Genomic DNA, 72,089 nt, shown 5'->3' on the forward strand with positions numbered 1-72,089 from the left:
ATTAAAATAAATAAAGGAAATATAGGTGTCAAAATGAATAAAAAATGAATAAGAAGTCATTTTTTTTGCACTTTGTGTTACTTTTAGATATTTTTTATAATAAATATGTAATTTATATTCCTCATTTACCACCCTTTTCATTTATTTATTTTTTTGGTGCTAAGAAATTTATTAAATATTATGAAAATAATAAGAGAGTTAGTAATATATATTAATTTCAGCAGCAGACAGGAAATCAAATCAAATAAAAACAAATGGTGTATATGCTAACGGACCTCTAAATATGGGAAAAATTCGTGCATATCTTATCAAAATCTGTTCTCTCCTTATTGGGTTAACGCAGAACGATCTTTGTCCTAATTGAGCCTACGCAAGACGCAACTCATTTATAAAAACGTTACAATACTCACTTTCTGACAATTAGGCCTCATCTCTTAACCAAATTAATTCGACTTACAGCCATGGATTCGCTGCTTCAAACTCTTCAATCATCACCAATCTTCTTCATCATTCTTCCTCTCTTACTGGCTTTCGTTCTCTTCTCATTAACAACCTTACGTAAAAAACTCCCATACCCTCCAGGCCCAAAAGGGTATCCGATCATCGGCAACATGGCCATGATGGACCAACTGACTCACCGCGGCCTCGCAGACCTTGCCAAGAAATACGGCGGCCTCCTCCATCTCCAAATGGGAGCAATTCATGTCGTCGCCGTATCGACGCCGGACATGGCTAAAGAAGTTCTTCAGGTTTCCTATACGAACCCCCTTAAGTTGGAAAGATATATTGATTAAATTTTTCACTATCTCATTTTTTGAGTTCTTATTTAGATTGATTCATTACAATAGAATATAATAATTTATGACCTTGATATCAAAATTTTGTTTATAAAATTGTCCCAACTAGAAAACACTTTTCCCAAAAAGTTAATTAATATATATGAAATTAAAGTAAATTTATTTTTAAGTTGGGTCAGTTGCCCATATTCTCTTGAATATAAATCCCCACCCTTAAGCGAAGATGTAATATATGTGTAATGGAAATTAAATTCTTTTCTATTGACCAGATGGGCGGATTCAAAAATAATCAGGCCTCTCTTGTACTTATCGGAGTATATATTTTAAACTTTTTACCTACAAAATCTTATATTTCTTTTTACTACTAATTTAACAATAAAATACTTTTCTAAATTATTCATCCAAAAATTATAGTTTCTATCTTAACTTAGTATTTCTCAATAACTATTTTGAAAAAAAGGCTATGACCCCCGAATGAATTGATGAAATAGTTATGGAAACCACTTTATTTTGAAGAAACAATTATATATATCCTTTTTAGGACAACAATACTCTTCGATTACCCAACTGCGCACGATTGTTAGAAAAATATTCTAAGTAAGAGGGTAACAAAGGCACATGCTTTGTTTTTTGGTTAGGCAGACTACTTTTTTTAAGTTATTCGCTCAAAAAATTTATAAACTAAATTTCTGGTTACATCCTGAACAGGCTCAAGATCTCGTCTTCGCAAACCGGCCAGCAAACGTGGCCATAACATATCTAACTTACGACAGAGCCGACATGGCGTTTGCCAACTACGGACCCTTTTGGCGACAAATGCGAAAGATCTGCGTGATTAAGCTCTTCAGCAGAAGACGAGAGGAATCGTGGGCGTCAGTAAGAGAAGAGGTGGACTCAACATTACAAACAGTGATGAACACAACAGGCTCAAAAGTTAATATAGGCGAATTAGTGTTTGCTCTAACGAGGAACATTACATATAGGGCAGCATTTGGGTCGTTTTCACATGATGGGCAAGATGAATTTGTGAAGATTCTGCAAGAATTTTCCAAGCTTTTTGGGGCATTTAATATTGCCGATTTTTTTCCGTGGATGGGGTGGATTAATGCGAGGGGATTTTATAAGAGGATGGCTAGGGCAAGGGAGTCACTAGATGGGTTCATTGATAGCATTATTGATGAGCACATGAAGAAGAAGAAGAAGAAGAATGTCCGAGATGAAGAAGGCAAAATTAATTACAATGATGGTGAAGCTGAGGCTGAGGCTGATACTGATATGGTCGATGAATTAATGGCTTTTTATAGTGAAGAAGAAGGAGTTGCTGCCAAAGGTGATGGTGATGATTTGCAGTCTGCTAAGCTCACTAGAGATCATATCAAAGCCATCATCATGGTAAGTATATTTCATATTGTTCTTTCGGAGATATGAATGAGTTATTTTTTATTAAAAGAATTGATTAACTTTCAAAAAAAATTCTAATATTTGTAGATTTTTTATGTAACCTTTTTTTCTTTTTTTTTTTTATAAATGACTTCTATCTCATTTAGAATCGAACTCCAGTGTCCAATTAAATAAAATTTCTTAAAAATTATTCTGTTAAATGAGTGTTTTATGTAACTTATTAGTAAAAAATAAAAAAAAAATTCATAAAAACAAAGAATTTCAGGCATACATTTGTGAATTCTACTGTAATAATCGTAAACTCAATATTTTCTTATTTCAACACCGAAAGTATGTATACATTTATGTGATTTTGTTATCTATAATGATGATTATTTTCCATTTTTCCAGAACATTAATAACCCACATTTATTATTTTCCTAAAATACGCATTTATTAATATAAAAAATTAAATATTAAATATGCATGCATATGAAGACAAAACACATAAATACAACAGATTTCGGTGGGATGAGAATAGATGACAAAACACATGATATTATCAGTATACATAATATGTTATAATATATATATATATAATTCTACATTAATTCTTCGTATTAAAATAAAAATATATTTTACTTTCTCCAAAACTGTTTTTGATTTTTACCATTTAATCCTCACAATTTTTATTATATTATGTTAATATTATGTATGCATGTGAGTAAAACGATGTGGGCATTAAAAGCTTAATATATAGGATTCCGCTACGTTACGTTAATCGTAACGTATATCCACACACAACAACAATTCTTATGGTAGGATATGATATTGTTGTTATGTGTGGCGTACATTACGATTAATGTAACGTAGCACCAGCCTAATATATATTGAATTTTCTTTTTCACAGGACGTCATGTTTGGAGGAACTGAGACTGTAGCATCAGCAATCGAATGGGCAATGGCAGAGCTAATGAAGAGCCCACATGACCTCAAGAAAGTGCAAGAAGAGCTTGCTGACAAGGTCGGGTTGACCCGGATCCTTCACGACTCCGACCTCAAGCAGCTCACCTATCTCAAGTGTTGCATCAAAGAAACCCTACGCCTTCACCCACCAATCCCTCTCCTCCTCCACGAGACGGCATCGAACACGGTGGTCTCCGGGTACAATATCCCGGCCAAATCACGGGTCATGATCAATGCATGGGCTATCGGGCGAGACCCGTTTGCGTGGGAAGATCCGGATAAGTTTAACCCTGCAAGGTTTTTGCACGAGAATGCCCCAGACTTCACAGGGAATCATTTTGAGTACATCCCATTCGGGTCGGGCCGAAGGTCCTGCCCCGGTATGCAACTCGGGTTGTATGCTTTGGAGTTGTCCGTGGCTCATTTGCTTCATTGCTTTAACTGGGAGTTGCCTGATGGAATGAGCCCTGGTGAGCTTGACATGAATGATATGTTTGGACTCACTGCTCCGAAAGCGTGTCGACTCGTTGCCGTGCCGAGTTATCGACTCACTTGTCCTCTGAAGATATTTTGAATTATCTATCTGTTATGTAGTAGAATTGACGTTTTTGCTAGCTCATCGAGCTCATGCATGTATTTAAATTTCTCTCTGTATTTTTATTTCTTTTATTTCAAATAATGAAATTTCAGTAGTATCTTCAAGACTTCATATATGGATATTAGGTTCTTAACAAGTAAATCTTTGATGGAGGATAAGAAAATGTGATATATTCTTTTGTATGAGGCCCTGTATGCTAGTGATGCCGTTGACAGCATTATTGTAGTACAATTTATAGTACGCCGAATATGCAAACTGCGGACTATCATATCCTCAATAGGTGATCTAATAGGATTGTTTAGTTTGTTTTCTATATTTATGTAATAATTAAAGTCAAATGCCACATTTCTTACTATACAAATAGGAATCGTAGTATTCCCTCTTGAAATTATACACCATTTAGATTCTTATTTTCATATTATCCAATAATCTTCCTGTCACCATAATTTTATAACGTTACCTTTATTTTTAAATACATTTTGATTCATATTTATTATAAATTAAAAAATATACAAATTGAAATTAAAATTATAAAAAAAAATTGAATACCACAAATAACAAAAATACTTATTTTATATTAATAATAAGATATCTTTCTTGTATTTTTTATTATTTTTTAAAATTTATTTCCTATAACAACTATATATATATATATATATATATATATAAAATCTAAGATCAAACAGTAAATAAATGACTCATTTGCCCCTCTTTTCTTTTAAACTTTTTATATCAGAAGGTTATTGAGTATTATAAAAATAGTAGGGAGTTAATGGGTATCTTCTAATTTTACTAGAAGAAAAACTAACAATCTCTTTTACGCAAATTATGTATATTTCTTAGGATACAAATTAGGTATCTCAATTGTTATTGCCATCTAATTGAGATGGTAAAATTATACACATTTCTTATTACTGTTCTTACAAATTTGATGGAGAAATCATTTGTTCTCTTTTTTATGCTTCTATTATTATTATTGTTGTTGTTGTTGTTGTTATTTTTGTTTCAAGATTTATTTTAACTTATTCTCAAAACTCCTAACTTAAATGTTTCACTAGATGGAAATGGAAATCACATTTCCATTAATTGGAGCTACCATAAGCACTGCACCAAATAATTACACATATTCATACTCAATCTAAGTGAAGCAAGGCACATATTTTGAGAAAGTAGCAATTGACTAAGAGAAGACTCATCTCATCTTCTTTGACAACATCATGAGCAATACTATGATCACTTACAACAATAATAGAGGATCAAACACACAATATAGTTACACCATGGGTGCGTCAACCTTTTTAGAAATAACTATTGACTGTTTCCTTATATATTTATAATGACAACATAATTTTGTTTCATTTTTGTTTATTTATTTAATTAAGTCTTGCTTGTGATTGATTGATTACAAGCACACTAGGTAAGGCGCACACGTGCTATGTGAATGCCAAGCCCATGGTGCAATAGCGCATACATAGTAAATGGACGTGAAACCAAGCCAAGTAGGCAAGCGCACAATGGACGCACAACTTATGCACACATGGGGTTGATTCATAGTTTTTAGCTAAAGACCTAATCATTATAAATTCCACAGATCCAAAAAGAGCAAAAGTATTGACTTAAAATTGTTGAAGACAACATCACTTGTTAAAGATGATCCATCGAGGGGTGAATGGCCTCTAATACATTTTTTCCTAGCCACCTTGACATTCCACCTCTACTAATAAAGAGTAATTTCTAAATTTGCTCCTTTAAATTATCTTGATGCGCCTCCCATGATATTTTTCTTCCACCTCCAATATAAAAATCTTTTGTTCTATCTTAAAAAGTCTAATACTCATTTTTTTTTCTAATAAAGAAGTCAGTTAAATACATAGGTGATCTTAACTTCTTGATTCCATTACTTTTGTACATGAGGTATACTTTGTATCTTTTGTGTATATTGTTTTTGATCATGTAAATTAATGTGTCTGATCATGTCTTATTCTTTGGTTAACAGGTGCATAACCATCATTTTAACATGTTTTTCTCATTTCACAAATTTATAGGAAATTTTTAGATATTTATAAGTTAAAGAGTTCCAGAGTTACATATGGAGTAAGAGCTACTGTTATTAAGAAGAAGTAATTTCCAATAGACAAGTCAATTAAATACTTAGGTGATTTTAACTTCTTCGTTCCATTATTTTTTTACAAGAGGTATACTATGTATCTTTTGTGCATAGTATTTTTTATCATGTAAATTAATGTGTCTGATCATATCTTATTCTTTGGTTAACAAGTGCATAGCCATCATTTTAAAATGTTTTTCTCATTTCATAATTTTTCTAGGGAGTTTTTAGATATTTATAAGTTAAAGAGCTCTAGAGTTACATATGGAGTAAAAGCTATTGTTCTTAAGAAAAAGTAATTTCCAATAGGGAAGTTAATTAAATACTTAGGTGATCTTAACTTCTTAGTTCCATTTCTTTTTTTACAGGAGGTATACTTTTTTATCTTTTGTGTATAGTATTTTTTATCATATAAATTAATGTGTCTGATAATGTCTTATTCTTTGGCTAACATGTGCATAGTCATCATTTTTAAATGTTTTTCTCATTTCACAATTTTCTAGTTAGTTTCTAGATATTTATAAGTTCAAGAGTACTAGAGTTACATATGGAGTAAGAGCTACTGTTATCAAGAAAAATTAATTTCCAATAGAGAAGTCAGTTAAATACTTAGGTGATCTTAACTTCTTGGTTCCATTACTTTTTTACCGGAGGCATACTTTGTATCTTTTGTGTATATTGTTTTTGATCATTTAAATTAATATGTCAGATCATGTCTTATTCTTTAGTTAACAAGTGCATAGCCATCATTTTAAAGGGTCTAGCTATAGTGCAACTGTGATATGGTACCACAGTTGCACCATAGCCAAGTCCTATTTTAAAATGTTTTTTTCATTTCACAATTTTCTAGGCAATTTCTAGATATTTATAAGTTAAAGAGTTCCAGAGTTACATATTGAGTAAGAGCTATTATTATCAAGAAAAAGTAATTTCCTATAGAGAAGTCAATTAAATATTTAGGTGATTTTAGGGCCCGTTTGGTATCATTTTTGGGCCAGTGTTTTCATTTTCATTTTCGGAGTACTGATATAATACATGTTTAGTGGGCTGAATCCAAAAACAAATTACAAAATAAGAAATCCAAATCTACTTTTTATAACTAGCAAAGCAAAAACATGTTTAACATGTTCTCTACTTATTACAAAACCAAACTAAAAAACAAATCAAAAAACAAAAGCCAACAAAAAATCTCATTCACGAACAACTCAAAGGGCTCTCTCTCCCTCCTTTCCTGATCTACTCACAACGAAGTTGACTCACGGTGCTCTCTCTACCTCATTTCTTGATCTGCTCACAACGAAACTCTCTCTCTCTCTCTCCTTATCTTCGCCGATCTACACACAACAGCAAGCTTTCTGTCCTTTTCTCTCCAGATCTGCTCTCTCTCTATGTGCCCATCTCGGTTGATGCACTTCATCTCCGGTGCCGTTGCTGCTTCATCTCCGGTGCCGTTGTTGCTTCATCTCGATCGACGTAGCTGCTGCTTCATCTCCGTCGCCGCTGGTGCGCCATCTCTCCGCAACCACTGCTGCTCCATCCAACTACCTCGACTGCTTTTGCCCTCTCGGCTCTATCTTTGTTATGTGAGTTGCTAATATTTTTCTTTTTTAAGGCTTGCATACAATCGAATTTGCTATCCATTGGGTTTTAATTTGCTTGGGAAAATGGTGAATGTTGAGAATCTTTGTGTTTGCTAGTAATTTTTTGTATCATTCCCCTTATTTCTAATATTTAATAATTATTTTCTATTTGGTAAATATGATTTTGTTGGCATGAGATTGATTAAGTTGGTGTTCGTATAAGAAAATTGTCCTGTTTAATTGGATGTTGGCAAACTGCTACCGTGAATTATATTCGATGGGTAATTATTTTTTAAAATGTGAATTAATTTTTTTAAAATGTGGTTTGTTGTTTTGTTGCCGATACACATGTTCAGTTTGTTCTGTCACTCCATGAATACCATTTTGACATGAATTTGTGTTATTAAAAAAAGAAAATGATTTAGGTGTGTTAGCTTTTTTTCTCAGCCAAGTTGGAAAGATCAATATGTTGGCCTGGGAATTGCCATCATAAATCATAAGGGAGAATTTGTAGCTGCTGCTGTAAAGAAATCTAGTTTTAATGGCAATGTAGCAATCTGCAGAAGCTGAGGCAGTTGATTAGGGTCTGGAAATTGCAAAAAATGTAGTCCCTCTAATTGTAAAGTCTGGTTGCAGCTTCTATGTGGCATGACTACACACGTAATGTATAATGTCTATCACGTAATTTTTTATAATTATTTTGTTTAAATCATGTGTTGTAATATATATCTTAATTATAATGTAAAAACAATGACAATGTAATTTTTTTTTATTAATGCTAAAACTAAAACTTTATCATGTAATTTTTTATAATAATTTTGTTTAAATTATTATGGTATATTTGTGTATGTATTAGTTAAACAATTATTTTCTAACAATAACATGACTTAAATGCTTAGTCGAAATTATTTTTGAAAAAGGTACTACCAAACGCATATTCTCTGTTTTTATCATTATCAATTGTGTCTATCAAACGCATATTACTGTTTTCAGTTTTAAAATACAGGATACAGAAAATGATACCAAACGCATACTTAAATTCAAAATATAGTAACTGCAAAACACCATTTTCATTTTCATTTTTATTCTCAGAAAATAAAAATTCAGAAACAATACCAAACAGGCCCTTAACTTCTTAGTTCGATTACTTTTTTACAGGAGGTATATGTTGTGCAAATTTTAATGTACTCGCAAGCGCACGAATCTATTGTAGTATAGATCTATGGTGACGAGTGTCGATCCCACGAGGAGGCGGATTTTAATTGTGTAGAATTAATTTTGTAAATGGGTGATTGGATTTATGGTGGAAAGGATTTGGAATATGCTAAAACTTAAATTAAAATGGCGAGGATAAATTCTAAAATTGGTATTGAAATGGCGAGAATAAATTCTAAAATTGGTATTGAAATGGCGAGAATAAATTGACGAGAATTATATTGAAATGACGTACTTGGGTATCTGGATCCGTATCAACATGCATCATGGGCTAAATAATCCGTATTAATGCCAATTAAATCATGAGGGGGGAATCCACACCTCATGAACCACGCTCTAATCAATATGGTGCTAAGGGCTTATCGTGCCAAATAATAATAACCTTATACTAGAGAGCCGGTGTAACCAAGGCGGTATCTAGACAAGACTATTATTATTTGTCGACGAGAAGTCAAAACATCCACAAAAATTAGAGGGGAAGAGAAAATAAATTTACCAAATTAAGCCCATGACACATGTTGAGACTTCACCTTCAACCCAAGCTTGAAAGAAAATTAGCCACTCATAGTTGAACTAGGGGCAAAATGGGAATTTATTAAAATACGAAGAAAATACAAGATGGAGAGGGAATTACAGAAAATGGATCCCAAAAATGGATTCAGAGATATCAAATTAGGGGGGGAAGGCCCCCTTTTTATAGATACATGGAGTAAATCATGGCCATCGGATTAAAAACAGTTTGGACGCTCAGGATTACGCCACGTCATCAGTCAACAGTCCACGGTTTGACCACGCGGATGAACAGTAACACGGTTTGACTCGGATGAACAGTAACACGGTTTGACTCGGATGAACAGTAACGCGGTTTGACTCTGATGAACAGTAACGCGGTTTGGTTGAAAATAATCCTGTGTGATGCATGTACCGTACGCGAGATTTTTCATCCACTGATATGCTGCCACGTCACCATCAACAGTACATAAGAATTTTAGCCCAACAGGATCGTGACACCTCATCAGTCAATGCCACATCATCGGTCAATGCCACGTCATCAATCCGTCTATGTGAACAGTGTTGTGAACAGTAACGTAGTTAGTACCGTACACGTGAATAGTACCGTACATATGAATAGTGCCATTTTTCCTTTTATGCTCCTCCTAAGGTTTTCGACTGTCCTGAGTTCAAAAGTGATGTCCGTTTTGCCGTCTGATATCTCCTTTATTGTGAAATGACTATAATGCCCCTAAAATACATAAAATACTTAATTAAAATAAAACACATGTAATTAAATCACAAGAAGGTTAAATACATAAAAGTAAGGGTTGTTAGTAAGACTTGAAATGTAAAATGATGGTTTTCTCCTTTATAAATATGCATTTTCTAACACTCAACAGTATACTTTGTATCTTTTGTGTATATTGAACCCAAACCGAATTTTAACCCCGATAGGGTTGAAGCCATTTTTTTTTAGTTTCAGCTTTTAAAATTTTTAAAAAATATATATTAAACAAAAAAAAAAACTCTCACATACTTGTTTCGTGCTTTCTCACTTCTGACACACTCTTGGTCTCATTACCTTTTACCAGCGGCAATGATGACAGCCGCTCACTTCTCACTTCTCACAAAAATCCCTAAACTCTCGTCTCTCACTCTCGCTCGCCATAGCCCACTCGCCGTCATCCACCACGACTCGCTCGTAGCCACGCCGTGCGTTCACCTCGCATCCCACTTAGCCCAACACGGTCACGATTTGTTGACACTGTAGCTTCCCATCGATCAAGGTTTGTCGCTTACTCAAAACTGATTTTTGGATCTTGGAGTCGGTTTGTCACTTTGTTGCTGACTTGCTCGCAGCTGTTGGCAGCCCGAATTGAAATTTTTAACAGCCTGTTGCTATTAATTAAATTGGGTATTTTTAATTAATTGATTGGCAATTATTCAATTATTTGGAGTGAGTTTGTTGTTGTTGGCTGATAATTGAACAAACGGAGATTGTTATTAATTAAATTGGATTGGGTTTTTTTGTTGTTGACTGATAATTGAACAAACAAAGATTGTTATTAATTAAATTGGAGTGGGTTTACTGATAATTGAACAATTGGAGACTGTTATTAATTAAATTGGAGTGGGTTTACTGATAATTGAACAATTGGAGACTGTTATTAATTAAATTGGAGTGGGTTTGTTGATGTTATTATTAATTAAATTGGAGATTGTTAATTAATTAATTTGTGCTATTTTTTCAATTTAGAAAATGGCAATATGTTGAATTGTTGATTCCTAGTTATTATTAGTGTTATTATTATTGTTTGTTTAACTTAATTGTTGTTCAGCAAAGTTATATATATTCCCAAATGTTGTTGTTGTTATTGTTGTTATTATTAATTAAATTGTGATATTTGTTCAATTTAGGATATTATAAGTTATAACATTATGAAATTTTGAGTTTTTGTAATGAGAACCTATTTTTTGTTGCTAAATCATAAGTGGCTGTTGAAATATGATTCGTATCGGCTAGAGCGTCCAAATCCACAATAGAATCTTATGATTATATTTAATTGTGATGTTTGTTCTAGATTTTTTTTTGTTTTGTTATATTTATGCTATAGATTAACTTTGATCCTAATGCGATCATGCTATGGATTTATGATTCAGATGTTTGAGACAGATGGCTCAAGAGTTCATGAAAACATTCAATCCATTGAATTTAATGAATTTAGTGATATGTCACCAACGACTACTGAAGCCCAATCCAAATCAAAGAGGAAGAGGTCATCGAGGACATCATCAAAACCACCTCAGCCAAGAAAAGTGATGGCTCTGAGATCAAAGGTGTGGCATGATGTCACTAGATTGCCAAAAGATTATAATCGGTGTAAGTGCAACTACTGCGCCCAAGAATATTCATGGAAATCTGCTGATGGGACTAGTAGTTTGTCGAATCACTTGAAAAGGTGTTTTGAATATGAAAGTTATTTACAAAATCAAGCAACTTTAAGTCAAGAAACTACTGGTGCCGGTGATGAAGAGATTGGTCAGGTTGTGGTTAGGGGATTTAATTAGGAGGCTATTAGAAAAGCAACTGCTAAAATGATTATTCTTGATGAGTTGCCATTTTCCCATGTGGAGAATTCTGAATTCAGACATTTTTACAGTGTTGCATGTCCTAGGTTTGTGGTTCCATCTCGTAGAACCATTACCAATGATATCCTCGACATATTTCTAGCAGAAAAGGCTTCGTTGAAGAGTTTATTATGTGATAAGAAGCAAAAAATGTCTCCCACTACAGATATTTGGACTTCTATCACGACGGCTAGTTATATGGTAATAACATCACACTTTATTGACCAAGATTGGTAGTTACGCAGGAGGATCATCAGTTTTAACACAATTTCTTATCATAAGGGGGAGACGATTGGTAAGCAACTCGAGAAATGTTTGCTTGATTGGGGTATAGAGAAGGTGTTCACAGTCACCGTGGACAATACAAGTGCAAATAAAGTTGCCATCAGCTATTTGACGAATAAATTGAAGACTTGGAGAGATGGTGCATTGGTGTTGAATGGTGACTTTATCCATGTACATTATTGTGCACATATTATGAATCTTATTGTTAGTGAGGGCTTGAAAAAGCTTGACGACAGTATTATCAGTATCCGCAATACTGTGAAGTATGTGGATTATCTACTGCAAGATTGAAAGCATTTTAAATTTGTGTAGAGTAAGAAAAGATCTTGGGGAAGAATGGGCAACCTTATAGAGGAAGTGTGGTTTTAGATTGTCTAACTAGGTGGAATTCCACATGTACCATGTTAACGACGGCATTGAAGTTTAGATTGGTATTTGATCGGATGGAAAATGAGGGGAAACTTTATTATGCTTATTTTTGTGAAGAAGAGGGTGAGAAGAAAAAATTGGTTATGATTGAAATAATGCTCGTCGGATGGTCAGGTTTTTGAGGATTTTTTTATGATGCCACACTGTTATTTTCTTCTTCTTTGACAGTGACATCTAGTACGTGCTATAACGAGATTTGCAAAGTTGAAAAGGCTCTGAATACAATGGTGGACAGCCTTGACCCACACATTAGTATGATAGAAAGTAACATGAAGGAGAAATTTAAGGAGTATTGGGAGGGGCATTTGAAGATAAACAAGTTGTTGATCGTTGTTTCTGTATTAGATCCACGGGGGAAAATGAATTTTGCAACACTTTGCTTTGAGACTTTATATGGTAAAGATAGTACAAAATGTGATGAGATGAAAAACGTGGTGAAAGATGTGTTAAACAAGTTTTTTGAAGCATATAGTGCTCAACACTTAAAACCAAGTGCTAGTGCTAGTGCAAGTGCAAGTGCATTTCCAAGTACGAGTGCGAGTGTTAGTGCTAATAGTGGGCTGACTTTTATGGATGAAGACGATTAGGTATTTGAGGACCCTTTCTCTAAATACACCGAGATGGTTGCTGTCACTAAAGATCATGTAGAATTGTCAAATGAGCTAGATCTTTACTTGATGGAGTCGGTTGAATATCAAGCGCCTAATGCATTGGGTGCTCCATTTGATATTTTACTATGGTGGAAAGTTAATAGTTTGAAATACCTAATTTTGTCGCAAATAACTAGAGATGTGCTTGCCGTTCCGGTATCTACAGTTGCATCTGAGTCCGCCTTTAGCACAAGAAGTCGCATTTTAGATTAATATAGGAGTTCTATGACTCCTGATATGGTGGAGGCATTGATACTGACACAAAATTGGTTGCGAACTTCACTTTTTGTGGATTCAATGACATACCTTCAAGCATTGGTGGAGGAAAACGAGTTTATGGATGCTCTTACAGAAGGTATAAATATTAATTATTACTTATTTATTTTTAAGATTTGTTTACTTTAAGTTAAGAGTTATTTACTTCAAGTCTTTTTATTTTATGTAGAGCTTCATAAATCGACACAAGCGGACCATCCAAGTGTTCTAATATGAAGATTTTTTGTCTGCCTTTAGCACAAGAAGTCGCATTTTAGATTAATATAGGAGTTCTATGACTCCTGATATGGTGGAGGCATTGATACTGACACAAAATTGGTTGCGAACTTCACTTTTTGTGGATTCAACGACAAACCTTCAAGCATTGGTGGAGGAAAACGAGTTTATGGATGCTCTTACAGAAGGTATAAATATTAATTATTACTTATTTATTTTTAATATTTGTTTACTTTAAGTTAAGAGTTATTTACTTCAAGTCTTTTTATTTTATGTAGAGCTTCGTAAATCGACACAAGCGGACCATCCAAGTGTTCTAATATGAAGATTTTTTGTTGCAACAGTAAGTATGTAAACTATATATATCGATTTGGATCAAACTTAATAATAATTTACAATTAAGGCGTAGTCATAATACAAACAAGCTACTAGTAATATTGAGAATTGTTAAGGCATATTGAGTGATTCCGCTAAATTTTAATTAATTTTTTTGCAGCATGGACTAATTTGCTTCATTTTCTATCCATTGTTTCTCGATATTTTGCTATGGTGGTGGTTAATTGTTGCTAATTTGGAGATGTTGTGTTGTGTATTGATGGTGTTGGAGATGGATTATTAGCCTTGTTTTTCATGTGGAGATTTTTAATCATGGTTGCCATTTGCCATTTTAATTTTTAGATTTGTAATTTTTGTAGCTTTATTGTACTTGACTACTTGCTTTATGTTTTGTTAACTTTAAAAAGATTTGTTGAAATGTTATTGAGGATGATTTGTAGTTGATATTTGTTGTTAAGGATGTTTGGAATTGAGATTTTTGGATTTTAAGTGGTTGTTAGAATTTTTGGATTAAATTGTTCCAACTCGTTTTAACCTGAACTAACCTGAATTTTTAGATTGAATATTCTAACCCAAAGTAACCCGAACCAAAATTTTAACCCGAATTACCAACCCAATCCGATCCGAATTTCCAACCCAAACCGAATTAAATTCGGTTCGGGTTGGCGTTTTCAACCCGATTGGGTTTAATTCTCCAACCCGAACGGGTTGAAACCCAAACCGAAACCCGAACAACTCGAACCAAAACCCGATTTGCCCACCCCTAGCTACTGTTATCAAGAAATGTAAAAAAATATTTGGTGAACACTATTATATAAAGGTTAGTAGATAAGCTTTTGTTTTGAAATATAAATGAAATTAAAAATAATAAAATAAATGAAAATCAATTGTTACTGCCCTGCTACTAGCATTTACCAAACACTCCAACAACTAGATTGTGGTAGCTAAGCTGCTGGGCAACTTGTAGACAAGGAATATGATGTATGGCTACATTAAGCCATTCATGATGACCACTGCATATGAAATTGTGATCAGAGTTGATTATTATGAAAATGTGTAAGAGTTATCTTTATAATATATTTTTTTAAATTTTGTTTAGTGTGGTTGCTATATTGCTAAAATTGTTAATAAAAAATAAAGATTAACACTTAAGAGTCATTCTTAGGTATAAACATCCATAAGTTATAAAATGTTAATTTAAATGAGACAAAACTATTTAGGTAATAATAATTTAAAGTTAAATAGTATTATTTAGCCACATGATAGTATGCCCTTGAGCTTTTGATATTGTGGTATCAAGAGTCCTAGAAGTTCTAGAATATATCGGAAGTATCATATCGACGATACAATAAGCAAATGATGTTTGATACGTGTGCATTTATTTTCAAAAGAGACTATGCAAGTGATGATTATATTAAATTCAATTACACATATCATACAAGCATTAGGTAGTTGCATTACCTCTGATGTATTCTATAATTTCTCAGAGCAAAAGTTCGAGTCCTAGCCTCTATGTTGAGACTCAAATTTCCCCTCTCAGTTGCATGATTTAGAAAGTAAACATCTCTTTCACAAAAATATAGAGAAATGAATGTAAATATCAATAGATTTTCAACCATAATTAGACTAAACAATATCCATCCAAAATCTTTTAGACATGGACAAGAACATTTTTAAAAGTACATATCCAATTAGATATTGGATAGATATGGATCATGTTAAATGGAATTCCAATATCTAATTTCAAAAAATTAAATTAATGAAATTAAAAAATTAGCTTTTCAACAATATCCCTCGTAAAAAAATGTAAGTCCTAAAAGCACCTTGATAGCAATATTAATATACAAATAATATTTTATTTTATAATTGCAATCCAATCAGTAACAAGCAACTTCTAGTTTTGTCACTGACGACGGCTTTTGGCTCCAATTCCAGGGAGGTATCCGGCAACTTCACGAGACACCACTAATACTATTGGGCTTTGAATTTTTCAATCAAAGTGTTGTTATATTTTTATTGTTTCCCGATAAAACGCCAACGGAACATCCGCACGCGCCACTCAAATAGGACGGCTCATAAAGTACCATCGTTAAACGACCGCAAATCTAAATACACCGCCATCTTTTTCAGTATAGTCAGTTTTCTAGAAAACGCAAGATGGCAGCGGTGCACCTTATGCCCCTCCATGCTATGGTGATGCTTAGGGATGGCAATTTTTTCTATTAGGATGAGATCTTGTGGGATCTTATTTCATTTGGGGTAGAATTGAGACATATTTTTGTCTTAAAAAATTAAAAAAAACGAGAATGTAACTTTTTTTTATTCTACTTGCATAAACGAGACAGGATTGGGATTGACAAATTCTATCCCATCCCATTTCATTGCCAAACCCTATTGGTTTGGTTTATTATTATATTATTAAATTATTAGATATTTTAACATGGTTGAAGTTGGTTACTATCCAAATTTGTAGTTTTTAAAGTGTAAGTCTTAATATTAATGTATGTGCAATGGAAACAAATAGACAATTAAAAAATGTTAGTATAAAATTATATTTGAATATGCATGTAGTCAAAATAAAACTATAATTTAATTATTCTACTTTGTATTTATTGAAGAATTTTGCTATATTACATTATGATGATCCTTAAAAGAGAAAAAGTCAGAATTTTTTTATTTATATTTGAGACGTTTTTGGATAATAAGAAGAAACAAGATATTTAACGGAATGAGATTATAACATATTTTTATCCCAAAAAAATAAAAGGACGAGAATAAAACTTTTTTTTAATCCCATTTACATATACCGGGACAGGAGCGGGATTAGTAAATCTCGTTTCATCTTGTTCCATTGCCAACCTTACTGATGCTTGTTTGCTATCTTATGAAGGAAGCAGCGCGGACCGCCTTCACTCTTCCTTTGCCGTTGACCCCATCATCATGTTTGTTTGCCGTGGTATGAATTTGTAATTTGAGATTTGTTGTTGTTAATTTTTTATTATTTTTATTTTTTAATTAGAAATATAAATTAAATATCTACGAATATTTATATCTCATGGATAAAATTTATATATATAAAAATTTGGATATCATAGATAATTATAAAGAATTTATACATAGACGAGATATACAGATTAATTTAATGAATTTAATCACATAAAATAGATTATTAAAAGAAAGAATAGTCAATTTCTTTTGTCATTGTCACAACTAGCATATCAATCCTAAAATACACTGTCAATGTGGATTGTCCTCAACCTTTTACATCTTTACGTATATTACAAGAAGAACTTCATCATATTTTCCTGTGGCAAATCAATTTTTATTTACTAATTTATTTTAAATGAAGTTTACTTCTCAACCAATCCACCCGCTTCACCATCAAATTCATAAGCCCAACTGTCTCTCTCTCTGTACATATAGTTATTCTTCCATACAAGTACTTCCTTTTTCCTCGTATAAGTACACTTTTTAAGTATTCCATACATTACTAAACTGTGTGATTTAATAAAATTAAAATTCAATCAATTATAAAATTATATAATATAATAACATGCCAATATAAAAAAAGAAAATACCCACACCTGAAATATAAATAAGACAAAGAAGGCAAAACTGAAATCAATTTTTTAGTTCTTATCTTCATTACCATTCGAATTCGAGTTACCAGCCTAATATTACAACTCCTATTCTTGTGTTACGAAAAAGGATGCAAGTTCAAGGATTTTAATATCGATTTTGACCCATGTTTGCAGGTGAAAAGATAATAATTTCTAAATTATTTTCTAATCAAAATGAAGTGGTTGAGATTAGGAGTAAGGAGATTAAGCCACTAGTGCTAAAGTGATTTATCATTTTCTCGGCTGACGCTTTCATCAAATCAGTGACACTAGAATCATAAAATAACATACACAGAAAGAGAACAAACGGTCCATTCCAAAACTTCAATCAAAATAATTATCCATCTATCAAAGAAAATAGTGTTCGTCAGCAGGAAAATGCCACAACTAAAGGGTTGAGTTGGGGTTCCATACCCCGACGATATTAACGAAATAAATAAGATGCCAAATATTTTTTCTTTTTTTTGGAAAATCATATAAGATTCTTGCAACAGTGGAAATTATAATGCACCACCTCCAAAATACTGAGTGCTACATACATTTAGTTTCAATACTGTGATAAAGAACTTTTTCTACCCCCTTTTGCTACGTTATATAAATCTGTAGACGAAGGGATGTAGTAGCCACACACAGCTTGATTATATCAAATGAAAGAGCCATCTAAAACAAATTAAGCTCATCCAACATGCTAACACCTGATTACTGTTCTGACCAATTGCCTACTCTCAGAGAGAAATATCCTTTATCACAAATCCATAATGACTCTAATATCCATTTTTTAAAGGCAACATGTGGCCAGAAAAGAATGACAATTAGTAATTCTGAGCAATTGTCACATAAATGCCTTAGTGTAGATAACACTACATCAAGATGCGGACTATAGCGAGCCCAACGGCAGATATGGAAACGAGGGTACCTATGCAGTATTTGATTACATCATATTTGGCTGCCTCCATGTGAGCTCTTAGTGCATGAATTTCCTGTAGAAAATGTAAAATACCCAAGTTTAATGCCATAAAAAACACAACATGAAGCCCAAATAAAAAAAGGCAAACAAAACATCTCTCATGCAAAATGACAAAACTCACTCTGTCTAGTTTATTAGTGAGGTTGGTGGTTTCTGCATTCTGGTTTGCTAACTCATCACGTATACGCCTGCACGCAATTATGGGTCAAAACTAAAAAATGAAGCGGAAGAAAAGGAAGAATATCTTACTTATTTGAAAGATGACAAGTATCAGTATGGAGAAGAGAGAGCTAAATTTAACTGATTGCTTACCCTCTTTCAAGATTTAAGTCCAAACGCTGCCCTGCGGTGACCTTGTCAATCTCATACCTGTTTCAAAATAAATTAGTCGGGAACTGAAAACGCTATGAAAAAGTACATATGCAATTGTCAAAAGCCAGCTGTTTACAAGACGAACCTCAGTTCACTGCGCATTTTCTCTATGTCGCTTCGAAGCTTCTCAGTTTCACGTTGCAACATAGAAAAATGATGCTCCTGCAACCAAATTATACAAAGGCTTGATCACAAAGAATCAACAATGACCAGAGACGCTTGCAGTGCAATCAACTACTATCCTATCAGAGTATCATTCTCAAAAATCTAGAATCTTCTATCAAGAATTTTACACACTGGCCTGAGCTGCCTCCAAACAGAATATTTCAGTAGAGAATGACAGAAAATAAATTAAAGTTAATAATCTACCCCAGTAAAATTGGATACAGTCCAAAATGCATTTTGTATGTTCTTCATAATTTGTTATGAATATAACCAGACTATACAAGATAGACCAACATTCAAAAGCAATACGACAGTTAACATGTAAAACAAATACAACAGTCTTGATTGATTATGAACACAAGCACTGTACTTTGACATGGACATAGGATGTCAAATGCAACAATCCATAGAAATCTAGACGTGAGAATGCAGTTATACAAGTGTATGATAATATTATTTTAATCATATATACTGTATAGATTGTATGCTTTTTACTTGCAGAAGCACCAAGGAAAATAAAATAGATGTCAAGCTTGTGAGAATGCAGAAATATCATAAAGTAAATATATCACTCTCAAAATGGTGGACATAATTTAAAGCAGGGTGCATTTTCTATGAATGTTTCTATGAGTGCTAACCAAACACCATGTAGACATCTTGTCTCCTGAAACTCTCAACACCATCAAATTTCAGTAGGAGAAGAGTCCTGTGAGATTATAGGTGTTTGTGTATGTGTTGGATGGAATATTTGGTTCCAAACACACAACAAGAAAACATGAGCACCTATAGTAGTAATTATAACACATATCCACTATCCCTTCATTGCACCCTTTTAGTCTTCTCCATGAAATCTAGTTTCTTCCATCAATGCAGATTCTGAATGGAAATTCATGTGCAAAACTGGTCCACTCCCTTTCTCCCCCCTTCACTTCTTCGATGCATTGGTCTACTCAAACATTCAATTTAGTATACCATAATTAAACTGTTCCTGCAAAATTGTTTCTGTGCAGGTATCCTCACATAAAATTTGTTTACATCAACAATGAAACCTTTCGTCAACCATGGGGTAAACCCTCAAATCATATTATCTAAATATTGAAACAAACGGCAAAAGAAGATATTAAAATATAGCAAAGTGTAGCTAAAGGAAAGAGAAAGTTTCCATCTCCAACAAGGGAGCCCACCTCCCCAATTATTTGATTTTGACAAATGTTAAAACAAATAAGCAAAATGCATGTTCATGAGTAACATCATAATAAGATGTGCTAAAAAAGTGGAGTTGTGGAGATATCAAACTCATTTCCTCAAGCCATCTTGGAAACTAAATGATGGTGGATTTCCATAATTCACAATACTCTGCCTTAGACATTCCTTATCTACCACTTTAAGATGACTGTATTTGATCTTTGGTAAGGAGAAATCTAGTGGACAGAAACTCAAGGAAAAGAAATATCAATCAATAAATCATAAAATGGCATTAGACATGCTTGAGAACTGCCTCATTAAAAATCTTAGCCAATAAATCCATGTCGGGTATAACTTTCTCCAAGGAAAAAACAGTGTCATTCACATATGTCCAATTTAGTTGTAGAAATTCTTCTTCTTCAATGATTATATTCCCTGATGAAATTAGTCATGTATCTCCACCACTCCGCTCTTTTGGCCATAAGTCATTGTAACATTACTAATGGCCCTACATTTAGCTTAATCTGATCCTTGTAAGCATTCTGAATAGGTAAATATCTTAAAGACATAAAACATACCATACGAATGAATTCTGCCAGCCTTTTCACTTCGTCCAAAATTATTTTATGTTATTCAAAGTTTCATTTGACTTCTTGTTCTTCCCCACCACACCGCAACCCCCTGAAACCCCTCATTTCAGATTTTTAGAAGTCGTGATGGAATCAATTTAGCAGCTCTTCAAGAGTAGGGGGTGAAAAACTACATCAGATCCCAATGCTGCCTGAAAATAAGCCTCATCGAAATTTCTGTGGCCAGAACCACCCCAAGTCTCCATAGGTTATCAAGAGTCAATCAACAGACTCTGAAGCTTAGCTTCTAAGCAAAACACAACTTGAAGGAGAGAAGTACAGGTACTGCCAGTGCCACAATCTGTAAAATCAATTCTCGAATTCTACACTTTCCTAACAGCAAAACAGTTCTGAGAAAAGCTTAACCCACTGGACAGAATCAATTCATCAACAACAGCACTGAATGTGCAAACACAATATTCTCATTTCACATCAATTTCAAAGTTAACACTAAAATGATAAAAACTCATTGGACAACAGAAGTCTCATTAAGAGGAAAACTACTATCTCTCACCTCAAGGATTGTAAGCTGGAACCACTGAGAGGACATTACTTATTACAAAAACAAATACACCAAAAGTAGCTAACGTGCAACGCCTCCAAAACACCCTATTTCTCTTACCAACAAACTCCTAAGTAGTTCTCCAACAAGGATGTCATACAAAAGAGGGCAACACAACTCAGATTGACTAAAGACTATTCTAAGTGCTAGGTAGCCTTCTATATTAACATATGACCTTTAATAGGAGGGTGAACTTTAGTAAAAGAGCAAATCTTAACTATATGTACATTAGAAAATTTGATGGAAGATTGCTTCCAGACTTGTATGCCTTCACTATTTCACGATATTTGATGCAAGAGTGCTACCACTTCTTCACCTTCACTGTTTCACAATATGTAAAAATTTTAGGCTAGAATAACTGCTTCTTTGACAACATGCGCACTCATACATTCACCATGGCATGAAATGGCTTAATAGAAGCAGCATACGAAGATTTCAACAGGCAAAAATAATTCTTCTATAAGCTCAGCAATGTTTTTTCAAATTCAAGAAGTGATTAAACAATGAATACCTACTGAAATGACCAAAACAAAAGGCTTCTATGCTAATAGTTTTGAGATTGTTTCATCTATGTTTGATTAAAGTGACTATTACCACACATCCTCGTTCATTGAATCATTTCATTGTCAATGCAATTTGTGTAATTAAAAACAAAGACTGCTGAATGCCAACTAACAAACTGAACTTCAAATGCCATCATATAAACAAGAACTACCAGCTGCCCAACTTAAATTTAAAATAATATTAATGTTATATATAACCAAATATTACCTGAGAACTTTGCACTTCAGATTTAAACTTTGACAGATTTGCTTCTTGAATCATCTCAGTCTACATACCACAAAAAAAAAAAAAACCGTCACAGACAACACAAAACTTCACATATCTTCATAACAAACATAGGTTTTCACCAACTACAATTCATTGTAAAAAAAAAAAAACGGCTGGTGTGCAAAACAAACACACGCTTACTTTCTGCATTTCACCCTTAGAAACGAAGGTATGAGCTACATTTTCCAAACTGTCGTTTAGAACTTCAGTAATTGCAGCTGTTATTGCCTCCGCTTGTTTCGATGGCACGCCTTGCGCTTCTAAACCCCTCACCTTTATATATAAAAGTTAAACAAATGTCAAAATACTTCCTAATATTCTAACACAAGTCAAAATATGACCTAATCCTGTTTGGACGACGAGAAAATAAAGGAAAATGAAACAAAAAACCAAAATATCCGTCTCTTAAAAATTCAGCATTTTCATTTTTTCCACACATTAAAACTTAAAATTGCAAAAAAAATAACAATTAAAAATAAAAGTAAAAAATGGAAATGAGATTGAAGAAAGTAAAGTACCAGTTGCAATGTATCGACAAGAAAGGCGCGCTTTCCATTAGATTTAACAAGCTGCGAAATCTGGCGATAACCGATAGTATTCGAGTAATTCAAATTAAAACCTTGAAATTTATTAACGCGAACACCTGAATCCGCCACCAATTTAACCACGCGCTTGCAAAGAGCCATCAATCAATCAATCAATCAATCAACCTACTTATGTCTCCTAACGCAAAAGTCGAAGAAATCAACCAACGAAATGTATTACTACAAAGAAAACGACGTCGAATTTGAACTTTTCTTCGTTTGCAAAAACAAGAAACCTAGAAAATGAAAAATCTGGTGGGCAGAGGAGGAGCAAGTGAAAGAGAGATTATTATTTTAATTATTTTAAATTTTTTAAAATGTTGTCCGTCAGAAGGAAAAAAAATTAATAAAGAAAGACAAAGGAAATGAAGGAAGGCGGCGGCGAGAAAGGCAGATGAAGGGAAGTTAGTTTGGATGGAAGGATGAAATTTCGTTACTTGCCCGGAAAGCTCTCTCGCTTCTTTCTTGCAACTTGGTAATGTTTCTTGCATTCTTCTTCGGGGCTTAGCAGTTATCACCTCGTTGTACGATTTTTTTTCTTTTTCATTTTTCATTTTTATTTAAAAATTATTTAATTAAAAATTATATTATATTATATTATATTATATTATATTATATTATATTATATTATATTATATTATATTATATATGGGAGAAGTTGCCACATACAGTTGGGTTTAGGGTCCTTGGTTGGGATATTCAACTTAATTACTTGTTTCCTTTGATACATAGGTACCAAGTACCAACCTTCCACTACTAGTAATTTATTTATTTATTTATTTTTTTAACATACGCACGTTGATAAAACATCAATTAAGACCTGTGTTATGAGGAGGTAGTTCTTCTAATTAAATTACATGAAAATTTTATTTAAAATTGAGGTGTGGTAATTTTTAAGTATAAAATACATTAAAATCCAGATATCACCATAAATTCGGATGAGTCATTTCACTAATTATAAAATTAAAGTTAATTTTGATTTTGGTTTAAGTCAAATGTGACAATGCTATTGTCCAAATTCTAATTTGAGTTATATTAGGTCAAAGGTCATTGACAAGTACAGGTGTTCGTACCCAACCCATAAACCCAATAATAGTTAGTAGGGTTGTGGTTTGAGAGTTCAGAATTTATTTATCTAAAAAAATAAATGTATTAACTAATTAATAGTTGCACAATTATAAAAAGGAGTCAAATCATACATAATTATGTGTAAAATAATTGGAGCTGCAAGAGCACAATGCATCACGACATATAAAATAAGTATTGTATTTTAAATACAGTAATTTAAATAATATGTAAAGTACCTTCTTTTAGAATATATCTTTGTATAATTAAGGTTTGAGTTGGGATTCTTGGACCCGACCCGACCCGACCCAACCCAAACTTATTGTAAACCCTAATCCTTTATTTTATTCGGACATGTATTTAAAATAATTTCCTTAACAAATATTTTGTTGTTAAGTGGGATTATTGTTACCCCTCTAAATATTTTTTAACACTCTTTTTTTAATTAACTCCATTAAAATATTTTAAAAAATTATTAAATTCTTTTAATACTTCCATCAATGACAAAAATACCCTTAAAAAAATTATTTGTAAACTCTATTCTCTAATTTTTATTATTAAACCCCATTTCAATAATTGAGTCTCTTCAATTTAAAAGAAAAAATAATGAGTCTTCATTTTCTCTATTATAGCCATCGGTGGTAAATTTCTCAGCCACAAATTAGAGAAAAACAACTTTTTTTAATTTCTAAAATAAAAAAAAAATTGACTTTTGAGTGGGTGTTTAATTAGAAATTGTACTAATATGTAATTTTAGCAAATGTTAAAATTGTAAAATAATTAAAGGAGTTTTAAGAGGTATTTAGAAGGGTGCCAATAGTCACACTCTTTGTTGTTTACTTCAAAAAATAAATAAATAAGTAATTTTTGTTAAACTATTTATCCATTAGTAACACAATGTAGTAAAAAAAAATAATAGATACAAAAACTGTCTACAGATAACTTTTTTTCAATTTCAAGTATGTAAAAATAAAAAGCAAAAGTCTCTTTTTATAGTAATACAATCATAAAGTAATAAGTAATAAATCTTAAATATAAGAGATAATAATCTTTAAATTGAAAAAATAATTGGAGTTATAGGCATGGACATACCCAATATAGGACTAAGTAGGGCACAATCTCCAAGCTTTTGGATAATTTCAAAAGGTGATCTTAAATAAGGCTTTATTCTCTTAAAATTTTATAAAAGTGTCACACTTGGGTTTTGAAACTATAAATATGCTTTAACTGATTTTGAAGAGTTTCAACTTGCCCTATGTTTAAAAGCCTAATTCTTTAAAGTTTATTTGTTATTTTGATTTTACAAAATGTATTATTGTGATAACTTGCGAGCATAAAATAAACAAAAAGAATGACATTCTTTTCATTGTACTTAAAAATTAAACTAAGATAGATATACTTTAAACTTAAATATTCTAAATTCATCATCATATAAAACCAACAAGTAACAAAAGTAAACATGGCATATTATTTAATCTTACTAGACATCAATCTATTGCTTCTATCATTAAATTGCGCCACTACTGAGTACATGCTATCTAAAGTATGCATTAATAATAAAACTATCATACATCATTTTAAGAATATGTTGTTAGAACTATAAATCTTTTGGTGAAAACTATCTCCTATAATATAGGAATATTCATGTTGTATCACCAAAAATTAATAACAGATTATGCGAAAGCGTACCTGAATCCATAATGCTAAATTACTCTTTAGAGTTGTGTGGTTGGCCTTCCAAATTGACACATTTTCCTAGAGAATCCTTTAATTTTCTCTGTACTCTCTCTCTAGTGATGGAATATTGTTGGTTATTTTTATAAGCAATTACTACCAATGCCAATGTGCAAGTATACACAACAAGTAATAAAGTAATGAATATTCAAGATCGTCTCCACAGGGATTGATGTTACTCGAAATGCTATAGCAATCACAATAGTGCAAATCAACTTAAGGCAGAAGTCAACAATCGTAAATTAAGTTCTATCATAATTGATGTTTGTGAGAGAATTAAATGAAACAATACTGTAATGAAATACTAGATAAAATGTGTCTAAAATTCAATTGAGATTATGGTAATTGAATGATCAAACTCTCCTTATGAGCTGACTGTTTTTCATCAAGTTAGCACCAGTTGTTACGGCAAGTGCTGCAGCACTGGGCAAAATTAATCTGCATCCTCAGCTATCGCATATTGGAAGTCTCATACCCTTAAATCTATTAACAATGACCGGTTGCTAATCTACTTATGGTATGGCATTATGATCTTTAATCTCTTCACCCTATAAGGTGAACACCTATGTCTAGTGTGTCACAAATCTTAACTTCAAATATTGCCCTTATGAGATTCAAGATAACTTAATCCATGAAACTTAACTTAAGATCAAGTAATACTCTAATAATATCTGCTAAGACATGCCCTTTTGCTGCTCTATCTTAACTGAAACTATTAAATGGGTGGTCAACCGAAATAACAGTTATATTCATAAAAGCTAATAGAGTAAAATGCTACAGCAACGACATAACAATACATAAGAATAGTCAAGAACCCATAGAATTGTTTGTCACTCAACTACAAACAAGTCTAGTTCATATTCTGAATGAGAAAAATAAACATAAATATATAGATCACGGGATGCATCAAAACAATTAAAGTAAGAAGATAATTATAAGTTGAGCACAGTGAAAGACAAATCCAAATAATTATGCACGATTCTTCAATGTTGCCGAAACAACATTCTCCAATTCTGATCTTCTTCTTCTTTCATTTGTAATTATTCTAATGATAATTCCCTTGCCGCCTTTTTATGTCGTGCACGCCTCTTTTTTATATTGCAAATTAGGATAAACAAAAGCCCATGAGCGTGCATGCGTTAAATTAGGAAACAAGCAGATTGCGATTCTGTGGTTGACCCGCACCTAAGTTTTCTCCCACATTGCTCCCAGATTGCTACAGCACAGGTTGCTCTAACATCCGCAACCACACTGCATTATTCCTGATTGTGCTTTACTTCTTTTGTGGCCATCTTCTTTCCTCTTCTTGCTCATCTAATGTCTCAACATCCCCTCATGAATCAAGACTTTTTAAAAACCAACAATTATGCACCTGTTTTTAGCACAAATTACTTTGATTTAAACAAAACTTATTAAGACTCAACTAAAATGAATGTTTACGCAAAATATAACCAAAATGTAATAAAAACACCTTATTTGATCTCTAAGTGACCTTAATTTAAGTCTAGAAAGGATATAATAACTCTCATTTCCTAGAGTTATCACACCCCCAAACTTAAACCATTACTTGCCCTCAAGTAATGACACATACTAACACTTCACACAAACAATCATGCACACAACTTTAGCTCTTTTATCAAATTTGAAAGAATTCTTCCACCTTCAAATCACAATCCCAATCATGGAAAATGACCATAGTAAATCAGTTCTAGACTTAAACTTCTTTATGTCAATAGTGTGTGTGCTCATTTGATTGAATTCCAGAGATACTATAACATCACCAAGGGACTGTATGAATTTCAGCAGTGATAACACTTTATTCATAAATGGGGTAGTATAAATTTCACATACTCAAACTGTGATAATTTTAAGATTGATAAACTAGGGAGTATTCAACCTCCTCACTGTAATATTTATCTTTCATGTGAATGTCAATCAATTGTAATGATAACACCTAATTACTCAAACCATGCCCAGATCAGAGTTTCTGCAGTAATATCTGTAATATAATTTTATCTAGAGGTATCTTTTACTCAAGGCTGAACATGGGGCTTATGAACAGACCTGCCTACTCAATGCCTTAAACAGAGGACTTCTTTATATATATATGTATGCTACAACATTGCTTATAACTCTCACTACCTTTGAACACAATTCTGCATATGGGGTACATACTCAGATCTGGTTACTCAGCAACTTGAGCCATTGGAATAGAGTTTATTTCAAAGGTATCACAGACAATCAAACTTGCTTCTCCCCCCAAACTTAAGATCTTTTCTATTCTTTTGGCTCTACTCTAGTAGTCTCATACAATTCAACCAAAGTCTAAGTGTCGGGACATAATTTCACTTCCATCCATAACTATCTCTACTTGGCATTCTCATAAATACTGAATAACACTCAATTTATCTTCATTAGGTTTTCAAATCCATACACAAATATTAGATAACAAAGCTTCACACAACACAAACATAAACACATGAATTCGGAAACACAACCTCCCCAAACTTGAGATTTGCTGTGTCCTCACAAGCATACATAACGAAGGCACACGAATTGACAAGGATATGGAATACCTTAGAAAATACCATACAAATTGATAAGCAGAAGGAAATAATTTTTTTTATGATGAATTAAATGAACTAGCAAGGAAAGAATACTCCCCTGTGGTGGGGATTGTGGCACATGACGGGATGTTATCATCGCTTCTTGGATGTACTGCGCAACTTATCCTTTAGTGAAGCTTGTGGGGAAGTAGCTGGCAATGTCTTTGTCTTTTTCTGCACGGGGCCGGTGAGAGGAGTTGTGGCTGGGGTAGCTGGCGTGCTTGCCACTGATTTGGTTCGTTTTGGTTGTGGTGAGGTTGCTGTAGCAGTGCCTTTAGACGTACTGCCTTTTCTTTTGCTGGATTGTCACGGACTGGTATGAATAGGCTGGCTAAGCGTTTGCTGTGGAGGAATTGGAGTTGATGCATTAGTTGCCTGGCCTTCAGCTGTGATGGTAGCAATGATATCAAGTAGCTGCTTGGCTACTGCAGGTGTAGGTGTAACTCTGGTTCCTGCAGTAGCCAGCTCGGCATCAACTTGCTCCATTTCATCTTCAGAGGTTGGAGGTGTTGCTATTTTTGCTTTACCCTTACCCCTAGCCTTGCCCACAAGGACTGGAATTGACGGTTCCTCTTCAGGGTCTTCTTCCTCATCTTCTTAAATAATGTGCTTTTCTTAGTTTTGGACTGAGTTAAGATGTAAGGTTCCTCATGTTCTTTTTTAGAGTTATCCTCTGTCTCTGTGAGTGAGCTATCAGTCTCAGACTTGTCACCTTCTTCCTCAGGTTGATCGGATGGTTCAACATCTTCTGATTCTACCTCTACCTGTGGTTCGGCTGCAGCTGCTTCTTTTGGTTCATCTGTGGCAGTGGCTTCTTTACTGGCTTCTGCTAGAGCACCTGTGGTGTTGGTATCAAAATTGTACTGCTGGAGTAATGAATCAGAGAAGTTCCGGTGAGTGCGTTTCATGTACAGAGCAAATTGGTGTAGTTGGTTGTCCAGGTGCTGTAGATAACTCCAAAACCGATCGTCTTCCCTCTGCTGAGCTTCAGCACATTGAGTTATACTAGTGCTGAGTGCCTGGATTGTCTGTTCTAAACCAATAACTCGTCTTGCTCCTATTACAACAGCTGGTTCAGTTATTATTCCAACACTCTCACCAGCAATTCTCTCAATGGTCCGTGCCATAAAAGCATTATAATTCCTGATATGGTCATCTCTTGCATCAAGACGAACACCGGAAACTACATAAATGCTGGTGATGAGTAAGGAAACAGCAAGGCAGCAGTTTTATGAGTCTTAACTGCACAATCCCGGATTTCTTTTACGATGATGCTACCCACATCTATGGGAAGTTCTCGAACAATGACATATAAAAAGACCAACCTCTCTTGTGAAACCATAGTAGTGTGAGTGGTTGGCATAAGTCTAGATTTCAGACATTTCACCCACACCTTAACAATACGTTTCAAATCTATCCTATTAACTACACGCTTTTCCTCGTTAACCGATGATACCCCTTCGATTGTAAGAGTTGTGAAAATGGTGTTCCATTTTTTCGGAGTAAATTTATCAAGCAACTCGGCATACTCACAATTAATTTCAGCAGGTAAATTATAAAAAATATTTATAACGCCAGAGTCTAATGGAACAAGTGTATTTCTTACCCAAATGTTGTATTAATCAGGGCTTACCAAATTGGCATAAAATGTTTTGACTACTGGTAGCACAGGATCTTGAGGGTGGTTGCAAAACTCTAACCATCCTCGCTTTACTGTAACATTGTGTATTGTTTGCACAATTCCGGTGAGTCGTTCTAGAAATTGAAACCATTTTTCTTCCAGAATTTTACACGGCTCTATGAATTCTTCATATTTTTCTTTGGCGTGGTAACTCTAGAAGCGTGACTGATCTTTGAGGTGGCTGGCTATTTTCTTATACCTCGGCATTGCTATAGCAGTAACAAATTGAGGCTAATGTCCCTGAGAGTAAAATGAGAAGAAGAGGTTAAAAATTATGAGAGTTGTACTTTGCAAATGAGATGGGGAATAATGTCGTAGATCACTAAGCACAGTGACTCCCTTTTATAGTGGACTTTTAAGTGAAGATAAATCCGGTAACTAAAGATAAATAAGGGAAGAAAATATTTTTAATTTAATGTGTATATCCTGAAAACATAGGCCAGCGAAATTAAGGCATTAATTTCAGAGATTTTTTCACAATTTCTATCCAAATCCATGCCTCTATCTGTCATGATTTATCTCTAACGGTAAGTGAGAGGCTCCATCTTTTAAGTTACTGTAACGGTAAAATTGGTTGCTGCAGCACTCATGCATTTACTCTAGCAACGGTTACATACTCTACACTAAAACCCTCTGACACGTGGCTTCACCTCTGCACTCTGCCACCATACAACCTCACTTGTCAATATGGAATTTAATTGTCACACATACTTCCCACAAACTAAAATTAATTAAGAATAAAGAGATCAAATGATAGTAAAAGTAAAGAATGCAATAATGTGAAAGGATGAAACTAAATAGCTAGAATGGAAGAACACAATTAAATAAAATGGTAAAGAGGGAGAGCTATCAACAAAACTAAAAGAGATCAAATTTGGTTTGAGGTGGTTGTCTCCACAATGGGTTGTCTCCCATGGAGCGCTTGATTTAAGGTCCTTCAGGTTGACCTTCTTTCATTGTTCAATAGCTTGGTTCTTTAAGGAGTAACACCTCCTTTGAACAATCTGCCTCTGGATGTATGTAATGCTTAACCCTGTGTCCATTAACTTTGAATTCTTGACCAATTTGTTCATTTAGAAGATCAACAACTCCATGAGGATAAAATTTTAACAGCTTAAACGGGCCATACCATCGTGACTTGAGCTTTCCCGAAAATAATCTTAGTCTTGTATTGTGGAGCAACACTAATTGACCAGGGTTGAATTGCATGTGTTGAATATGCTTGTCGTGTCAGTGTTTTGTCATCTCTTTATAGATTCTTGCATTTTCATATGAAAATAGTCGTAATTCATCTAGCTCATAAAGTTGAAGCTTCATTTGCTCTGCTGCAGCATGAATATCCCAATTTAATTTCTTCAGTGCCCAGTGTGCTTTATGATCTAGCTCTAGTGGCAAATGACAAGCTTTTTCATAAATAATTCGGTAAGGAGACATGCCGAGTGGAGTTTTGTATGCTGTTCTGTAGGCCCATAGAGAGTCATGTAACTGTAAAGACCAATCCTTCCTCGTTGGGTTCACCACTTTTTCTAAGATCTTTTTAATTTCTTTATTGAACACTTCAGCCTGACCATTAGATTGTGGGTGATATGCTGTTGCTACTGATAACTCTAGGAAATGAGAGTTATTACATCTATTCTAGACTTGAATAAAGGCCATTTAGAAAGCAAATAATGTGCTTTGATTACATTTTGGTGAACTTTTGCATAAACATTCATTTTAGTTGAGTCTTAACAAGTTTTGCTTGAATCATAGTAATTTGTGCTAAAAACAGGTTTTAATTTGTAGGTTTTAAATTTATAAAAGGATGCGGAGACATTAGATGAGAAAGAGAAGGAAAGAAGATGGTCACAAAAGAAGGAAAGCACAATCGGAAATAATACAAGTGCTGTTGCGAATGTTAGAGCAACCAATGCTGCAGCAATCTGGGAGCAACGCGGGAGAAAATATAGGCGCGGGTCAGCAATTAAATTATAATCTGCATGTTTCCTAATTTAAACACAGGCACGCGCATGGGCGTTGGTTTGGAAAACCTAATTTGCAAATATATAAAGGAGGCACGCACCACATAGAAAAGCGGATGAATTATCATCCAAAAACAATTACAAAGGCAAGAAGAAGAAGAAGATCAAGATTAAGGAGTGCTATTCGGCATCGTTAAAGAACCGAGGAGGATCCTTAGACTTTCATTGTGCTTAATTCATATTATCTTTCTTCCTTTGATTGATTGGATGTATTCTGCGATCAATATATTTATGTTTACTTTTCTAATTCAGAATATGAACTGAATTTACTTGTAGTTGAGTGACAAATAATCCAATGAGTTCTTGACTGTTCTTATATGATGTTATGATAATGCTATAGCATTATACTCTAATAGTTTTTATGACATAATTGTTATTTTGGTTGACCACCCATTTAATAGTTTCAGTTAAGATAGAGCAGTAAAAGGGCATGTCTTAGCGGACATTATTAGAGTATTACTTGTTCTTAAGTTGAGTTTCCTGGATTAGGTTATCTTAAATCCCATAAGGGCAATGCTTGAAATTAAGATTTGTTATATCCTAGACATAGGTGTTCACCTTGTAGGGTAGAGAGATTAAAGATCATAAAGCTATACATTAAATTTATGAGCAACTAGTCATTGTTAGTAGATTTAAAGATATGAGATTTCCAACATGCGATAGCTGCGGATGCAGATTTGTTCTACCCAGTGCTGCAGCACTTATTATAACAACTGGTGCTAATTCGATAATCAACAGTGACCCCATTAGGAGAGTTTGATCATTCAACTACTATATTTTTAATTGAACCTTGGACACATTTAATTAAGTTTATTTTATTACGATATTGTTTTATTTCCATCTCTCGCAATTATTAGTTACGATAGAATTATTTGACAATTGTTTGTTTCGGTCTTTAGTTGACGTGCATTATTGTGATTGCTTTAGCATTTTGAGTAACATTTATCCCTGTGGAGATGATCTTGAACACTCATCACTTTATTACTTGTTATGTATACTTGCACATTGGCATTGATAATAATTGATTATATAAATCAACCAACAAGTTTTTGGCGCCGTTGCCGGGGATTGATTGTTTATTTTTAAAGTGTGAAGTAAATCGTGATAGCACTAAACTAAACTCGATTCATTCTATTGATTGGCAGATTAGTACGTGCATGTGCAAAGATAGATCTGAGGTATTCCAATTCAATCTTGAGATTGAAAGGACTCTCAGGAGATTGCGAAGAGAACAAAGAAATTTAAAAATTGCTTCAGGCATGAATAAATTGCAAGATGAGGGAAATTTGGACCTTCACGGACCTTTACAACCAGCCAACATTTAAGAAGAGCAGAATGAATATGCTAACGGGAGACAGCCATGCAACAACAATATTTACATGGCTGATGACAGAGACAGAGCTATAAGAGATTATGCTGTACTAACTCCTCAAGTTGTCCATCCTGGCATAATCAGACCTGAAGTAGATGCTGCCAACTTTGAGTTAAAACCAATGATGTTTCAAATATTGCAAACAGTTAGGCAATTCAATGGATTGCCAAATGAAGATCCTCATCTCCATCTTAAATTTTTCTTGGAAGTAAGTGATACTTTCAAGATTATTGGAGCAACGCGAGATGCCTTAAGGCTGAGGCTCTTTCCTTATTCCTTAAGAGATCGAGCAATAGCATGGTTAAATTCATTACCATCTGATTCCATCACTACATGGAATGAATTGGCTGATAAATTCCTAATGAAATATTTTTCACCGACAAAGAATGCAAAATTACGAAATGAGATTACCTCTTTCCATCAACTAGAAGATAGGAGTTTGTACGAGGCTTGGGAAAGGTTCAAGGACTTGCTCAGAAGGTGTCCTCTGTTGTGCAAATTTTAATGTACTCGCAAGCGCACGAATCTATTGTAGTATAGACTAATGGTGACGAATGTCGATCCCACGAGGAGGTGGATTTTAATTATGTGTATAATTAATTTTGTAAATGAGTGGTTGGATTTATGGTGGAAATGATTTGGAATACGCTAAAACTTAAATTAAAATGGCGAGAATAAATTCTAAAATTGGAATTGCAATGGAGAGAATAAATTAAAGAGAAAATCTATTAAATTGACGTACTTGGGTATCTGGATCCGTATCAACATGCATCATATGCTAAATAATCCGTATTAATGCCAATTAAATCATGAGAGAGGAATCCACACCTCATGAACCACGCTCTAATCAATATGGTGCTAAGGGCTTATCGTGCCAAATAATAATAACCTTATACTAGAGGGCCGGTGAAACCAAGGCGGTACTAGACAAGATTAGTATTATTTGTCGACGAGAAGTCAAAACATCCACAAAAACTAAAGGGGAAGAGAAAATAAATTTACCAAATTAAGCCCATGATACATGTTGAGACTTCACCTTCAACCCAAGCTTGAAAGAAAATTAGCCACTCATAATTGAATTAGGGGCAAAATGAGAATTTATTAAAATACGTAGAAAATACAAGATAGAGAAGGAATTACAGAAAATGGATCCCAAAAATGGATTCAGAGATATGAAATTAGGGGGGGGGGAGGCCCCCTTTTTATAGATACATGGAGTAAATCATGGCCATCGGATTAAAAACAATTTGGACGCTCAGGATTGCGCCACGTCATCAGTCAACAGTACGCGGTTTGACCACGCGGATGAACAGTAACACGGTTTGACCCATATGAACAGTAACGCGGTTTGGTTGAAAATAATCCTGTGTGATGCATGTACTGTACGCGAGATTTTTCGTCCACTGATATGCTGCCACGTCACCATCAACAGTACATAAGAATTTTAGCCCAACAAGATCGTGACACCTCATCAGTCAATGCCACATCATCGGTCAATGCCACATCATCATCCGTCTATGTGAACAGTGTCGTGAACAGTAACGTATACAGTACCGTACATGTGAATAGTGCCATTTTTCCTTTTATGCTCCTCCTAAGGTTTTCGACCGTCCTGAGTTCAAAAGTGATGTCTGTTTTGCCATCTGATCTCTCCTTTATTGTGAAATGACTATAATGCCCCTAAAATACATAAAATACTTAATTAAAATAAAACACATGTAATTAAATCACAAGAAGGTTAAATACATAAAAGTAAGGGTTGTTAGTAAGACTTGAAATGTAAAATGACGGTTTTCTCCTTTATAAATATGCATTTTCTAACACTCAACACACCCCCCAACCAGCTTATTGCTAGTCCCTAGCAAATAAAGCGAAAACAAAATTCAAATCCAAAATGATATATATTTTTTTTTAATAAAAACACTCGTATTTATTCAATCAGATTAATGATAGCACTCAAATAAAAGTATAAGTATTATCTCCAGTCTAAAGCAACATCACACCCACATCAACCATTCACATGAATCAGCCTAGTAGACTTTGTTATAGCTACTTTCAAGAATGACATGTCAAATCCTAAAATCTCACTGGAAGTAGTGACACTCTCACAAAGAAATTAAAACCCAATAAAAATAGTCACTCCAATGAATGGTAATTGAGAGAGAAAATAATAAAGAAGTGATATCACATGCTCTCACCAAGATGAAATAAATATGCCCTCAGCTTAGAAATAATACGATCTCAAGTCAAATAAAATGTTAGTCAACCCACTTTATTTATTTTTTTTTTTATGCATCACTACATCTTTTTAGCCCATATAACTAGCTTTTACTTCAGATTATAGGTCCCTAAAATCAAGAAGGACTTTTATTAGGATGTAACGTAGGCTAGGGACATGGTTAACAGAGAAGGCTAAATCCTATTATGAAAGAAGTGATGAAGAAGAAAATCATCAAATGGTTAGATGCTGGAATCATATACCCAATATCAGATAGTTCATGGGTAAGCCCAGTTCAGTGTGTTCCAAAGAAAGGAGGGATAACAATAATGGCTAATGAGAAGAATGAACTTATTCCTACAAGGACAGTGACTGGATGGAGAGTGTGTATGGATTACAGAAAGCTCAACAAAGCGACAAGGAAAGACCATTTCCCACTTCCATTTATAGATTAGATGCTGGACAGACTTGTTGGAAAACAATACTACTATTTCTTAGATGGGTATTCAGGCTACAACTAGATTGCTATAGCACCAGAGGATCAAGAGAAGACTACATTTACTTGTCCTTATGGAACATTTGCCTTTAGAAGAATGCCATTTGGGCTATGCAATGATCTAGCAACTTTTTAGAGATACATGATGTCTATATTTTCTAATATGGTAGAGCAGACTTTGAAAAATTTCATGGATGATTTCTCAGTTTTTAGAGAGACATATGGTAATTGTTTACACAACTTGGAAGAAGTTCTTAAAAGATGTGAGATGACCAACTTAGTACTCAATTAGGAGAAGTGTCATTTCATGGTACAAGAAGGAATAGTGTTGGGTCACAAGATATCCAAGGATGGTATTGAGGTAGATAAAGCCAAGATAGAGGTATTAGATAAACTGCCACCCCTAACCTCAATAAAGGGTATTAGGAGTTTTTTGAGTCATACTGGATTCTATAGAAGATTCATTAAGGATTTTTCCAAAGTAGCCAAGCCTCTATGTTCATTGTTGGAGCATGACAAACTATTTCACTTTGACAAAGAATGCCTTCAAGCATTTGGAGAATTAAAGAAAGCATTGATCACTGCTCTAGTAGTTATATCTCTATATTGGAATTTACCATTTGAATTGATGTGTGATGCTAGTGACCATTTTGTGGGAGCAGTATTAGGGCAAAGAAAGGATAAGGTTTTTCATTCCATATATTATGGAAGCAAAACTTTCACTCCAACTCAGATTAATTACACCACTACAGAGAAAGAGTTGCTGATAGTAGTTTTTGCTTTTGACAAATTCAGAGCTTACCTGGTAGGTACTAAAGTAATTGTTTACACAGACCATGCAGCCATCAAATATTTAATTTCAAATAAGGATGCCAAACCAAGACTAATAAGATGGATCTTATTGCTTCAAGAATTTGATCTGGAAATTAAAAATAGAAAGGGGACTGAGAATCAAGTGGCAGGCCACTTGTAACAGTTGGAAGCAGACACTAGTACATTGACAAGGAAGGGCATCACTGAAACTTTTCATAATGAACAACTGTTGGCAGTACAGCAAGCACAAATGCTGCAGCAGTCAGAATCTCCATGGTATGCAGATTTTACTAACTATCTAGTAAGTGGATTACTACCACCTGAGCTGAAGTTTCAAGAAACAAAGAAATTTCTTCATGATGTTAGAAGCTACCAGTGGGATGACCCACATTTATATAAGCTATGCTCAGATCAAGTAATAAGACGATGTGTTGCAGCAGAAGAAATACCTCATATACTGGAGTCATGTCATGCTGCAGCATATGGAGGACATTTTGGTGGTCACAGAACAGCTGCCAAAGTTATGCAATCAGGTTATTATTGGCCCACTATTTTTAAAGATGCTTATAAATTTGTTAAATGTTGTGACATGTGTCAAAGGACAGGGAACATAACCAGCAGACATGAGATGCCATTGACTAACATACTGGAAGTAAAAGTTTTTGATGTTTGGGGAATAGATTTCATGGGACTTTTTCCCCAATCCTTTGGAAACTTATATATCTTTGTTGTTGTAGATTATGTCTCCAAGTGGGTGGAAGCTACAGCATTACCTACCAATGATGCTAAAACCGTGGTGACTTTTCTTCAAAAAAATGTTTTCTCCAGGTTTGGTACTCCTAGAGCAATTATTAGTGATGAAGGCGCACATTTTTGCAATAAAATCTTTGCTACAGCAATGATGAAATATAGAGTCAGACACAAGATAGCAACAACATATCACCCACAGTCCAATGGTCAGGCTGAAGTGTCCAACAGAGAAATTAAAAAGGTCTTAGAAAAAGTGGTGAACCCAACAAGGAATGATTGGTTTTTACATTTGCATGACTCTTTATGGGCCTACAGAACAGCATACAAAACCCCACTCGGCATGTCTCCTTACCGAATTGTTTATGGCAAAGCTTGTCATTTGCCCCTAGAGCTAGAGCATAAAACACACTGGGCATTGAAGAAACTAAATTGGGACATGCATGCTGCAGCAGAACAAATGAAGCTTCAACTTTGTGAGCTTGATGAATTAAGGCTGTTTTCATATGAAAATGCAAAAATTTATAAAGAGAGAACAAAACACTGGCATGACAAGCATATTTAACACAGGAAGTTTATCCCTGGTCAATTAGTGTTGCTCCACAATATAAGACTAAGATTGTTTCTGGGAAATCTCAAGTCACGATGGTTTGGCCCGTGTAAGCCATTGAAATCTTACCCTCATGGAGCTGTTGATCTTTTAGATGAACAAACGGGTCACGAATTCAAGGTTAATGGGCACAGGATTAAGCATTACATACACCCAGCAGCAGAAGGGTCAAAGGAGGTGTTATCCCTTCAAGAACCCCACTATTGAGCAAAGACAGAAGGTCAGGCTGGTGGACCTTAAATCAAGCGCTTCATGGGAGGCAGCCCATTGAGGAAACAACCACTTCAAACCAATTTTGATATCATTTGGTTTTATAGACAGCTCTTCCTCTTCACCATTTAATTTAATCTTGTTTTGCCATGTTAACTATTTATTTTTATCCTTTTTACATTATTGCATCCCTTCTTTTCGATTTAATTTAATCTATTTTATTTTAATAATTTTAGACTTAATTTTAGTTTGAAGTAAATGTGACAATTGAATTTCATATTAACAAGTGCAAGTATCTGGTGGTAGAATTCAGAGGACAAAAACCACGTGTCAGACACTTTAGTATGGATTCTGTGTCTGTTGTTGGAATAAGCAAATGGGGGCATCAGCAATAAATTTTCCCATTACAGTAAATTAAAGGTTGAAGCTTTCACTTACCGTTGGAGATGAAATCATGACAGATGGAAACCAATATCCGAAATCACAGCTTTAATTTCAATGACCGATAATTTTGGGATATGCACATTTAATTCAAATATTTTATTCCCTCAATTATCTCTAATTACTGTAGTTATCTTCAAATTACAGCCCATTATAAAAATGAGTCACTGTGCTTAGTATCTAAGCCACTATTCCCCATCTCTTTCGCAAGTCCAACTCTCCTAATTCTTAAACACTTCTTCTCTTTTGGCTTTTAGGAACAGTAGCCTAACTTTGTTACTGCTACAGCAATGCCGCGATATAAGAAAACAGCAAGCCACCTCAAAGATCCATCACGATTCCAGAGTTACCAAGCCGAAGAAAAATACGAAGAATTCATAGAGCCATGCAGGATTTTGGAAGAAAAAAATGTTTCAATTTCCAGACCAACTCATTGGAATTGTGAAAACAATTCATAATGCTGCAGCAAAGCGAGCATGGCTAGAGTTTTGTAAACACCCTCGCAATCCTGTACTGCCGATGGTAAAAGAATTTTATGCCAATTTGGTAAGCCTTGATCAGCACAACATCTGGGTAAGAAATACACTTGTTCCATTAGACTCTCGTGTTATCAATGCTTTTTATAACTTACCTGTTGAAATTACTTGTAAGTATGCTAAATTGCGTGATAAGTTAACACCGAAAAAGTGGACCACCATTTTTACAACTCTTACTATTGAAGGGGCATCATGGGTTAACAAGGAAGGGCGTGTAGTTAACAGGATAGATTTGAAACCTATTGCTAAGGTGTGGGTGAAATTTTTAAAATCTAGGCTTATTCCCACCACTCACACTACTACGGTTTCACAAGAAAGATTGGTTTTGCTATATGTCCTTGTTAGAGGGCTCCCCATAGATGTGGGTAGCATTATTGTAAAAGAAATCCGAGAGTGTGCAGCCAAAACTCACCGAACTGCTGCTTTGCTATTTCCTTCACTTGTCACCAGCATTTGTGTAGTTTCAAGTGTTCGTCTTGAAGCCAGCGATGATCATGTCAAGAATGATGGTGCTTTTACGGCACATACAATTGAAAGAGTTGCTGGCGAGAGTGCTGGAACAACCACTGAACCAGCTGCTGTAACAGGAGCACGACGAACTCTTGGCTTAGAACAGACCATCCAAGCACTCAGCACCAGTATCAATCAATGTGTGGAAGCTCAGCAAAGGGAAAATGGTCAGTTTTGAAGCTATCTACAGTACCTGGATGGACAACTACACCAATTTACTGTGTACATGAAACGCAATCATCGGAACTTTCCTGCTTCCCTGCTCCAACAATATAATTTTGACACCAGCACCACAAGTGCTCCAGCAGAAGCCAATGAAGAAGCCACTGCTTCAGATGAACCAGCAAAGCAAGTTGCAACTGAACCACCAGTAGAAGTTGACTCAGAAGATGCTAAACCATCTGACCCACTTGAGGATGAAGGTGACAAGTCTGAGATTGATAGCTCACCCTCAAAGGCATAGGATAATTCAGAGCAAGAACGTGAGGAACCACTCATCCCCACCCAGTCCAAAACTAGGAAGCAGCACATTATTCAAGAAGAGGATGAGGAAGACCTTGACGTGGAACCTCCTATTCCAGTCTTTGTAGGCAAATGAAAGGATAAGGGTAAAGAAAAAATGACAACACCTACAGCCTCTGAAGATGAAATAGAGCAAATCGATGCTGAGTTGGCTGCTGCAGCAGCTAGAGCCATGCCTACATCTGAGCAAGCCAAGCAACTACTTGAGGTAATACCTGCCATCACAGTCGAGGGCCAGGCAGCTGACGCATTGACTCAAAAGACTCCACAACCAAGTCCTAGCCAGCCTATCCGCACCAGTCCAAGACAACCCAGCAAACGAAAAGGCAGTACGTCTGCGGGTACTGCTACAGCAACCCCAGCCACAACTCCTCTCACCAGCTCTGCAGCGAAAAAGACAAAGATATTGCCAGCCACTTCTCCAAAGGCTTCACCAAAGGATAAGCTGCACAGTGCATCTAAGAAGCACTGATGACATCCCATCATGGGCTGCAGTCCCCACCATAGGGTAGTACTTTTATCTCACTAGTTTCCTTCTTGTTATGAAAAAAAAAAGATTTGGTTGTCCATTTGTGTGTTTTTATTTTGTTTGCTTGTGAGGACACGACATCTCTCAAGTTTGGGGGGGTTGTTTTCGAATGCATGTGTTTTATGTATGTGTTTATGTTTGTGTTGTGTGAAGCTCTATTGTCTGTTATTTGTGTATGGATTTGAAAACCTAATGAAGATAAATTGAGTGCTATTCAATATTTATGAGAATGCCAAGTAGAGATAGTTATAGATAGAAGTGAAATTTTGTCCCAACACTCAGCCTTTGATTGAGTTGTATGAGACTGCTAGAGCGAAACCAAAAGAATAGAAAATATCTAAAGTTTAAAGGGAAAATCATGTTGATTGACTGTGATATTTATAAAATAAAACTCTGCTCCAATGGTTTAAGTTGATGAGTAACCAGATATGAGTATGCACCCCATATGCAGAAATGTGTAAAAAAGTAGCGAGAATTATGAGCAGTGCTGTAGCATATATATTAAAAAAAAAAGTCCTCTGTCTAAGGCATTGAGTAGCCAAGTCTGTTCATGATCCCCATGTTCAGCCTTGAGTCAAAGATATCTCCAGATAAGATTATACTACAGATATTACTGCAGCAACTCTGATCTGGGCATGGCTTGAGTAATTAGGTGTCATCATTACAAGTGATTCACATTCATATGAAAAATAAATGTTACAGTGAGGAGGTTGATTATCCCCCAGGTTATCAATGTTAAAGCTATCACAGTTTGAATTTGTGAAATTTATGCTATCCCTTGTAAGAATAAAGTATATCATTGCTGAAATTTCTGCAGCCCTTTGGTAATGTTACAGCATATCTGGAATTCAATCACAAAGGCAGCACACACACAATATGGACAGAAAGAAGCTTAAGTCTAGAACTAATTTACTATGGGCATTTTGTATGATTGGGATTGTGATATGAAGGTGGAAGAATCTTTGCAAATTTAATAAAAGAGCTGAAGTTGTGTGCATGTTTGTTTGCGGGAAATGTTAGTGTGTGTCATTACTTGAGGACAAGTAATAATTTAAGTTTGGGGGTGTGATAACTCTAGGAAATGAGAGTTATTACATCTATTCTTGACTTGAATAAAGGTCATTTAGAAAGCAAATAATGTGTTTTGATTACATTTTAGTGAACTTTTGCATAAACATTCATTTTAGTTGAGTCTTAACAAGTTTTGATTGAATCATAGTAATTTGTGCTAAAAACAGGTTTTAATTTTTAGGTTTTAAACTCATGAAAAGATGCGGAGACATTAGATGAGAAAGAGGAGGAAAGAAGATGGTCACAAAAGAAGGAAAGCACAATCGAAAATAATACAAGTGCTGTTGCAGATGTTAGAGCAACCAATGCTACAGCAATCTGGGAGCAACGCGGGAGAAAATATAGGCTCGGGTCAGCAATTAAATTACAATATGCATGTTTCCTAATTTAAACATAGGCACGCGCATAGGCGTTGGTTTGGAAAACCTAATTTGCAAATATATAAAGGAAACACGCACCACATAGAAGAGTAGAGGAATTATCATCTAAAAACAATTACAAAGGCAAGAAGAAGAAGAAGATCAAGATTAAGGAGTGCTGTTCGGCATTGTTGAAGAACCGAGGAGGATCCTTAGACTTTCATCGTGCTCAATTCATATTATTTTTCTTCCTTTGATTGATTGGATGTATTCTGCGATCAATATATTTATGTTTACTTTTCTAATTCAGAATATGAACTAAATTTACTTGTAGTTGAGTGACAAATAATCCAATGAGTTCTTGACTGTTCTTATATGATGTTATGATAATGCTATAGCATTATACTCTAATAGTTTTTATGACATAATTGTTATTTTGGTTGACCACCCATTTAATAGTTTCAGTTAAGATAGAGCAGTAAAAGGGCATGTCTTAGCGGACATTATTAGAATATTACTTGTTCTTAAGTTGAGTTTTCTGGATTAGGTTATCTTAAATCCCATAAGGGCAATGCTTGAAATTAAGATTTGTGATATCCTAGACATAGGTGTTCACCTTGTAGGGTAGAGAGATTAAAGATCATAAAGCCATACATTAAATTTATGAGCAGCTGGTCATTGTTAGTAGATTTAAAGGTATGAGATTTCCAACATGCGATAGCTGCGGATGCAGATTTGTTCTACCCAGTGCTGCAACACTTATTATAACAACTGGTGCTAATTCGATAATCAACAGTGACCCCATTAGGAGAGTTTGATTATTCAACTACTATATTTTCAATTGAACCTTGGACACATTTAATTAAGTTTATTTTATTACGATGTTGTTTTATTTCCATCTCTCACAATTATTAGTTACGATAGAATTATTTGGCAATTGTTTGTTTCGGTCTTTAGTTGACGTGCATTATTGTGATTTCTTTAGCATTTTGAGTAACATCAATCCCTGTGGAGACGATCTTGAACACTCATCACTTTATTACTTATTGTGTATACTTGCACATTGGCATTGATAATAATTGATTATATAAATCAACCAACAAGTTTTTGACGCCGTTGCCGGGGATTGATTGTTTATTTTTAAAGTGTGAAGTAAATTGTGATAGCACTAAACTAAACTTGATTCATTCTATTGATTGGCAAATTAGTACGTGCATGCGCAAAGTAGCTAGCAGCTAATTGGATGTGACAAGCGGCTAACCAAATTTTGGGCAGTAAGTTACTGGAATGAAAGCGGCTATCCAGATTTCAAAAGCAGCTAACCGGATTTCAAAAGCGGCGAACCGAATATGAAAAGCGACATGCCGAATATTGTGAAATTCAAATTTTTGTTGTAATGGTAACATAAAAGCGGCTAACCGGATTCCATAAACGGTAAGCTGGTTATGACTATAAAGTGAATAACGGCTAGTTTTTTAGCTCAAACTATAAAAACTCAAATCCAATTTATTTTCAATCTTTCTAGCAAGCAAAAACAAAAAGCACACATCATATCTTGAGCTCTCAATTTGTAAATCATTATTTATTGAATCATCTTTGTTCTTCATTTTGTTCATCTATTCTTTAATAAAGTTTATTTTGTTGTAATTTTCATTTCTTCATCTTAATTATAAGTGTTTGAGTGTGTGAGACACTTGAGTGAAGAGATTGAGAGATAATCTCTTTGTTGTAAAGGTTCATTGACATCTCAAAGTCAATTGTAAGCATTTAAAGCCTTGGAAGGCTTAGATTAACAAATCCTCAAGCTTGGATCGCTTGGAGGCGTGGACGTACGCGGGGATTGCCGAGCCACGTAAAAATTCATGTGTTTGTTTCTCTTCTCTCTTACTCATTTGTTATTGTGCTTTTATTGAACTTATTGCTTTCGAATTTATTAAGGCGTTAGATTGGATTGTTGTGTGATTTTGTTAGGACAATTTTTAAAATACCAATTCATCCCCCCTCTTGGGTTGCATACTTGTATTTCATTTATAACCAGTCTAGTCCATCAATTATACCAACATAGGATCAAAGTGGTGTTTGTCACAACTATCGTAACTCAACTCATCAATGGTCACTTTGCCAATACAATTAAATGACATAGATCATGATGTAGATGTATAACATGGAAATTTCATGCAATGTGATCTTAATATGCCTATTTTCAACTGGTCTATTATAAACCTTAATGAGATCAAATCATATTAAAATCAAAATGTGAATAAACCAAAACTTTATTTCTATAGAAAATAACCTTAAATATCTATAAACTAAAAAAAGTCTATATTATAACAGTAACTAAAATCACAAACTCCCATTAAAATTAGATATTGTTAACATTTATATTTCATAATGTTGATTTTGATGATAACAAACAAGATTAAGAATGATTAATCTTTTAAGCTCAAATTATTTTTTATACATTTTAAATGAATCATTATTCTCAAATTGTAAGGTTTTATATTTAATGGAAAAATGATTTTATGAAATTAGTTGTTTTTCAAGTTTATGATTTAATTGAAAGAGTTTTGAAAACTTTGAAATCAACAAGTATTGCTTGAAATTTTGGAAAAAGACTTATTTGAAAAGTTTCATAGCATTTTGGGTCTTATCATAATTTTAGAAAGTTTTTAGAATAGTAAGCATTATTTAGAGATTATGAAATTGAACCTATTTACAAAACAATATAACTTTTTGGGCCATAATACAGTTTTATAAAATCTTAGGGTCCAACTGTAATTTTAGAAAACAGTGCACTGTACCGGTTACTGTAGCAAGCGGCTAACCGAATGTGACAAACGGCTAGCCGGATTTTGGGCAATAAGCTTCTGGAATGAAAGTCGCTAACCGGATTTCAAAAGCGGCTAACCAGATATGAAAAGCGGCATGCCGGATATTCTGAAATTCAAATTTTTGCTGTAACGGTAACATAAAAGCGGCTAACCGAATTCCATAAACAGTAAGCTGGTTATCACCAAAATGTGCATAACGGCTAGTTTTTTAGTTCAAACAATATAAACTCAAATCCAATTCATTTTTTGTAATCTTGGCAGGCATAAACAAGTGCACACAACATATATTGAGCTTCAATTTTGCAAATCATCATAGATTAAGTTTTCATTGGGCTATCATTTGTATATTCACTTTAAAAGAAAGTTGTTTGTTGTAATTTTTATTTATCATCAAATTGTGAGTGTACAAGTGTGAGAAACACTTGGGGTGAAGAGATTGGGGAGATAATCTCTTGATTGTAAAGGTTCATTGACACCTTGAAAGTCAATTGTAAAACTTGAAGCCTTAGGAGGTTTGGTTAGTGAAATCTTCAAGCCGGGTGAGCTTGAAAGCGTGGACGTAGGTGGGGATTGCCGAACCACGTAAAAATCATTGTGTTGGTTTTCTCTTCCCTTACTCTTTTATTATTGTGGTTTATTAAATTTATTGTTTTCAATTCCATAAAGACATTAGATTGAATTGTTGTGTGGTTTGCTTAGCTTAATTTTAAAAATTCCAATTCACCCCTCCTCTTGGGTTGCCTAGTTAGTATTTCATTTGGTATCAGAGCGAGGTGCTTTTGTGTAGACTTAACCGTCTAGAGTTAAAGATCAATAGCAACCCAAATTAGCTCAACCTTCATGGAAAGCCAATCCACCACTAGACCTCCATTTTTTTATGGTAATGACTATCCTTATTGAAAAACTAGGATTATAGTGTTTTTACAAGCCTTAGATTATGAAATATGGGAAATAGTTTGTGATAGTTCATTCATTCCTAGGAAGAATGCTTTAAGTGAGTCGAATAGGAAAAATATGTTTTTAAATTCCAAGGTTAATGCTTTATTTTGTGCCTTAAATAAAAAGGAATTTTATAGAGTTTCAAATTATTCTAATGCTTATGAAATTTGGAGAAAACTTGAAGTTCTGTATGAAGAGACTAAAAATGAGGAGGAATCTTATTAAGTGTCAAATTTGGAACTTATGGTAATTAGAGATGAATCGGATGATGAACTTGATGAGGTAAGTGATCTTCCTACATATGATGAATTACATGACGCTTTTAAAGAATTACATGATGAGTGGATGAAAATTGGTCAAAAGAATACATGTCTTAAAACAAAAGTTGTAGAGCTCACAAATAAAAATGAATTTCTAAGTGCAAAGATTGCATGCTTAGAATTAGAGGATAAAACACTGCATGACAAAGTTGCATTATTAAATGAGAAACCTAGCACTTCACACAAGTATCTAGAATCACATGTAGATGACTTGAAAAATAAAAAAGATGCCATGCAAAAATGCAATGTTTCATTAAATGAAAGAATTAAAGGACTAGATTTAGATAATAAAATGTTGCATGATAAAATTGTTTCATTAAAAGGTAAACAAAGCATTTTGTATGAACATGAAAGATCACATGTTGATGAATTGATGAAAGAAAATGAAGTGCTTAAGAAAAAGAGTAATGAGCTCCATGAAATTGTGTTAAAATTCACAAGTGGTCAAAAGAACTTAGAAAAATTACTAAACACTCAAAAATATGTGATGATAAAGGAGGACTTGGGTATAAGCCTTACTTGAAACAAAAATATTATAAGAATTATTTTGTTAAGGCTACCTCCACAAGTGATCATAAAATTATTAGTCATTATTGTAATGGAAATGGTCATATGAGTTTTAGATGTCCAGTTACGAGAAATGTATATTATAGAGTCAAATTTATTTGGGTTCCAAAATGAACTAAATTTAACGCTCAAGAACCCAAGAGTATTTGGGTACCAAAGGGCACAACGTGAATGTTTTCTTTGTAAGTACCACAATCAAGGGATGGCGGAGAGTTCCATGATGAAAGCTTATGAGGATAATCACTTGATCATTGTCTAAGCAAAAATGATGAGACAAGATGATTTAATTATTTTGGTAACAATTAATGCCTTATTGATTATAAGTGATAGTCTTTTAATCTTAGTAAGTATTTCATATCTTATCATAACATTAAGTGCATTAACATGATGTGAATAAGCTTATTGTTGGGTAGTTTTATAATCAAATGCTATTGGTGTCAATGTGCAAGTGTACAAAATAAGTAATAAATTGATGAGTATTCAAGATCGTCTCCACAGGGATTGATGTTACTTGAAATGTTGTAGCAATCACAATAGTGCAAACTAATTTAAATCCGATGTTAACAAACGTAAAATATGTCCTATCGTAATTAATGATTGTGAGAGAATAAAGTAAAACAATATCGTAATGAAATAAACTAAACTAAATGTGTCTAAGATCCAATTGAGACTATGGTAGTTGAATTATCAAACTCTCCTTATGGGCTGACTGTTTTTCATTAAGTTAACTCCAATTGTTACGACAAGTGTTGCAGCACTGGGCGGAATTAATCTGCATCCTCAGCTGTCGCATATTGGAACTCTCATACCTTTAAATACACTAGCAATGACCAGTTGCTAATCTACTCATGATATGGCTTTATGACCATTTTTATCTTTCCACTGTACAAGGTGAGCACCTATGTCTAGTGTATCACAAATCTTAACTTCAAGTATTGCCCTTATGGGATTCAAGATAACTTAATCCAGGAAACTTAACTTAAAATCAAGTAATACTCTAATAATATCTGCTAAGACATGCCCTTTTGCTGCTCTATCTTAACTGAAACTATTAAATGGGTGGTCAACCGAAATAACAGTTATATTAATAATAGTTACTAGAGTAAAATGCTACAGCAATGACATAACAACACATAAGAATAGTTAAGAACCCATTGGATTGTTTGTCACTCAACTACAAGCAAATCTAGTTCATATTCTGAATAAGAAAAACAAACATAAATATGTTGTTCACGGGATACATTAGAACAATCAAAGGAAGAAGATAAATATAAGTTGAGCACGGTGAAAGACAAATCCAAATAATTCTGCAAGATTCCTCAATGTTGCCGAAACAGCACTTTTCAATTCCGATGTTCTTCTCCTTTCCTTTCTAATGATTTTTAATGATAATTCCCTTGCCGCCTTTCTATGTGGTGCACGCCTCTCTTTTATACTGAAAACTAGGGTAAACAAAAGTCCATAGGCGTGCATGAGTTAAATTAGGAAACATACAAATCGCGATTCTACAGCTGACCCGTGCCTAAGTTTTCTCCCGCATTGCTCCCAGATTGCTACAACACTGGTTGCTCTAACCTCTGCTACAATATGGCATTATTCCCGATTGTGCTTTACTTCTTTTGCGGCCATCTTCTTTCCTCTTCTTGCTCATCCATTGTCTCACCATCCCCTCATGAATTAAGACTTTCTGAAAACCTACAGTTAAGCTCCTGTTTTTAGCACAAATTACTTTGATTCAAACAAAACTTATTAAGACTCAAATAAAATGAATATTTATGCAAAATGTAATAAAAATACCTTATTTGTTCTCTAAGTGATCTTGATTTAACTCTAGAATTGATGTAATAACTCTCATTTCCTAAAGTTATCACACCCCCAAACTTAAACCATTACTTGTCCTTAAGTAATGACAACATACTAACACTTCACGCAAACAATCATGCAACACAACTTTAGCTCTTTTATCAAATTTGCAAGGATTCTTCCACCTTCAGATCACAATCTCAATCATGCAAAATGACCATAGTAAAGCAGTTCTAGACTTAAGCTTCTTTCTATCCATAGTGTGTGTGTGCTACTTTGATTGAATTCCAGAGATGCTATAACATCACCAAGAGACTGCATGAAATTCAGCAGTGACAACATTTTATTCGTATATGGGGTAGCATAAATTTCACATACTCAAACTGTGATGATTTTAAGATTGAAAAACTGGAGAGTATTCAACCTCCTCACTACAACATTTATCTTTCATGTGAATGTCAATCAATTGTAATGATGACACACAATTACTTAAGCCATGCCCAGATCAGAGTTACTGCAGCAATATCTGTACTATAATCTTATCTAGAGATATCCTTTACTCAAGGCTGAACATGGGGCTCATGAACAGATCTGGCTACTCAATGTCTTAGACAGAGGACTTTTTTTTCTTCTTTTTTTTAATGCTACAGCATTGCTCATAACTCTCGCTACTTTTGAACACAATTCTGCATATGGGGTACATACTCAGATCTGGTTACTCAACAACTTGAGCCATTGGAACAGAGTTTATTTCATAGATATCACAACCGATCAAACTTGCTTCTCCCCCCAAACTTAAGATCTTTTCTATTCTTTTGGCTCTGCTCTAGCAGTCTCATACAATTCAACCAAAGTCTAAGTATCGAGACATAATTTCACTCCCATCCATAACTATCTCTACTTGGCATTCTCATAAATACTGAATAACACTCAATTTATCTTCATTAGGTTTTCAAATTCATATACAAATATTAGATAACAGAGCTTCCCACAACACACAACACAAACATAAACACATGCATTCGGAAACACAACCCCCCCCAAACTTGAGAATTGTTATGTCCTCACAAGCAGACATAACAAAGGCACACGAGTTGATAAGGACATGGAAGACATTAGAAAATACCACACAAATTGAAAAATATACTGAAAAAAGGTTTTTTTTTATCACAAAGTAAATTAACTAGCAAGGAAGGAATATTTTCCTGTAGTTGGAACTGCTGCACATGACGGGATGATATCAGCGTTTCTTGGATGCACTGCGCAGCTTATCCTTTGGTGAAACTTGTGGGGAAGTAGCTGGCATGTCTTTATCTTTTTCGTCACTAGGCTGGCGAGAGGAGTCGCGGCTGGGGTAGGTTGCGTGGTTGACACCGATTTGGTCTGTTTTGGTTGTGGCGAGGCTGTTGTAACAGTGCCTCTAGATGTACTACCCTTTCTTTTGTTGGATTGTCGTGGACTAGTACGAGCAGGTTGACGAGGAGTTTGTTGTGGAGGAGTTGGAGTTGATGCATCGATTGTCTGGCCTTCAGCTGTGATGGCGGCAATGATATCTAGTAGCTGCTTGGCTTCTGTAGGTGTCGGCGTGACTCTGGTTGCTGCAACAGCCAGCTCTGCATCGACTTGCTCCATTTCATCTTCAGAGGCTAGAGGTGTTGTTATTTTTGCCTTACCCTTGCCCTTGCCCTTGCCCTTGCCTGCAAGGACTGGAATGAAAGGTTCCTCTTCAGGGTCGTCATCTTCCTCTTCTTGATCAGATGGTTCAGCATCTTCTGATTCTACCTCTGCTTGTGGTTCGACTGCAGTTTCTTCTTTTGGTTCATTTGTGGCAGTGGCTCCTTCACTGGCTTCTGCTGGAGCATTTGTGGTGTTGGTGTCAAAATTGTACTGCTAGAGCAATGAATCAGGGAAGTTCCGATGATTGCGTTTCATGTACAGTGCAAATTGGTGTAGTTGGTTGTCCAGGTGCTGTAGATAGCTCCAAAATCGATCGTTTTCCCTCTGTTGAGCTTCAGCACATTGAGTTATACTGGTGTTGAGCGCCTGAATTGTTCTAAACCAATAGCTCATCTTGCTCCTGTTACAGTAGTTAGTTCAGTTGTTATTCCAGCACTCTCATCAGCAACTCTCTCAATGGTACGTGCCGTAAAGGCACCATCATTCTTGACATAGTCATTTCTCGCGTCAATACGAACACCCGATACTACACAGATGCTGGTGATGAGTAAAGGAAATAACAAGGCAGTAGTTTTGTGATTCTTAACTGCACAATCCCTGATTTCTTTTTCGATGATGCTACCTACATCTATGGGAAGCCCTCGAATAATGATATATAACAAGACCAACCTTTCTTGTGAGACCGTAGTAGTGTGAGTGGTTGGCATAAGCCTAGATTTCAGAAATTTCACTCACACCTTAACAATAGGTTTCAAATATATCCTATTAACTACAGGTCATTCCTCGTTAGCCCATGATGCCCCTTCAATTGTAAGAGTTGTGAAAATAATGTTCCATTTTTTTGGGGTCAATTTATCAAGCAATTTGGCATACTCACAATTAATTTCAACAGGTAAATTATAAAAAGCATTTATAACGTGGGAGTCTAATGGAAGCAGTGTGTTTCTTACCCAGATGTTGTGCTGATCAGGGCTTCCCAAATTGGCATAAAATTCCTTAACTACTAGTAGCACAGGATCTTGAGGGTGGTTGCAAAACTCCAACCATCCACGCTTTGCTGCAGCATTGTGTATTGTTTGCACAATTTCGGTGAGTTGTTCTGGAAATTGAAACTATTTTTCTTCTAGAATCTTACGCAGCTCTATGAATTCTTCATATTTTTCTTCGGCATGGTAACTCTGGAAGCGTGAAGGATCTTTGAGGCGACTGGTTGTTTTCTTATACCTTGGCATTACTATAGCAGTAACAATTTGAGGCTAATGTCCCTGAGAGTAAAATGAGAAGAAGAGGTTAAGAATTATGAGAGTTGTACTTGCGAAGGAGATGGGGAATAGTGTTGTAGGTCACTACGCACAGTGACTCCCTTTTATAGTGGACTTTAATTGAAGATAAATCTGGTAACTAAAGATAAATGAGGGAAGAAAATATTTTGAATTTAATGTGTATATCCCTAAAACATAGGCCAGCGAAATTAATGCATTAATTTTGGAGATTTTTTTTTTCGCAATTGCTATCCAAATCCATGTCGCCATCTGTCATGATTTATCTCCAACGGTAAGTGAGAGGCTCTAATTTTTAATTTACTGTAACGGTAATATTGGGTGCTGCAGCACCCATTTGCTTGCTTTAGCAACGATTACATACTTCTCTCCAATGCCCTCTGACACGTGGCTTGCCTCTGCACTCTGTCACTATACAACCCCACTGGTTAAAATGGAAATCTAATGCCACTCATACTTACCACAAAAACTAAAACCAATTCTAAAAATATAATTAAAAATAAAAAGATCAAATGATAGCAACATTAAAAAGAATGCAATAATGTGAAAGATGACTAAGTAACTTGAATTGAAGAATAAGATTAAATAAAATGGAAGAGAGGGAGAGCCGTCAACAAAACCAAAGATGATCAAATTTGGTTTGAAGTGGCTGTCTCTATAATGGCCTGCCTCCTATTGAGCGCTTGATTTAAGGTCCTTCAGCCTGACCTTTTTTTACTGCTCAATAGCTAGGTTCTTTAAAGAGTAAAACCTCCTTTGAACAATCTACCGCTGGGTGTATTTAATACTTAACCATGTGTCCATTAACTTTGAATTCGTGACTTGTTTGTTCATCTAGAAGATCAACAGTTCCATGAGGATAAAATTTTAACAGTCTAAAAGGTCCAGACCATCGTGATTTTAGCTTCCTTGGAAATAATCTTAGTCTTGTATTGTGAAGCAGCACTAGTTGACCAAGGCTGATTTGCCTGTTTTGAATATGCTTGTCATGCCAGTGTTTTGTCCTCTTTTTATAGATTCTCGCATTTTCATATGAAAATAGCCTTAATTCATCAAGCTCGCAAAGTTGAAGCTTCATTTGCTCTGCTGCAGCATGAATATCCTAATTTAACTTCTTCAGTGCCCAGTGTGCTTTATACTCTAGCTCTAGTGGCAAATGGCAAGCCTTCCCACAAACAATTCGATAAGGAAACATGCCAAGTGGAGTTTTGTATGTTGTTCTGTATGCCCATAGAGAGTCATGTAACTGTAAAGGCCAATCCTTCCTTGTTGGGTTCACTACTTTTTCTAAGATCTTTTTAATTTCTCTGTTGGACACTTCAGCCTGACCATTAGATTGTGGGTGATATGTTGTTGCTACCTTTGTCTAACTCTATATTTTACCATAGTTGCAGTAAAGACTTTGTTGCAAAAATGAGTACCATCATCACTAATAATTGCTCTAGGAGTGCCAAACCTAGAAAAAATATTTTTCTGAACAAAAGTTACCACTGTTTTAGCATCATTGGTAGGTAATGTTGCAGCTTCTACTCACTTGGAGACATAATCCACAGCAACAAGGATATACAAGTTCCCAAAGGATAGTGGAAAAGGTCCCATGAAATCTATTCCCCATACATAAAAAACTTCCACTTTCAGAATGTTGGTCAATGGCATTTCATGTCTTTTAGTTATGTTCCCTGTCCTTTGACACCTGTCACAACATTTAACAAATTCATAAGCATCTTTAAAAATAGTAGGCCAGTAATAACCAGATTTCAGAACTTTAGCAATTGTTCTATAACCACTAAAATGCCCTCCACATGCTGCAGCATGGCATGACCCCAGTATATGGGGAATTTCTCCTTCTGAAGCACATCTTCGTATTACTTGATCTGAGCACAGCTTATATAAATATGGGTCATCCCACTGATAACTTCTAACATCATGAAGAAATTTCTTTTTCTCTTGAAACTTCAGCTCATGTGGTAGCAATCCACTTACCAGGTAGTTAGCAAAATCTGCATACCATGGCAACCCTAACTGCTGCAGCATCTGTGTTTGATGTACTACCAACAGCTGTTCATTAGGAAAAGTTTCAATGATGTCCTTTCTTGTCAATGTACTTGTATCTGCTTCCAGTTGTGATAGGTGGTCTGCTACTTGATTTTCAGTCCCCTTTCTATCTTTAATTTTCAGATCAAACTCCTGAAGCAATAAGATTCATCTGATTAACCTTGATTTGGCATCCTTCTTTGAAATTAAATATTTGATAGATGCATAGTCTGTGTACACAGTCACTTTAGTACCAACCCAGTAAGCTTTGAATTTTTCAAAAACAAATACTACTGCTAGCAACTCTTTCTCTGTAGTGGTGTAATTGATTTGAGTTTTAGTAAGAGTTTTGCTTGTATAGTATATGGAGTGGAAAACCTTATCTTTTCTTTGCCCTAATACTGCTCTCACAAAATGGTCACTGGCATCACACATCAGTTCGAATAGTAAAGTCCAGTCTGGAGATATAACTACTGGAGTAGTGATCATAGCTTTCTTTAATTCTCCAAATGCTTGAAGATAATTTTTGTCAAAGTGAAAGGGCTTGTCATGTTTCAGCAATGAGTATAATGGTTTAGCTACCTTGAAAAAATCCTTAATGAATCTTCTGTAAAAGCCAGCATCACCGAAAAAACTCCTGATACCCTTTATTGAAGTTGGAGGTGGCAGTTTATCAATTACCTCTATCTTGGCTTTGTCTACCTCAATGCCATTCTTGGATACCTTATGACCCAACATTATTCCTTCTTGCACCATGAAATGACACTTTTCTCAATTGAGTACTAAGTTAGTCATCTCACATCTTTTAAGAACTTCTTCCAAGTTGTATAAACAATCATTATATGTCTCTCCAAAAACTGAGAAGTCATCCATGAAAACTTCTAAAGTCTGCTATACCATATCAGAAAAAATAGACATCATGCATCTCTAAAAAGTTGCTAGAGCATTGCACAACCCAAAGGGCATTATTTTGAAGGCAAATGTTCCATAAGGACAGGTAAATGTAGTCTTCCCCTGATCCTCTAGAGCTATAGTAATCTGGTTATAGCCTGAATACCCATCTAAGAAATAATAGTACTGTTTTCCAACAAGTCTGTCTAACATCTGATCTATGAATGGAAGTGAGAAGTGGGAAGTGGTCTTTCCTTGTGGCTTTGTTGAGCTTCATGTAATCTATACATACTCTCCATCCAGTCACTGTCCTTGTAAAAATAAGTTCATCCCTCTCATTAGCTATTATTGTTATCCCTCCCTTCTTTGGAACACATTGAACTAGACTCGCCCACGAACTATCTGATATTGGGTATATGATTCCAGCATCCAACCATTTGATGATTTCCTTCTTCACCACTTCTTTCATAATAGGGTTCAACCTTCTCTGGTGCTCCACCGAATTGCTGTAGCAATCTTCTAACAGGATTTTATGCATGCATATTGATGGGCTTATCCCCTTGATGTCTGTCATAGTCCATTCAATTGCTCTTCTATATTTTTCAAGCAAATCTACTAGACTATGTTTTTTACCTGCATCCAAAGTAGAGGAAATGATTACAGGGAGTGTGTTGTTTTGACCAAGATAAACATATTTCAAATGTGAAGGTAATAATTTTAATTCAAGACTAGGAGGTGATTCAATAGATGGTAAAGTTATTTTTACTTCCCTGTCTGAAAGATTCAGATGCTCAATAAACCTATTGTGTCTATCAGATTGTTTTTCTTTCATATAGTCTATCTGATTTGCTGTAACATCTTTCTCTTCTACATCCTCAAAGGTGGTGACTTTGTTGATTTCATTACTGCAGCATCTGTCCATTCTATCTGCTACAACAAAATCCACGACACTTAGGAAATTGAAATCTTCTACTTCATCAGGACTCCTCATAGCCTCTAGTACATTAAATGTGACTTGTTGATCATTTACTCTCATGGTGAGCTCTCATTTCTACACATCTATCAGAGTCTTTCCAGTTGCTAGAAAAGGTCTTCCAAGTATAATAGACACCTCTTTGTCAGCTTCGAAGTCTAGTACAATGAAGTCTACTATGAAGATGAATTTGTCCACCTTCACTAGTACATCCTCAATTTTTCCTTCTGGGTATACATGAGATCTGTCAGCTAATTGCAGAGTGACTGTTGTTGGTCTGCATTCCCCTACTCCCAGCTGCTTAAATACAGACAATGACATCAAATTAATACTAGCTCCCAAGTCACAAAGTGCTCTGCCAGCATACCTAGTTCCTATAGAGTAGGGTATTGTAAAACTTCTTGGATTTTTTCATTTTTGTAGGAATATTACTTTGGAGCATATGACTGCTTTCCTGTGTTAAAGCAATAGTTTCAAACTCTCCCAGCCTTCTTTTTCGTGCCAAGATGTCTTTTAGAATTTTCACATAATTTGACATTTACTCCAAAGCTTCCACAAAAGGTATATTTATGTGTAATTACTTCAGCATTTCTAGGAATTTGCTAAACTGCTTATCTTGTTTTTGCTTCTAGAACCTCTGTGGGAAATGTGGTAGATGTCTAAACTGCTAGGTAGCTTCAGGAGGTACCAAACTTTATTTGTTTGGTTTGGTGTAGGTCGTGGCTACTGGTGTTGCAACTTCTTTTGCAACATGTTCTGGTTGAATTCCCTCTGCATTTGCTGTAGCTTGGCCCATGTAACCAGTTTCTTGATGGTTGAGTTGTTGTAACATGCTTCCATCTTGAGGTGGTTTTTGTGAGGAATCAAATTTCTTACTCTTGTTAGTCACATCAATTAGGATGTTAACATTTTTTCCAGATCTCAAATTAATTGCTTTACAATGTTCTTTGCCCTCTCTCGTAGGGTCTTCTGTATTGCTAGGTAAACTTCCTTGAGGCCTGCTACTCCTTGCTGTGGCAAGTTGTCCCATTTGATTTTCCAGGTTCCTCAAGGATACAGCTTGACTCTGCACAATTGCTTCATTTTTTGTAATGTATTCCTTAATCAATGCTTCCAGTGAAGTGATTGGATCCTGACTGATATGTTTTTGCCCCTCACTCTGCTGATGAAAACCAGATAGTTGAGTTGTCCTATTTTGTCCATTTACTACTGGGGCATTTCGATTCTGGCTGCTCCATGAGAAATTTTGGGTGTTATTTCCATCCAGGGTTGTAAGTATTTAAATATGGGTTGTTTTGAGGCTGTCAATTCAAATTACCCACATAGTTTACTGATGCTGGATTTTCAGGACAATTATTAAAGTCATGTCCTTCACTACAATATACACAAGAAAGTTCAACAACTTGCTTCACTATTGCTGGAGCAGATGTCATGGCCTTTACCATGTTAGTCAATGAGGGTACTTGTGCCAATAAGGCTATAATTGCATCTATATTATGTACCCCTGCTGGTTATCTGGTTGATGGCCACTGATAATTATTATTGGCAATTCTCTCCAGAATTTCATAAGCTTCAGTGTAAGATTTGGATAACAGGGCTCCATTTGCTGAAGCATCCACCATTAACCTTGTACTCTAATTCAACCCATTGTAGAAAGTTTCCAATTGAATGCAACAAGGAATGCCATGATGAGGACACTTTCTAAGCAGTTCTTTGAATATTTCCCAAGCTAGTGTGAAGTTGATGGAAAGAAGTAATCTAATTCCGCAACTTTGCACTTTTTGTCGGTGGGAAATGTTTCATTAGGAATTTATCAGCCAACTCATTCCATGTAGTGATGGAATCAGATATTAACGAATTTAACCATGCTCTTACTCGATCTCTTAAGGAATAAGGAAAAAGCCTCAGTCTTAAAGCATCTTGTGTTGCTCCAGCAATCTTGAAAGCATCACTCACTTCCAAGAACAATTTAAGATGGAGATGAGGATCTTCATTTGGCAATCCATTGAATTGACCAACTGTTTGCAATATTTGAAACATCACTGGCTTCAACTCAAAATTTGCAGCTTCTACTTCAGGTCTGATTATCCCAGGGTGTACAACTTGAGGAGTTAACACAACATAATCTCTAATAGCTCTGTCTCTGTCACCAGTCATGTAAATAATATTATTATTGCCTGGATGTCTCGCGTTAGCATGTTCATTCTACTCTTCTTGAATGTTGACTGGTTGTAAGGGCCCATGAGGGTTCAAATTTCCCTTATCCTGCAAATTATTCATGCTTGAAAAAGTTTTTGAATTCCTTTGTTCTCTTCGCAGTCTCCTGACAGTCCTTGCAATCTCAGGATCGAATTGGAATACCACAGATCTGTCTTTACGCATGCACGTATTGATCTGCCAATAAATAGAATGAATTAAATCAAATTTGGCGCTATCAAAATTTACTTCACACTTCAAAAATAAACAATCAATCCCTGGCAACGGCGCCAAAAACTTGTTGGGTATTTTTATAATCAAATGCTATTGGTATCAATGTGCAAGTGTACACAACAAGTAATAAAGTGATGAGTATTCAAGATCGTCTCCACAGGGATTGATGTTACTTGAAATGTTATAGCAATCACAATAGTGCAAACTAATATGTCCTATCGTAATTAATGATTGTGGGAGAATAAAGTCAAACAATACCGTAATGAAATAAACTAAACTGAATGTTTCTAAGATCCAATTGAGACTATGGTAGTTGAATTATCAAACTCTCCTTATGGGCTGACTGTTTTTCATCAAGTTGACTCCAATTGTTACGGCAAGTGGTGCAGCACTGGGCGGAATTAATCTGCATCCTCAGTTGTCGCATATTGGAACTCTCATACCTTTAAATGCACTAGTAATGACTAGTTGCTAATCTACTCATGATATGGCTTTATGACCATTTTTATCTTTCCACCCTACAAGGTGAGCACCTATGTCTAGTGTATCACAAATCTTAACTTCAAGTATTGCCCTTATGGGATTCAAGATAACTTAATCCATGAAACTTAACGTAAAATCAAGTAATACTCTAATAATATCTGCTAAGACATACCCTTTTGTTGCTCTATCTTAACTGAAACTATTAAATGGGTGGTCAACCGAAATAACAATTATATTAATAATAGCTACTAGAGTAAAATGCTACAGCAATGACATAACAACACATAAGAATAGTCAAAAACCCATTGGATTGTTTGTCACTCAACTACAAGCAAATCTAGTTCATATTCTGAATAAGAAAAAAAAACATAAATATGTTGTTCACAGGATACATTAGAACAATCAAAGGAAGAAGATAAATATAAATTGAGCACGGTGAAAGAAAAATCCAAATAATTCTGCAAGATTCCTCAATGTTGCCGAAACAGCACTTTTCAATTCCGATCTTCTTCTCCTTGCCTCTCTAATGATTTTTAATGATAATTCCCTTGCCGCCTTTCTATGTGGTGCACGCCTCTCTTTTATACTGCAAACTAGGGTAAACAAAAGTCCCTAGGTGTGCATGAGTTAAATTAAGAAACATGCAAATCGCGATTCTACAGTTGACCCGCGCCTAAGTTTTCTCCCGCATTGCTCCCAAATTGCTACAACACTAGTTGCTTTAACATCTGCTACAATACGGCATTATTCCCAATTGTGCTTTACTTCTTTTATGGACATTTTCTTTCCTCCTCTTGCTCATCCATTGTCTCACCATCCCCTCATGAATTAAGACTTTCTGAAAACCTACAATTAAGCTTCTGTTTTTAGCACAAATTACTTTGATTCAAATAAAACTTATTAAGACTCAAATAAAATGAATGTTTATGCAAAATGTAACCAAAATGTAATAAAAACATTTGATTTGTTCTCTAAGTGATCTTGATTTAAGTCTAGAATTGATGTAATAACTCTCATTTCCTAGAGTTATCACCTATCTTGCCTATTTATTATATTGAATGGATTATGATAAATGGATAGTAGCTTGAATTTGTGAAAGTGTACTTGTATGTTTACATTATTGAATTATCATTGTGTATAACATTGAGTGCTTTATCATGATGCATGGTTATATATATATGATGATAGTTTGTCAACTCATCATGATAGATTTGTTTGATTTTAATGATTATGTAATGCCTAAGCATGATAAATAAGTGATATGCTTTAATTCTCAATCTTTGAATGCTTACATATTTCATGATTGTGTGATGTATATGCATGATAGATGAGTTATATGTTATTTATTGTATTAGAAGTGATCATGGTGGAGAATTTTAAAAATCATGCATTTGAGAATTTTTATAATGATTTTAGCATTGAGCATCAATTTTCATCACCTAAGACTCCACAACAAAATGGAGTTGTAGAGAGAAAGAATATATCTATTCAAAAATGGCTAGGACAATATTGATTAGATCTCATCTCAATAAAACTCTCTATGAGCTTTGGAAAGATAGAAAACTCAACATTGGTTATTTCAAAGTTTTTGAATGCAAATGTTTTATTTTGAACTCAAAAGATAGTCTTGGCAAATTTGATCCAAAATTTGATGTTGGTATTTTTTTTTGGCTATTCAAACACAAGCAAAGCTTATAGAATGTATAACAAAAGAACTTTGGTTGTGGAAGAATTATTTTTGATGAGTCTAATTATTCCTCTACAGAGAAAGTTGTTGTTGATGATGATGTAGATGAAAAGCTACAAAAAGATTCATCAAATGATAGCCAAAAGAATGCACCACTTGAAAATCAAGAGGAGCAACATGAAGAAACAAATGTGGAGTAAAATAAAGGTACTTCTCAAACACTCCCCAAAGAATAGAGGTATGTTTCTTCTCACCCTAAAGACTTAATTTTGGAAGATCCATCACAATGTGTAATTACTATATCATCACTTAAAATATATGTAAGCATTTATAATAATGAATTTGATCACTTGTTCTTTAGCTCATAATGATGGCTTATCTTAATAGCTATGTTGATTTTGATGATCTATATATTGTCATTATTCTACTTATGTTTTGCTTAAGTTTTGATGTTAAAGATTATGCTTTAATGATTCCATTGTATTTGATGAAATTTGATCCTATGGAATCTATGATTGGTGAATGGATATATATCTATATATATATATTTGTGCTTTCTTGACGCATTATTAAATATGCATTATTTGCTTTAAATGATATCAAAAGGGGGAGAAATACATGATCATTAAGATCTTGGCGCATATAAGATTTTTTAAGTTATATTGAAATGTGACATTAGATCTTTGATGAGTTTAATTGTCTTGATTTCTAAAATGTGTTAGTAATTATCGAGCTTGGATATTTGATAATATATTCTTATAACTATTGCATGCTAATTTGGTAAACAAATCAAAACCACTTTGCGAAGAATAATTTTCAAAAATTCGGCATGAACTTGGGATGATGAAATTTATTAATATCTCTAATCATGTTATTAATACTATTAAAATTGATTTCTTGATGATTTTGATGATTGATGATTATGTGTGTTGCTTGATAAATTGATGGAGTTGTTGGTTTGTTATAATTGTTTAAGCTTATATGGAAGTATTTTTAATTATGTTGTGTATTTGAGTATTTGTTCATTTTTAAGGAAAGACTCTACCGAAATTTTTGCTCGCACAAAATGAGTAATATCTTCATCGAATTATTTTTTATGATCTTGTTTCGATTGCATCTATCTATCCTTTCTTTTTTAAAATGAGGGGGGAGATAAATATGATATGTTTTTGGATAAAATCATTTTGGTTCAAATTTTAAATTGGCCATATATTTAGGGGGAGCGTATAATATGATTTTGGATAATATACATTTTGAACTTTTTGTTGTCCAAAGGGGGAGACAAAATAATATATTAGTTCGATGTTGTCAAAATGAGGAGAATAATATGCACTTTGAGTATTCTTTTGATGATTGATATTTGATTATGGTAATGATTAATGATATTTTGGTGTGATGATTTGTGTATGGAGTTGGCTTGCATCATGATTTATAATAATTTAGGAGTAATATTACTAAACTTGTATTTGAGGTGATGCTTGTTGTTAAGGGGAGATTCTATCAAAATTTTTACTCGAACAACATGGGTAACAAATTTGCTACTCTTATTCTTTTCCTTTAAGTTTTCTTTTTGATGATAAAGGGAGAGAAGAATACATGTTTTTAAATTTATAAAAAAATTTGCTACTCTTTTTCTTTGCCAATTAAGTTTTCTTTTTTATGATGAAGGGGGAGAAAAATGCATGTATTTAAATTTGTTAATTTAGCTAATTGGCAAATTGTAAGAGAAGATTATATTTAGGGGGAGCAATTTTTGGAATCATTCTTCAAATAAATGAAATGTTTGTCATCATCAAAAAGGGGGAGATTGTTAACATATATGTTTCTATAATGTTGATTTTGATGATAACAAACAAGATTAAGAATGATTAATCTTTTAAGCTCAAATTATTTTTTATACATTTTAAATAAATCATTATTTTCACATTATAAATGTTTTATAATTAATGGAAAAATGATTTTATGAAATTAGTTGTTTTCAAGTTTATGATTTAATTGAAAGAGTTTTGAAAACTTTGAAATCAACAAGTATTGCTTGAAATTTTGGAGAAGGACTTATTTGAAAAATTTTATAGCCTTTTGGGTCATATCATAATTTTAGAAAGTTTTAGGAATAGCAACCATTATTTAGAGATTCTGAAATTGGACCTATTTACAAAATAATATAACTTTTTGGGCCATAATACAGTTTTATAAAGTCTTGGGGTCAAACCGGATGTGACAAATGGCTAGCCGGATGTGACAAACGACTAGCCGGATTTTGGGCAGTAAGCTTCTGGAATGAAAGCGGCTAACCGGATTTCAAAAGTGGCTAACCGGATATGAAAAGCAGCATGCCGGATATTCTGAAATTAAATTTTTACTGTAACGGTAACATAAAAGCGGCTAACTGGATTCCATAAACGGTAAGCCGGTTATCACCAAAATGTGCATAACGGTTAGTTTTTTAGTTCAAACTATATAAACTCAATTCCATTTCATTTTTGGTAATCTTGGCAAGCATAAACAAGTGCACACAACATATGTTGAGCTTCAATTTCGTAAATCATCATAGATTAAGTTTTCATTGAGCTATCATTTGTATATCCACTCTAAAAGAGAGTTGTTTGTTGTAATTTTTATTTCTCATCAAATTGTGAGTGTACAAGTGTGAGAATCACTTTGGGTGAAGAGATTGGGGAGATAATCTCTTGATTGTAAAGGTCCATTGACATCTTGGAAGTCAATTGTAAAACTTGAAGCCTTGGGAGGCTTGGTTAGTGAAATCCTCAAGCCAGGTGAGCTTGGAGGCGTGGACGTAGGCAGGGATTGCCGAACCACGTAAAATCATTGTGTTTGTTTTCTCTTCCCTTACTCTTTTATTATTGTGGTTTATTGAATTTATTGTTTTCGATTCCATTAAGACATTAGATTGAATTGATGTGTGGTTTGCTTAGCTTAATTTTTAAAATTCCAATTCACCCCCCACTCTTGGGTTGCCTAGTTAGTATTTCAGATATCCTTTAATGACATGATACTCATACGAGTAATATGCTCATGAAACATTTTAAGTGGCAATCCCTGAGTAAGATGCTCATTGAAATCAGAGTGTGAATAAACCAAAACTTTATTTCTGCAGAAAATAACCTTAGATATCTATAAACTGAAATAACTGAAAAATGTCTATATTATAAGAGTATCTAAAATCACAAATTCCCACTAAAACTGGATATCCTTCAATAACATGATACTCATACGAGAAATATGCTCATGAAACATCTTCGAGTATCATGCTCATGAAACATCTTAGGTGGCAATCCCTAAGTAATATGCTCATTAAAATCAGAGTGTGAATAAATCAAAACTTTATTTCAGCAGAAAAATAGCCTTAAATAACCATAAACTGAAAAAATTTATATATTATAAGAGTACCTAAAATCACAAACTCTCACTAAAACTGGATATCCTTTAATGACACGATACCCATACGAGTAATATGCTCATGAAACATTTTAGGTGGCAATCCCTGAGTAAGCGGATCCACAATCATGGAGTTTGTACTAATGTACTATATAGACAATTGTGCACTTTTAACTCTTTTTTTGATAACTAAGAACTTGATGTCTATATACTTCAACTTCATTGAGTTCCTGTTATCATTAAAAATACAACATTACTGACTTATTGTCTATCAAAACCACTTACTATACGCAACCCTGTGACAAAATTCCGTAGCCATATTCCGTGATTGGATGCCCGATAACATGCTATGAACTCTGTTGGCATCGTAAAAGAGGCTATAAGAGATTGTTCGGCACTCTTCCAAGAAACAACACATCCAGCTAGTAGATATATTTAACACGAAGTAGATCTCATACTATCTTGGTGTCTCACAAAATTGAAATCTATATACCCAATGATCTTAGGCTAGTCTGATTTTTGATATATGAGTTCTCTATAAGTACCGCAATACTCGTTTGGTTGCTTTCGAATGGTCTACTCCTAGATTACTTAAATACCTACCCAACATCCTAGTAACGTATGCAATATCTGGTCGCGTACAAACCTAAGCATACATCAGACTTCCTACTACTGACGCATAAGGAATTTTCTGCATTTCGTTCTTTTCAAAATTATTCTTAAGGCACTGATTAAGACTAAACCTGTCTTCCTTAGCCACAGTGGCATCACCTAGTTTATAATCTTGCATGCTATATCTCTTGAGAATCGTTTCAATATATCTCTTTTGTAATAATCTAAGAATACCCAAGGGGCGATCCCAAGGTATCTATATGCCTAATACAAAATAGGCATCCTTAGACCTTTCATTTCAAAATTTTTAGTAATAATAAAATACAAAAATTGATTGACTACTGTTGGAATCTCTTGTTACGAATGATTTTAATTACTTTGGCATAGATAAGACATTGAAAATATGAGATGGACATAATATCTAGATAGCTGTCTCCTTATTTCTAGTATTCAAGGGCCAAGTAAACCATAGAAACATTTTTCCAATAAATCTATAAATTTATTTATATTGATATGTTTCTATCCTAAACCTTCTACAACAAATTTGACTCAAGCAAACCCAACTTCCCTCCCCACACCCACAGGTCAAAGGTTATAGCATATCAGTTTTGGGTCTTTTTCGCCATACCCTCTCGGCCTGCCCTGAAATTTTTTAAAAGGCCTTAACATGCACCTTCCCACGGGCAGCGTGAGACTGCTCGAAAAGACAAGAGCCATTTCAGAGATTGAGAGTAGTTTCGACGGAATGTTTTTTAAAATTCCAAGAAAAATCGGTCTTTTTTACCTAATTTCGGAATAAATTCCCGAAATCCTATCAAAGCCTCCCAGTGGCGGTGGGGCAGGGCCTTGGGGCACCCCTGGTGGCCCAAAGGATATCCCGCGGCAGAAAAAATGGATCACATAAGGGGAAACCCAACTTTCCTCCCCACCCCTACATGCCAAAGGCTATAGCACACCGGTTTTAAGGTTTTTTGCAATGCCCCCTGAGCCTACTGTTGGGTATAAATACTAATGATATTAGTGTCAATGTGCAAGTGTACAGAACAAGTAATAAAGTGATGAGTATTCAAGATCGTCTCCACAGAGATTGATGTTATCAGATTTCTTACAGCAATCTTAACAGTGCAGATTTTATGCTAAATTAAAATAAAATAATTAATGAAACTAATATACTAATTAAAATAAAAACGTAATAAATAAAATGCAACAAAGTAAATTATCACGTCAATTTCAAGGATAAAGCCAATGGGAATATAGAGTAGTTGAGTAAATAAACTCTCTTAATAGTTTTGACTATTTTCTAGTGGCTGGCTCGGTTGTTGCAGCATCTACTACAACACTAGGCAGAATTATTATGTATCCTCAGCCATCGCATGTTGGGTATCTTATATCTATATGCAACTTAACACTGATCAGTTATTATGCCAATATAAAATATAGCATTACACGCTTAGGTTCTATTTACCCTAGAAGGTGAATCCTTATGTCTAGTTCATCACTAACCTTAAATCAAGTATGGCCCTTTTAGGACTCAAGTAAAATTCAATCCGAGAAACCCCATTTAAGATCAAGTATTGCTTTGATATGTTCCACTAATATAGGCCCTTTTGCGGCTCTCTCCTAACTTGTATCATTAAATGGGTGATCAACCGAAATAATGAATAAAAATAAATACTATCAAAACAAATTGCTACAGCAAACATGCAGCAACACATATTTTCATTCAATAAACCATCAAGATTGTTTATCACTCAACTATAAATAAATTTAGTTCATGATTTGCAAAAGAAAAATAAAGAATAAAGTTTCGGCTATGAAACACATCCCCATGAATAAAAAGTAAACAAGAAAACAAGAGAAGAATAAGAATGACTAAGTTCTTGATTTATTTCTGCAAATTTTCCTCTTGTACAACCTTCAATCTCTCTCTTGAATCATGTTTTTCTTTTGTTTCTTTGTATTTTTCTCCTTGGATCACGGCTCTCCTCATTCCTTATGATGTGTGCTTCTTTTATAGTTGAAAATTAGGGTAAACGGAAGCCTAGGGCGCGCATAAGTTAGATTAGGAAACTGCAGATTGCAATTCTGCAAGTATCCCGCGCAGAATTTTCTATGTTGTTGTTCTAGGATTGCTACAGCAATAAATACAACAACTGCAATGTTCTATATTTGTTTCAATTCTTTTGTAGCTAAGTTCTTCCCCATTTTTGCAAGCCTATTGCATAAGCATTCCTTCCATGAATTATAAGCTTCTGGAAACCTACAATTATGCACATAATTTGAGCACGAATTACTTTAAATTAAGCAAAACTTATTAAGACTAAACTAAAATGAATGTTTATGCAAAATGTAACAAAAATGCAATAGAACCACATCAATTACTCTCAAAGTAGTATTGATTTAAGTCTAAAAGTGTCATGATAACTCTCATGTCATAGAGTTATCGCCTACCAAGGAATTTTGAAACAGGCTTCGGCACACACCTTTCCATGGGTGACTCGAGGCCACTTCAAAAGATGGGAGCCATTTCGAAGACCCAGAGTGGTTTTGGAGGAATTTTTTTAAAAATTCCAACAAAAATCTGTCTTTTCTACCTAATTTTGAAATAAATCCCAAAAACTATCAGAGCCTCTCGGCAGCGGTGGGGCAGGGCCTTAGGGCAACCCTAGGGGCCCAAGGGACATCACGCGGGAGAAAAACGGGGTTCACATAGGGGGAGAAATCAACTTCTCTCCCCACCCCCACAAGCCAAAGGCTATAGCACACCAGTTTTAGGCCTTTTTTTCCATGCCCCTGGGCCTGCCTTGGAATTTTAGAATGGGCCTCTGCACAACCCTTCCTGTGGGCGGCGAGGCAGCTAGAAAAATATGGGAGGTGTTTCGAAGTTCCGGAGTGGTTTCGGTAGAATGTTTTCAAACATTTCAAGAGAAATTAGTCTTTTCTACCTAATTTTGGAATAAATTCTCGAAACACTATCAAAGCCTCCCTACGGCCCCATTCTTTTCCCGCACGACATCCCTTAGGCCGCCCGGGGTGCCCCTAGGCCCTGCTCCACCGCCTCAGGGAGGCTTTGATAGTTCTTTAGGAATTTATTCAAAAATTAGGTAGAAAATACCAATTTTTTTGGAATTATTCCATCAAAACCACTATAGGTCTCTGAAATGGCTCTCGTCTTTTTTACTGGCCTCACACCGCCTGCGAGAAGGTGCGTGTAGAGGCCAGTTTTAAAATTCAAGGGCAGGCCCATGGGGCATTGAAAAAAAGGCCCAAAACTGATGTGTTATAGCCTTTGGCCTGTGGGGGTGGGGAGGGAAGTTGATTTCCCCCCATGTGAACCTTGTTTTTCTCCCATACGACGTCCCTTGCACCGTCGGGGGTGCCCCAAGGCTCTGACCCACCGCCGCCGGGAGGCTCTGATAGTTTTCTAAGAATATATTCCAAAATTATGTAGAAAAGACCAATTTTTGTTGGAAATGTTTGGAAAAATTCCACCGAAACCACTCCGAGTCTCTGAAATGGCTCTTGTCTTTTTGAGTGGCCTCGAGTTACCTGTGGGAAGGTGCGTGCAGAGGCCTGTTCCAAAATTCCTTGGTAAGCCCAGGGGCACATGGCAAAAAATGCCCTAAACCGGTGTGCTATATAGCCTTTGACCTGTGGGGGTATGGAAGGAAGTTGGGTTTCCCCCTTATGTAAACCTCGTTTTTCTCCTATGGGACATTCCTTGGGCCGCTGGGGATTCCTCATCGATATTAGGATTTAGGGTTTTAGGGTTTTTAAGATTTACATAATGATATGAATAAACTACATAAATTAGCCTAAAATATAATGAATCATTATCTAATAAGTAATCCCTTAAATTATTAAGGTAAAGGATGAATTAAATGACAAGCAAAACACACATTTTAATACAATGTATCTTATTGTGTTATATATTATAATGTATGTTTTTCTTGTTTTTCTTATTTTTTAACTTATCTCTTACTTTAATAACTTAAAAGATCCCTCATTAAAAAATTATTCCAAATATAATACCCTCATTTGGCAACGAACAAGGAGCAAGCATGAGGCCGCATCTTAAGGCTTGACAAAAATGCTTGTGCTTGAGAAATATGAATCTTGGGACTTGATGATCCTTCAATTAGAGAGCGGACAGTTACAAGGCCTAGATCGGGCTATAGTGTGACCTCGCCCAAGAAAAATTCTTTAAGAGCCATAAAGTTCTATGATTTGTAATATAAGAACATGAATATCGCTAATTTTTATTACATGCCCCAGATTCGATCTCTACTTAAATAATTGAAATGCCTTTTATACTTAAGTTACTCTCCAGATGGGATATTTAAATTCAATATTAAAGGAGTAAATTACCATTTCAATTGAAAAAAAGCATATATTTGTTGAAGAAAATAGATGTTGGAGAATTTGACGAATAAAACACAAATTTTATTAGAAAAAAACATTACAAGAACAATTCACACATTCTCGCAAATCACTCTTAAATGTTTTGCATCTTATGTTTTCTTCTTCTTACACTTGATGCATACAATACAAATGACAATGGTATTTATAGTACTCAAAACTTAATTATAACCACACACATAAACTAAACAAATTTAATCACAATGGCTCCTTTATTCTTAATCACCACACTAATTATTATTAACCTAACTCATTCCACTTTCCCTACTTCACCAACCACACCAACCTTACCTACCACAAAAAACTTCTATGAAGTGAGCTTGGACTTCTTGAAATTGGATCAAGTTTATGATCCAACAATAAAGACACTTAGGGGTAAATGTTGTTACCATTTTAACTTACTATGAGAAATGCTATGATTTGTTCTAATTAAAAAAAAGAAAAAGAAAAAGCAGGTCAATATATTATAACATTGTCACAAGCTAGTGTTACAAAATTGCCACAATTGATGTATATATAATAATAACCTTTTCATGGTTTATTTCCTTTACAATTAAACTTGCTCCCTCTTTTTTTAATTATATCAAATTATTATGTTTTTTCACCTACTCTATTATTGAAATAAAAAAGAATTTTATATTTTATAATTTATAATTTCTATTATTATTACGTCATTAGCTAATTTGTCACATTCTTGTAAACTTTTTTTTAACATATATATTTTGCTAAGAGTAAGGTTCTTAATGTTTAATTTGTTTTTTTTTTTTTTGCTGCTTTAACTGTACCGACAGAGCACTAATACCTACAATAAAATTTAATTTAGCCAGGTCTTACTAAAAGCATGGATCCATCCCTAATTTAAACATTCAGACTTTAGCTTGAACTGGACTTGAGGCTTGAGGTTGAAGACAAATACGAGAGCATCATTATACCATAAGGCTATAATATCATAATTAAGATCTTGACACCAATAAAGTTTCTAAAAGCAAATATCTACAAGGTTTCAGGTAACTGCAAAAAGATCCCGCAAAGTGTCAGAAAACTAAGAATAAGAACACTTCCGCAAAACACAAAATACAATTTATTACTATGACAAATTGAATCAAATACATATAGGTTGAAGCTAGAGTAAAACCCTTCATCATAACAAATTTATTTTTTCATATCCGAAGTGAAGAATGTTGGAATAATTTTCAAAATAAAAAATGTGTTATTGTAAAGACATGTGTAATTAATTGTGCCTTATATAAGAAGTATTTTTTCACTTAAAGACATTCATTCATGGTAGCATTTCATTTAAAATGTTGATGGTTCAATTTAAATCATTGATTAAGATCAAATCTTGATTCAATAGCCATAAATAAAGGGATATCATAAAAGGTGACAACCTAAATGGAGGGGCACAAATATATTTATAAATAGAGAGGTCATGTTTAAGTCATTTAGACATGGAAAATAATGATCATACACTAGTCTTTTCTCTGCCCTCTATAATATATTTAGGTTTTTAACCTAAATAGCTAGTTATCTTGCTTATTAATTCAGTAGCAGCGCAGTCAATTAAATGAGCTAACTCAGGGATCATATGGGTACATACAATAGTGGATACAATAATTAGGCATGTAATTAAACTAGTCCAATTATTTAATTCCAAATCCACTCCACTAAAATATTGGAATTTACCTCCATAATTGTATGTTATCTAGGATAGTGTACTCGAATAATAATCGACACATGCCATATTGATTTCTTTCCTGCATAATCCTTTGTACCACATCGTTAATTAAATCGATATCTCAACTGTCCAATCGATTTAATTATATCTTGTTCCTTGATACTTGCTGGTTTTCTCTAATGATCATTTTCAACAAACTAAATATGTTGATACACTCTGGCCAAAGAATTCTATGATCAAGTGCCAAAAACGCATCAAGGGATGTGTTATACAAATTCTATATTGGTAATCTATAACTCTAATACTCATAATTGCTCCCACTAAGATACCATGTAATCTTGACCACAAGTGTGTGTCGTGTCCATTGGTAACTCAAATGAAATAACAATTATAATCATGAAATCATAATTAACTCAAGATTAAAATTATAAAATCAATGCCTATGAGATTTAATAAGTCTGACAGTCATTTCAAGGTTAATTAAATCTCATATGTGATCCAGCTCAATGTAGTCAAACTACATCAGTAAATTCATATATGATTAAGACAAATCATTTAATGATTTTACTACAGCCTAAACATAAATAGAGCATTCAACTCTATTTATCAATTGCGAACTAAATTTATTTAATCATAAGATAACTTGTATTTATGTCTTCTGTGAATCCATATAATAATCACATAAATACATATAATATGATTAAATGGACTTTATTCAATATATATTTATGCAATTAAAAATATTTCAAATAATTTATTAATAAAAAAATAAATTAATATGCTTTAAAAGAGCATATAATCCCAACACAATTGTTCAAATGCTAAGTTATAGTCTAGATTATCAAAAGTACAGGAATGGGTTGGTAAAATGCGTTGTAGCTAGATAAGTTGTTCAACTTCAACTACCCTCGATTATTATTTTCTTTTACTCGTTTAAAATCTAGCCAGTGATGATTGATCAAAAGTATATGGGTGGGGCGACATGTGCAGCAGAAAAAGGAGATAGGGAAAAGTTACGGTTATAATTATATGTCAGCATATGTCGGTGGTAAGGTCTAAGAAAATACACAGCCATACCTTCGATTTCTTCATTATTTTCTTTTTTAAATATATTTATAACAGTCGTTCCTTGGCTTCAACGACCACTTTCATTACCACAGAGGAAATGATGTCAAAATAAAGAAGCGTACAAAAGTGATGTGTAATAATGGATGGGTTAGATAGAAGCGTACAAAATTCATTGCACAATGTATTTGTAGTTTTGTACCAAACTTATCATTTAGTCAAAGAGTGATACCATTTAGACCCAGAAAGAAAAAAGGGTGTTATAATTGACAAGAAAAAAAAAACTGTAAGTAGGACAATAAAGTGAAAGCACAACAATAATACTTTCTTTTCTGAATCGTTTTAAAATACATCAATGAATCACTATAAATAGGCGTTAGTGGTGTTAATTAATTGCAACATCACCAAGTAAGTATAAGCCATCCGCCTTTAGAGAAAAGTCCAAGCAAAAATGGCACCAACAAATGGCTCTACCGTGGTAACTGAGTCCTGGGATATTGTTGATTTTGTCATACACAAAGGTCACGGAGTGAAGGGTCTCTCCGAAAAGGGACTCAAAAGCCTCCCAAAACAATTTCACCAACCCTTGG

General features: G+C 34.5%; 2 protein-coding genes, 1 long non-coding RNA gene, 1 other non-coding gene and 1 pseudogene across 5 annotated transcripts; 3 read left to right on the top strand and 2 right to left on the bottom strand.

Moving 5' to 3' along the window:
* Positions 1-359: 359 nt before the first annotated feature.
* Positions 360-3,852, top strand: LOC102629212 (cytochrome P450 84A1-like). Its single transcript, XM_006487301.4, has 3 exons — positions 360-749; positions 1,506-2,189; positions 3,088-3,852. Exons 1-3 carry the CDS (start codon positions 462-464, stop codon positions 3,715-3,717), a joined length of 1,602 nt encoding a protein of 533 aa, XP_006487364.2. The 5' UTR covers positions 360-461; the 3' UTR covers positions 3,718-3,852.
* A 3,050-nt stretch (positions 3,853-6,902) lies between these two features.
* On the top strand, positions 6,903-8,227 carry LOC127899177 (uncharacterized). 2 transcript variants are annotated; one of them, XR_008051127.1, is made up of 2 exons: positions 6,903-7,431; positions 7,863-8,227. It is a non-coding gene; the product is annotated as an uncharacterized LOC127899177 (long non-coding RNA). The 2 variants fall into 2 exon arrangements; XR_008051126.1 differs by having other exon boundaries at positions 7,876-8,227.
* Positions 8,228-18,015: 9,788 nt separating this feature from the next.
* On the bottom strand, positions 18,016-23,386 carry LOC102629501 (protein FMP32, mitochondrial). Its single transcript, XM_006487302.4, has 7 exons — positions 22,808-23,386; positions 22,431-22,562; positions 22,230-22,289; positions 19,003-19,079; positions 18,858-18,914; positions 18,667-18,733; positions 18,016-18,558 (listed from the first exon to the last, which is right to left on the bottom strand). The coding sequence occupies exons 1-7, from the start codon at positions 22,973-22,975 to the stop codon at positions 18,439-18,441; spliced, it is 681 nt and encodes a 226-aa protein (XP_006487365.2). The 5' UTR covers positions 22,976-23,386; the 3' UTR covers positions 18,016-18,438.
* Positions 23,387-33,742: 10,356 nt separating this feature from the next.
* LOC127899515 (small nucleolar RNA R71) lies at positions 33,743-33,846 on the bottom strand. The gene has a single exon (XR_008051392.1). It is a non-coding gene; the product is annotated as a small nucleolar RNA R71 (small nucleolar RNA).
* Positions 33,847-71,950: 38,104 nt separating this feature from the next.
* Positions 71,951-72,089, top strand: part of LOC127899253 (bi-functional coumaroyl CoA and feruloyl CoA ortho-hydroxylase Diox4-like) — a 1,204-nt pseudogene continuing 1,065 nt past the window's right edge.

The sequence above is a fragment of the Citrus sinensis genome, chromosome 8 (assembly GCF_022201045.2).
Source record: "Citrus sinensis cultivar Valencia sweet orange chromosome 8, DVS_A1.0, whole genome shotgun sequence".
In the NCBI taxonomy this organism is placed as follows: Eukaryota; Viridiplantae; Streptophyta; class Magnoliopsida; order Sapindales; family Rutaceae; genus Citrus; species Citrus sinensis.

Excerpts from the sequence above, each read along its gene's own strand:
- LOC102629212 (XM_006487301.4), top strand. The coding sequence starts at position 462 with ATGGATTCGCTGCTTCAAACTCTTCAATCATCACCAATCTTCTTCATC. Across the intron at positions 750-1,505 it reads TGGCTAAAGAAGTTCTTCAG|GCTCAAGATCTCGTCTTCGC; the intron begins GTTTCCTATACG and ends CATCCTGAACAG. Across the intron at positions 2,190-3,087 it reads ATATCAAAGCCATCATCATG|GACGTCATGTTTGGAGGAAC; the intron begins GTAAGTATATTT and ends TCTTTTTCACAG.
- LOC102629501 (XM_006487302.4), bottom strand. The coding sequence starts at position 22,975 with ATGGCTCTTTGCAAGCGCGTGGTTAAATTGGTGGCGGATTCAGGTGTT. Across the intron at positions 18,915-19,002 it reads AAAATGCGCAGTGAACTGAG|GTATGAGATTGACAAGGTCA; the intron begins GTTCGTCTTGTA and ends ATTTTGAAACAG. Across the intron at positions 18,559-18,666 it reads TCACTAATAAACTAGACAGA|GAAATTCATGCACTAAGAGC; the intron begins GTGAGTTTTGTC and ends CATTTTCTACAG.